This window comes from Lissotriton helveticus, chromosome 2_1 (genome assembly GCF_964261635.1).
Source record: "Lissotriton helveticus chromosome 2_1, aLisHel1.1, whole genome shotgun sequence".
NCBI classification, from domain to species: domain Eukaryota; kingdom Metazoa; phylum Chordata; class Amphibia; order Caudata; family Salamandridae; genus Lissotriton; species Lissotriton helveticus.
In genome coordinates this window covers 1966037521-1966109609 of record NC_136059.1, presented here as the reverse complement: position 1 = coordinate 1966109609, position 72089 = coordinate 1966037521, and positions in this window count along the sequence as shown.

Sequence of the window (72089 nt, the reverse complement as noted above, 5' to 3'; positions counted from 1 at the left end):
CAGAACTAGAAGAATTGAAAAATCTAAAATATGAAAAGACGTATCCTCTGCCAATCGACATTCTGCCTCTACGACATTACGCCTGTGTAATCTATACAGACGGACATGCTCAACCCTCCGTTTGGGGAGAACATGCATACAATCCCACATGTGAGATTACAAAAGAAGTGTGGCGCGGAGGTAAACTAAGACCTCTATTAACAGAATCACACTCAGTAGAAACTAATTCAGAACTACAAACTGAAATATTAGCTTTGAAAATGGCGCTAGATAATGCGGATCGCGAATTCCCGACACTTATAGTGTCAGATTCATATTTCTGCGTCAAAGCATATAACAAGGATTTGCAGACATGGATTCAGAACGGTTACAAAGATGACACAGATGCACCAATAAAGCAGAGACTTCTCTGGGAACAAGTAGCTCTTTTGAAGAAAGAACTACCAAAGACTCACGTGACTCACTCACTGAGTCATCAACGTGATGGCGTTCACGTTGTGGGGAATTCATTGGCTGAGACAGCCGCAGCGGCAGCCAGTAAACCGGCTCCCGTAGATCGGAAAAAGCGTACATTAAAATACATTGACGGCGAAACATTGCTGGCGGTGAAAACGTCATCAAAAGGCGACTGCTCAGCGTTACCGATCAACTATCCACTCAATTACACATACATCATAGATGCAAACTCCATTCCTTTTGCTCGAATCCCTGGAGTGGGGGATAGAGTGATTCCAAACATGGACAGGAGAAACTTGTTAATCGCAGACGCACACATGGGCGAGGGTCTCAGACACCATAAATTAAAAGATTCTCTGGAAGAATTACAATCACGGTACTGGTGGCCAGGCATGAGCCTGCACTACACCATGTTTGTAAAAAACTGCCCAAACTGCAACAGAGATCGCAGTGGGGAGAGAAGCAGTTTAATACCTCGTCGTAGCAAGGCGGATAATATTACCAACAAAAAGAATGGCTTGCGATTAACATATACAGGCTAGTTTCCACTTATAATGTAGATCCACAGCACTCGGCTGACGTCCGGACTGTTATACAAGATTTGCGAGTCTAAATGGCATATACGCTAAGAGCATGCTACGTTCGACCATTTTTTTCTTTTTCTTAGGCAATCCAGCCTGGGGGGGGAAAGAATGGCCAAATGAGCACAGCCCAGCGGGAATCTTCTCACTTCCTTCCTGAGGGTATGGGATGGTGTAAAGAAAAAACCAAGACAGAAAGCAATCTATAATAGAAAGGATATTAGGTTCGGGAGCTGGGTGGGTCAAACATCTAATAAGTGTCCAACGTAGTCTAAATAACTTGCCAAGAAATTCTCTGAAGGGATTCAGTCCGTACGAATTATTATTCGGAACTAGGATGTTGATCTCTGACCTTGATAGTCAGACTTCAGTGGTAACAGAAAAAAGCTTTGATGTCAAAGACCGTTTGGCTATTTTGCAGGACTTAAACAAAACAAGAAAAGACCTGAGCAACATACAGTTGAAACAACAGCCAACGACCACTGAAGATTCACCACCTGTCCCAGCAAGACCTGTCTGGATTCCAAAAGTCGGGGATCTAGTCAGGGAGAAGATCGCGGTAAAGAAGGAATTTGGGCCTTCTTACAGAAAAGCAGTTCCTGTCTTGTCTGTCAACGGGACAAGATCAGTTGTACTACCGCCACTTGCTGGAAAAAAGGAGAACCGAGTTGTATCCATCGACCTGGTAAAACCACAACATGTGGCCGATAACAAACAGTAGGCCAAGTGGACTCCCAATAAGTAGCAGAACACCAAGGTTTGCTACCAGTACAGAGGTTCTATCAAAAAGGCTCATCACATTCGAAACGCCTACAGAAGAACAACAAGGACTATGCAACAATGCAATAGAACTCAGACCTCTGAAAACCCAAATAAAAACATTTAGCAGAGACACACCAATCTATACTGAAGTACCAAGTGAAAATGCAAGAAACAAAAATCCTGAACCAATTGGAACAATTGATAGAACTGCATCTGGTTACTTCATCAACTTCGATGATTCCTCTGACGGCTTCAGTGAACAAAAGACACAGCCATCACCAAAATCCTTTAACGACAAAGCAAAGGAACTTTTGAAACAACTAAAAGAAACATATCTGATTTCTCCATGGATTGAATTTTGGGTGGGTTTTGGTGCATTTATCCTCATACTTTGGCTCATCATGGTATTTACCTTGGGACGCTTCATTGAGGGAAAATATGCTAAAATGGACACAGCAAGTCAGAACATCAACTTGGTCCTCAAACCACACACATCTTCACACGTCGAGAAACGAGAACTTTCTTCAGAACTTTCTTCAGCCAACTTCACAGCAATTCCAATACCTGGTGGGGTAGCCTGGGACAACACTGACTATGAAATTTATGGTCCGGTCGAGATCCTGAAATATCCACACCAAATCAAGATCTCCTTGAGTGACTTTGCAAAACCAAACTCATTTGCTGATGATTGGGACTTTGAAAGTATTAACAATATGATGTCTGACTTAGTAATGTCTGCTAAATTTACAAAACATGATTATTTGCAGGGTTCTACAAATTATGACAGCATGTACTGCTATAACCATTATGGTAACCATTTCTTGCATAAATCTGCACAACCTAGAAATGTTTTAAATTTTAATCAATGGGAACATTGTGCTACACCTCCAAAAGGGAGCTCAAGAACCGTGTATGGCAAATATTCATATTTTTCAGGTTTTAACACAAGTAATGCGGAAACATTTTATTTTAAATTGTCAAACAAGACAGGGACCAAAACCATGATAACCAACACAAAATTGATTTATTCTGACTCATTCTTTGAAAAAATGAATACTTTTGGATTTGATTATTGGGACAAAAATGTTGATTTGAAAAGTGTTTGGGGGACGAAAGAATGGCAAGTACAGGGTTTAGAAGCTTTGTTTAGAGCCTGCATGATCCCAGAACAAATGATATTTTTAAATGACACTGTTCAACAAACTACCTGTCTTGGCTTAGCCAAAATCAAAGATTTAAATAACCTGTCTATTCCAAAGCCAACAATGTTTAGCAATAACTCTGATACAGATGAAGAAATAGACATAAACCATATACTTAACCAAAACAGAACACATCCTGATTGGAAACAATGGTTGATCTGGCCCACAGATACAAATAACTGTCAAGATAGATTCCTGAATAAAACACAGGGTTTCAAAATGACCAGGCCAGACCCTAGATATCCCCAAAGACATCACCCAGGGATAATAACAACCTACAGTGTGGGCAAATTATGCCTTCAATGGCTACAAACTTCCACACTGCCTGAAATTAAGCAACACCTAACTTTACTTACTGATGGTGCTGACTTGCGTGATTTCATACTGGGACCACGCAAACAGCGTCAAAAGCGTTTCATAGCAGCCTCTGTATACGCAGCATACAATGAGGCCTGGAAGGTTACTCAAATTGAGACAGCAGAAAGAATACGGGAAATTGACCGTATTAATTTGGAAAAATCACTTTCTGTAGTGGACAATGGGTTAATGACTCTGTCCTCCAGAATTTTTTCATTGGACAGCATTGTGTCTTCAGCAATCGATATATTATCGCAAGACTTACTGTTATTACAACATGGTCAGTCACAATTGCGTTCTATTGTACAGCTTGGCTGGACGTTACAAAATCTGCGTTCAGGCTACGTGCCTTGGCGTTTAATCAACACAACGTCACTATTCCAAATCTTTAACCTTACTGATAGACAAATCGGTATGGCGCAGAAGGGTGCTGATTATACAATCTTGAGCATTGAAAAACTAGAAAGATTACCAATGACAATGTCAGAACGACCTGTCAGTGAATGGATAATCCACGGAATCATAAATATTCCAATCTCAACCTTCAGGTTTCAATACTGCCAAAAATATATACAGGCTGGCATGTACGAGAAATTGGGAAAGGGGTACCTTAAAACAACATGGAACCTGCCCTATTCACATGCATGTATCAGTAATAAAGGACAGAAAGTGTTTCTTAGTGGCAACAATTGTGCTATGTCACTAAGCGGCACGCTTCTATGTAACGGTATTAGTTTGCACGGAGCCTGTGAAGGGAATTCATACAACCTTTCATGTCACCAGCAAGGCGCACCTGCAACTGAAATAGAACCATTCTTTCAAAGACTCTATAATGGGAGTTACATTCTTATTGTAGACCGCAGATGTTGCAGTCTTATGCCCGGGACTCCTTATCTAGTAACAACAACAGCGAAGGTCAAGTGCTGTGGACGTTCTTTGTTCCCCAGCTCCTTTCCAGACAGGGAGGCGAGGGCATGGCCCAGTTTGAAAATTACTTCTATTCGAATAGACACTTTAAGCAGAATGAAAACAGTGCTTCTTCAGACGCCTACAAGGCTCACGTCATCAAAAGAAACGTATGATCTACAAGTCGCAAGGACGACTGCAGAGATACATACATTACTATCAACTAATTCCCCCGTACATTTCGCGGAAATCCTAAGCGAAATCTTAAATATTTCTGATACCACTGGGGTCTCAAAGGTATTTAAGACAGTATTTTCGATGGCATTAACACCATTCAAAGCCATACTGGGTATTTTTCCAGATTTCGTCCATTCGATTTTTGGCGGACTTCCCCTGATCCTGGGACTAATTGCAGGAATCCTATTCCTAGTCCTTATTTTTCGTTATGGCAACCCATGTCACAGATCAAACTCTGACGACAATGGAAGAAACGATCCTAGCCATTGGATACCGGGACCGGATATCAAAAATCCTGGGACTCTCCCGGCTTAGAGACCTAAACATGACTTGGTTTCTATCATTTCGACCAATGTGGCAAAGGTGTGTTTTACCTGTACTAAGGTGTCTGCTATGCGGAGAAGAATGCGTGTTAGACACCTGTCTGACGCTACAATCGGATGCGCCGGTGGATGCAGATACACTGCTGGTTCCTACCAAGGTTCACGCACTGTGCTGCCCTCAAAGGCTGCCAATTCTGATGACGGCATTCCTGGAATCTTCACCACTGCGATTGAAGAGTAGTGAAGTTCAAGATGAAAGCAGCATCGAACAGGTACGACCTTCTGTCAGCAATGCAAATCAGAATGTCAATGGAGACAATCATGCGCACGAATGCATGGTTACCCCTATTTCCGACTTAGAGGAACTTTCCCATGAAGCTGTTGACAGTTTTTTCGAAAGCCTGAATGATATGATGTTCTCTCCGGAACAGAAATAGAGACTTTTGAGTAAACTCGCACACGGCGTTCCCTGAATTCGGCCTTCAACTTTAAAAATAAAGTCACATGAACAATTACAATCCAGTTCACGGACAGCAACTTTTTTCAGCAAGCCCCTAAAATATTTTTCTATATATTTTTTCCCGGGACACTGATCTTCTGCTTAAAGTAAGAAACTATTCCTAGAGAACTAAGATTTCTATTTTTTTAGATACTTTATAGACTTTATATAGACTTTAGCTGCCCGCTGGTATGTTCACAATATATTTTATGTGATGAAATGGTTTCGACTTTTTTTCTGTATAGCCATATTAGGAGCCATTTCATGTGTATTTCTCATATACCAACAAGCAATAATGCATAAAATGCGTGTTTACTTTTGCATTTAATTCATAGCTTAAGTGCATACAATATATATGACTGCAATTTTTCAGTATACTTGAAAATTTCGAAATGCATTTATGTATTTTGGGGTGGTAAGGTATACACTATACTCTATAGTATGTTGTACTATGTTATACTATGCATAGATTAGTAGATATGACCATAGTTAGCGTGGAGTGGGTGTCGTGTATTTCTATAGGTTCTGAATCGATCCCCCTATTCCTGACCCTATTCTGGTTAAACTACCTAGCTAGTCAACTAACAGTCAGCCCATGAGGCAAGAAATCCCCCATGATGCAGATACCGTTATCTGACGCAGTCACACTACGGCACAGGAACGTGTTATCTGATTAGGTCATAACGCTTGAGATCTAATTAGACAAGCGACATTCCTCCAGCCCCTGATAAGGCATACGACGTTCTCATAACAAATCAAACCTATGACAACCTGGATAATCCGTGCGGCCATTGTTTTGATTTCACAGAGAACTTTAGTAAAGAATGTGCTAACGAGCAAGTCATATGACATCTTTATTGACGTACCTATGTCCATCCTTACGTCAATCCCGGCACCTTTAAGGTATAAATATTGCCGACCTTGCCCTATGCAAACACACGCGTGGTGACAAGACGGAGCAGCCATACTTGCCGAAGCCGAGAGCAGAAGCAGACCCCGCAGGCAGCAGCCCCGCCTTCCTGACGCGCTGAGAGACGCGCTGCTATCTCAAGCTGAGAGACCCAGCACCGGCGCTTCCGGGTAGCCCTCGCAGGCAGCCTGGAATATCGAGAGCAGAGAAAGAGATACCATTCCTCACTCATCCTAAATTCCAGGTACAGAACTGAATAACCCCTCCTAGAGAATTCTTTAGTTATTCACTTGGCAAAAACAAACTTAACTTAAACTGTAACTTTCTATTCCCGCCCACGTATTAGACTTAGGTCAGGTACACGGGGTAGGCGTATTTAGAAACACCAGTTGAGTACGTTTAGTCAAATGTATATGTGTATGTAAATATATTTTAATCATTTTAAAACATCATATGGCTCAGAAACCATATCAATGTTTTTACAGTATTATTTTATACTATTGCTTCTAATGTATGCACTTTACTTAACTATAAGTATTGCAATAATATCGATCCATTTCTCTTGTACGAGAAAAGAGACTGATCAATAAATAACATCTTTTATTGAACACGCCCGTCTCTTCCTTTTCTCTACATTCTGATGAGACTAAGAATGCACGTACTGACTGAGTAAAATAATTGCCTTGTGCTCACACGACTCTCGAGATTGACTCTTGATTAGGGGAGAGCAAAGTTGTCATGTTCTATGGTTGTCAGAAACTAAATCCCTTCTTGTCTAATCAGGGGAGTTAATTCCTTCCTTGAACATTCGAGAAAGTTTCTAGCGAACTCTGAGCTTAGCTGGCAAACCCAAAAATTAAGTCTAGTATCGACAGTAGTAGACCTAGTTAACGTCTGGCCTAGGCCTTTACTGCTGTAGGTACTATTCCAATGCGCAGAGCCTATTGGGAAAATAGGAGCTACACTACATCCTCAATCAGGACCTGAAGCTCCCTTTCGCTAAATTTTAACTTTCTCTTCTTTTCAGCACCTTCTTTGTCTGTCTCCTTGTTAGCCATTGTGCATGTTTTACAGGAAAAGTTCTCCCAGTTGCTCCTGTGTTCTCCTCTGCACTCCCAGCCTCTCCAGAAGGTTCTGATTCAGTGCACCTGCATGGGTGTGGCCACTTCCTGGTTGGGAGATGGGGTGGATGCACAGGATTGGCTGATTTCTCAATTGCTGGTGATTTGAATTAACGTTTCGGTATTAACAGATTCGGTAATGCAAATTCGGTAATATTTATTCCGATTTTTAACGATTCGGTAAAAAATAACGAATTGTTACCTACATCGCACATTCCGAATTCTTAATACCGAATTGGTAAAATTCGGTATTAAGAATTCGGAATTTCACTTTACCTACATATGGCCCTTAGGGCCTTATTACGAGTCCAGCAGTCCAATGGATCACCAAACCCGTGGCAGCGGTCTGCCCACCTCATTAGGACTGTGGTGGTTGAACCACCACAGGAGAGCTGCTGCAACTTAGGAATCCATGATCCCTGACAGTGGCACAGTGGTCTGAGGCCCCTAATATGCTGGAGGTGCTGCTGCAGCACCGCCAAGCACATTAGGAGTTTCCTCACTGGCGGTGTGACTGCCCTTGTGCCTCTGCACCATGGGGAGCATGCAGGTGCGCTCATAGTGGGCCCCCCTGTCTGCATGCACCCCAATGTTCCTGCAGGGAATTAAATGCAAAACAATGTGAATTTTGGTCTGTGCAGGAACATGCTTTGTCGTTTTCATTGCAGTGCCTATTTCAAAAGGTACCGCTGCGGGAATGCCAAAGAACTACCTGCCAGTGACTCAAAAAGTCATAATCTTGCAGGCGGTCTGTTTTGGCTTTGGCAGTATGGGAGCGGGACTGCAGCGTGGCGGGGCTCCAGGATGGTAGCCCCACTCCCACACTGCCAAAGTCATAATAAGGCCCTAATACTTCACCTGAGTCCCCACACTTGGAGGTCTGTGTCAGATGCAACAGTGAGGACTCTTAACATAATAGTCCATAGCTTAGTTTTACAGAGATGATTTGTACCTAGCTACTTATGCCTAACTTTTCTTACTCGTGAATGGCTCACATCAAGAAAGACTGATGACAACTAGGGAAGAAGGTCTTGATCTAGAGATACTAATCTTGTCACCCAGAGTTCCTGTTGAGCCTTTGACATAAAAACTCTAGAAGGTTAAATGTTCCACCAGTCCCTGGACTTTCATGTAAAGGATTTCCATAGAGTTCTCAACTATCTGCAATCAGGATATTCTCTTGCAGGGGTTCTGCGGCCAACATCTACTAGAATGGGTGAGGAGGATCTTCAGGCGCTCATACAAATTTACACCAATATGAATTGCCTACTGTAACTAAGTAGGATTTCCACAGGTTTATGTTCAGTAGGTAATATTTATTCAGCCCCAACCAACAGTCAGCTAACAACTGACAATTATGGAATTTACAAGTTAGAGGAACATTGATGTCAAATGGTTCCACACTCTAGGTTCCAACATGGAACCAGAACACCTAGGGAGGCAGGTCATCACACTTCTCCCTCTTAAACACTAAACAGGTTTATATGTCCAGTAATAAAAAGGCAACTGAAAGATAAGGAAAAACAAAGAAGAAAATACCTAGACATAATCGCGCAAGTGAACAGGAGGCCTGAGTACTCTCACACTCTTGCGAGAATAATTAGAACACAAATCAGGAACAACAACAAAGTCATCACATTTCCCTTTTCCCCCAAAATGAGAAACACGACTATTGTTCCAAATACGACCATCCTCCGTCTTTACAGCATTTTTGAAAATTTTCACAATGGTTCTAGGAACAGAAAACTTCGACCAGTTTTGACAGCCCACAGGAGCCCTGATCTTAACTACCTCCCCCACCATGAATTTGCAATCTTTTGCAGAATTTCTCCTATCAACATATATTTTCCTTTTCCTCTGTAGTTTCAACTCCCTTTCTCTCCATGCACCCACCTCAAGTGTTAGGTGCTCTACCCTTGAAAAGTTCAAACAGAGTTTTCCCTGTAGTTGAGTGAGGAGAGAATCGATATGCTGAAATTCTGTTCTGTAACTCCTTTCTCCAGTCCAAATTGTTAACCCTTGCCAACTGAATGCTTTCCTTCAAAGTTTTGTTGAGTCTCTCCAAAGCACCATTTGCCTCAGGATGATACAAAGAAATCCTCTTGTGAATAATGCCACACTTACTGAGATACTCCTCAACTTTCCCTGAACAAAATTGTGGCCCATTGTCAGAAAGAATAGAGTTCGGAAAACTCTCACGTTTAAAGATAGACTCCAAAAAGGAAATAACAGACTCACTTGTAATCTCCCTCACCAAACTAACCTCAACCCATCTAGAATACAAATCCAATAAAACCAACATAAAAGGAGTTTGATGCTCACCATGTAAAGGCCCCACAATGTCAACTGCAATTTCATCCCAGGGGGACCTAGGCAACCTCCTGCAAACCATTGGAGTAGACCTCGTCCTCAAAACTTTATCACTTGCCTGACAAGAAGAGCAATCCCTAACGGTACGTTCCACCAACAAATCAATACCTGGCCACCAGAAGTCCATTCGTAAGCGTTCTTTCGTCTTTGAAATACCCAAGTGTCCCTCATGAGACATGTCCACCAGAACACTTCTGAGATTAACAGGTGGAACTAACCTAGTACCTCTCATGAGTAAATCATCCACCACTGCCAACTCATCAGCAATCAAAGACCACGGTTTCTTTAAAGAACGAGACTTAACACTTTCCAACAATTTAATGACTTCCTTTAAATCTTCATCCTTACTCAGCTCTTCTCTCCAAGCATCCTCCTTCACCGCCCCCAAAGTAACGTCACACACCTTTAATTCACCCTCAAAATCATCAGCCAAAGCTTCTTCCACATTCTCTACCATATCCACCAGGCTAGACAGACAATCAGCCGAGACATTAGTTTTTCCAGGAATATATTCAAACCTGAACACAAACTCCTGCAAAGAAATTACCCATCTCCTAATTCTTGCTGAGATTGAGTCTAACCCCTTCTTTTCAAACACCTCCTTCAGTGGCTTGTGATCAGATCTGACGGTAAAGGAGGAACCCCAAACAAACTTCCTGAATTTATTTACAGCCCAATATATACCTAGCGCCTCTTTCTCTATGACAGAGTAATTCAACTCCGCCCCCTTCAAACATCTCGAAGCACAAGCTATTAGGACCTCTTTGTCTTTCCTCACCTGTAACAACAAAGCACCCAGACCCTTACTGCTAGCATCTGTTGCAATAAACGTCGGATCCCCTGGAACAAACGCCTGCAAATTTGGTGCATTCCTCAGATCCATCTTCACCTGATCAAACTCTCTACTACACTCCTCAGTCCAATTAAACACAGAATTTTTACACATGATTTTCCTAAGATTAACAGTCTTATCTGCGAAATGTCTGACAAACTTATTGTAAAATTCCGCCATGCCCAAAAATGATGACACCTCTTCTTTTGAACATGGCTCCTTCAACTTTTCAATTGTTTCTACAAGATCCTTTTTTGGACATATGCCCTTCCTTGAAATGTGGTGGCCCAAATAATCTAGCTCATTGACACCAAACTTACACTTGCTCTGTCGTAAAGTTAATCCAACATCCATCATTTTCTTCAACACGAGGCAAACTCTCTCATCATGTTCCTGTTCATTCTTACCAGAAATGAGAACATCGTCCTGATAACATCTTACCCCCGGTATTCCTTTGAACAGATCTTCCATAATTCTCTGGAATACCAAGGCTGCCGAAACCAGCCCAAATGGCATTCTTAAAAACTTGAATGCGCCCATTGGTGTGATAAAACTTTTAAGTTCTTGACACTCTTCTTTTAGCGGAACTTGGTGATAGGCCGAAGCCATATCCAAGGTGGTGAAATAGCATTCCCCATCTAATGTGGAAACCAACTCCTCAATGTTTGGCAAAGGGTACTTGTCAACTATTACCTCTTTATTTAAAGCACGAAGGTCAACACACAGCCGAATCTCATTATTAGGCTTCTTCGCGACTACAATTGGTGCGAGCCATTCAGTTGCTTCTACTGGTTGTATTACCCCAGTCAATAACAACTTCTCAATCTCTTTACTCACAGCATCCTTTACACAAATTGGAATGCGCCTCACTTTAGCAGCAACAGGCACCGCACCCAACTTCAGTTTGATGTTGTGATTGTAACCCTTTATACATCCCAGTTTTTCACTGAACAACTCTTTAAAATTCTTTATAAACTTGTTCTCATCATTGTCTACAGCCTGTACTTGAATAACTGGATGTGCATTTGGATTGAGACTCACACCCAACCTTGCTTGATGAGACCAACTCAACAAGTTATCTCCCCTGTTTACCACATAAATCTTTGTTTCCGTATACCTCCCTTTATATTCAATGCAGTCAAAAAAATAACCCATTATTTTTATGGGATGTTCCTGATAACCTGTTGGTCTTATATCCGGTTTACACAAAGTCTTTTCCTTTCCAAACACTTTTTCGAACACATCGTTTGAAATGAAAGTAACATGTGAGCATGAATCAAATTTCATCAACACACTTGCTTCCCCAATCAACACATAATCAGAAGGATGTTCTACAACCTCATCATTAATCTGAAAACTAACTAGCTTAGTCTCAGTCTTCGTATCTCTCCCAACTCTTGTTCTGCAATTTCTACCAATGTGTCCCTTTCTACCACACACATTGCAATTGAACCTAAGGGCAGGACACTCTCTCGCATTTGCCATATGCCCATATTTCCCACATCTATAACACGTTCCTTGAAAAGGTGTTGTGAATTTCTTACTTGTCTGTATTTTAGGAATACTACCGTCAACATCCCCTTTCAACTTTTCTCCCTCGCACACTTCTTTTTTCTTCTTCTCATCATCTCTCTTCACAGCCTGACACACCACTTCTTGTGTTGAAGAACTACTTGGCTTTTCATTCTTTTTCTCCTTGCTCAGTTCTCCAACGCATTTTAACATGTGTTCAACCCTTTTTGCAATACCTACCACTTCTTCCAGTGCAGGTTCATCTTTTAGCCATAACTCTTCCCTTATTTTATCACTCACACATCTCAAAACAAACTGATCCCTAATACGTTCTTCCACCAAACCCCCAAACTTGCAACTAGAAGCCAACTTTCTTAGTGCAGTAATATACTCCTCAACACTCTCTTCCTTACCCTGCTCTCGTAACCCAAAATAGTACCTTTCCATGATGGTACTCACTTTAGGAAGATAATGTAAATCCAACTGCCTAGCACATATCTCATACTCATTCAATCCTCTTTGTTCTGCCTGTGGAATAACTGGAAGAGTCTCCAAAATCTCCTGGCCTTCACCGCCCAAACAATGCATCAATAAAGCATGCTTCCTTTCACCACTCAAATTTGCACCACAAATATTTTCTTCCATTTTTTCCACCTTATCAGTGGTTCCCCTGGTTCCATCAGAAAGAAAGGAGGTGCAGTTACATTCTGCATTTTACTGCCCCTAATCCACTTAACACACTTAAACCTTATTCACCTTTAAACTTTTAACAACAAAGTTCCTCCTCCCTTCCCTCAAAAGGTGTGCCCATCACCGTTGACAGGCCCCATGTTTCTTAATGTATAACTAGAAAGTTGAGTTTGTTTTTCCTTTTCAGTACTTCTTGTCACTTCTTCACGTTCGTGTCACTTACTCCGTCCAATAAGCCCCTCTGACTTTACTCTTTTTCCTGTTTTCACTCGTATCTCGTACAACAGGTCCTTTTTTTTCTTTTACCATTTGAATTTGTATTCCCACAATGTCACGCTCCAAACTGCTGCTTTACCCGTTGTTGTCTTCTTGAAATAACAGAAAAACACGATTAAAAAAAATTCAAGATGGCCGCCACCAATCCATCATAAACATTCAGTTTTGTTTCCAAAGTGGATTGGGCTTTCTTTTTTTTTAATTTTTTTTTTTTTTAAACAAGTCAAAATGGCCGCCACGAAACAAAAGAGCTTCTTTCTGTGACTACTCGAGCTTGTTTTCTTTTTCCCGACTTAAAATGGCCGCCAAGGAACAATAGTATCACTTTCTATTGCCAATCTCGCTTGTTTTTTTCATTCTTGAAACTCTCCCATTCAAAGATGTCCGCCACCATTTCTTCCAACAAACAGTCTATTTTCTTAGGGAGATTACCCTCAAAAATCGACGTCACATACAAACTCTGTTTTTTTTCTATTTTCTTTCATAAATCACTGAAAACGACTACCTTAGCCGATTTTCGTCGTGTTTTCATCTTCCTCAACGTTCCTCACTGCGTTTCTTTCGCTGAGCCACAGCTTTTCCTTGAAGATGTGAAGAAATCTTCTTTCATCGAAACAGCAGTCACGTGAGATTTTCTCTTTATGTTTAGCTATTCACCTGTTGTTGAGGCTAACTTGCACGAGTAGATCCCATCTTCAAACGTCGCCAGTGTAACAAAGTAGGATTTCCACAGGTTTATGTTCAGTAGGTAATATTTATTCAGCCCCAACCAACAGTCAGCTAACAACTGACAATTATGGAATTTACAAGTTAGAGGAACATTGATGTCAAATGGTTCCACACTCTAGGTTCCAACATGGAACCAGAACACCTAGGGAGGCAGGTCATCACACCTACATGAAGTAAACAGTGCTCTCAAAGAGGGAGAACATTCCTCTCATTTTCAATCAAAGATTGAGCAAACAGTTTACAATTTCTGAAGCACACACAAAGTATAATAACATAATAGTACAGTGACTTTGAAAGCAAAAGAAAAGTTGTATATCCTTTGGGCTTGTTCAGTCTTTTATTTTTTCAAGCTCTTCCCCTCCCTTACACCAACGTGTTTCATCGTATGTAGGCGTAAATCCTATGACTTCCTCAGGGCTGGAAGTAATACAAATAATCTTTGTTGTAATATTCAGTACACTTAACATTAAGGGCCAGATGTAGGTAATCCTAATTTACCGATTCTAAAATACCGAATTTTACCGATTCGGTATTTTAGAATCGGTAAATGCTATGTAGGAAAACATTTGGTAAGCATTACCGAATCGGAACGATGGGCCTGGATGCCCATAGGAATGAATGGGATTTACCGAATCGGTAAATACCGATTCGGTAATGGGGGAACACATTCAAGGGTGGCAGGGTGTCACAATGACACCCTGTTGCACCCCTGAATCGTGCATGTGTGCACATGTGGCACACATACATGTCTGCCACATGGCACTTTTGGAAATGCACAAAAATGCTTTTCCAAAGGTTTTCGATATTTACCACCAACTTTTAGTTGGTAGTAAATACCGAATCCTCAACTATGCAATTCACTCATTTGAGTGCTCCCTACAATCCAGATTTGGTAATTTACCGATTCGGTATTTTAAGGAATCGGTAATTTACCGATTCCTTCAAATAGCGATTCGGTAAATTACCGAATCTGTAAATTGGCCACCCACATCTCAAAAGCCTAATACCGGTCGGTAATTTCGGCTGTTACTGACCGGTATTAGGCTACCTATATCTGGCCCAAAGTCATTTAACATGATATGAGCCCGATGATAATCCTTGTGCAACATGCGACTAATTGAAGCAACGATTGTGTAACTATTTCATGCTAAAATGCAATTTCAAACCAAATAAATCCAACATTTTCATGTTTTCAAACTACCAACATCATATTAACAGTTTTTCAATTTTTAGACTTAGGGGTCGATTCCGATCCGGTAAAAAGCGCTCCGAATTGCCGTTCGGAGCGTTTTTCTTGTACGAATCGTACCCTGCAACGTCCCCCGTACGTACGTCGAAGTACGATCCGTACCAGGAGCTGGACTCCGTATCAATCGTACAGGGACCGTACAAATGAAATCCGTGTACAAATCTCCCTCGGAACCCGCTGTACGCGACATCGGTACGGTTCATGGCTGCTTTTTCCGAACCGGCAAGTACGATTCGTGTTGGGTACGCACCGTACGATCCTTTTTCTACGGGAGCTGAAAACAGCCGTAAAAGCAGAGTTCACCCCGAAACAGGTAAGGGAACGGCCCCTCCTGGGTACGGTGCGTACGCCCCACGATCGCAGGAGTACGGTGCGTACCCCTGCGATCACTGGGTGTATGGACCGTACCCCGCAATCTTGGGGTGTACGCACCGTACCCCATGTACGCTGGGAGTACGGTGCGTACCCCATGTCCGCTGGGTGTACGGTGCGTACCCCTGCGATCATGGAGGGGTACGCACCGTTCAGTGTGAATGTGTATATGCGCTTTTCCGTACGAATCGCCCTTACCTGACGTGGACCGTACGAATCGCGTCCTGATACCCCGGTCCGGATTGTACTCGGCGAGTCGTACGGTGTGTGTACGAGTCGTACGGAAACGGCTCCAGATGCGAATCGTACAGACGGGAATTTAACCGGATCGGAATCGACCCCTTAGTGTTCACAAAAACAATCACATCCAGCTCTATAGTATTCCCTTAGTGTGGGTGATTCCAGATATTGTCCTAAAGTCAACCAAAGTGTACTTAATACTACTGAACCTCTTGTGAATTGCATGCCCCACTACAATATCAAAAGATAGGGGACGGTACCTTATATTGAAAAATCCAGAAGCGTTTCTGCAAAACCAAATTAAATCATAAAGGCTTAAATTAGCTTTAAAAGACCAAAGGCATGAGGTACAGCTATTCATTGCGTCCTATTATGATCATGAGTCACCACACTCTCTACGGTAAAGCTTACCTCACTCTTCAAATGTAGATGTCAAGAAGAGCAATCTCCAATGGGTAACTTGAACTTTAAAGCCCACACAAATTATGAACAGCAAATCACAATCCTAGAAAGGGACACAAAGTTATCCTTAATCCCATAATTCCATATCAAGTACGATATCACACTACCAGTACCAGTGCTTACCCGTAGGTACCGTAGAATATCTGACAATCAAGCTGCCAAAGTTCCCATATCCATATAATAATTCTCCACCATGTCTGTTATGTAAAGCTTTGGTAATCCTAATAGGGCAAGTACTCCCTATAGTATAAGACATAGGCCAATATTTATAACTTCTTTCACTTCTCTTGGAATAGGGGACCTCCTGGGTAATAATTTGAACCTTTTTGGAAGTTTTACAATACAGATTTTTCTCTGTAGTTGCATCTATAAAACACATAACAGTTGCTCAGATAAATCACAGTAAAGAACATCACCGATTATTCCTTAAACCTTTGGTATCACTGCATCTTACAGGTAAAAGTTGTGACTTGTTTTTACTAAAGTTCTATTTTGCAGTTCAGGTTTCTGGATGGTGTTTCCTCACGGCATTTGGTAGACAATGATAGTTGGTTGCTCAAGTTGAGATACTGAAGTGGGCAGACATATAGTGTACATTACTAGTGTACACTACTCAGCAGCATGATTGTGGCAGGATGTAAGCAGCTAATTTGCTGGGAAAAGAACATAGCATTATCTATACTGTAGGTTGTTGTTATTGTATACAGGTAGCATATAGGAATGCATAGATCATAGATTCAACTGGATCCTCCAAGAACACAGGAAAACCGTCACACACGCCATCATCAGTAGCATACTGAACTACGGCAACGCACTCTACGCCTGGATCAACAAGAACCACACCTGCAAACTCCAGAACATCACTGCCACATCAGACATCACCTACGGACCCTACACTGGCTCCCTGTTGAGAAGAGAATCACCTTCAAGCTTATCACCTACGTACACATGGCCCTCCACAATACCGGACCCAGCAACCTAAACCACTGCCTCATGTTCCAGGCATCCCAATATGCTCTCCGCTTGGCCCAGCTTTCCATCTCTACGGTACCTCAGATCAAGAAACCCAGAGCAGGAGGACACTCTTTCTCCCTTCTCATGGCCAAGGCATGGAACTCCCTTCTTCTCCACCTTCGACAGACCACATCACTCCCTAAGTTCCTAAAGGACTCCGAGACCTGACTCTTCAAAGGAACTCAGTGACCACCCTCCAGATTGCTGAGGACCCCCTCTCCACCTTTCCCCCTACCCCCCAGCGCCTTGAGGCCCGTTACAGGTGATTAATTTGCGCTTTAGCCCATGATTGGATTGGATTCGATAGATAGTGCATAGGTGGTATCAGTTTGCTCATTGAGACAGGATTAATGAGCCTATTGTGACACGGATTATAGGAAACCCCCTTTCTAAAATGTCTCTTAAGACAGGAAATATGGGGCTGGATTTGACTGGGTAACATGCATGAAAGGACAAATCAGCCAGGAAGGAATTTGGCCATGGGGAATGGTTTCCAATGAGCGTTCCCCGGCACCCTAACCCTTCCATTTCATTAGATGATAAGGTTTTTCACAGTGTGCTTAGAGCCCAAGAGTCTAGAATTGTACTCCCTTTACACTACACATGATCATCAATGGCAACTGAGGATGATGGGGAAGTCTACCTAGTACCCTTATGTAATGGCTTTAATAAGGAAACATGGAACACAGAGTGGATTTTCATAGTGGCTGGTAACCATATTCCACACACAAGTGATTTTATACAAGGCCAAATCATTCGTGGAAGGCCAGGCCTTTTCACCTATTATATAAGTAGGTTCCTGACTTTGATGTTTGTCAGCGTAGTGCGTGAAAGATTCTTTCGCAATGGTTAGATTAAAGCAAGCCTTTTCCAATAAATTCTGAAGGAAAATATGATAGTCCTGAACTGCTGGTACCTTATTATAGGGAGTGATTCCCAGGGACTGGTTCTTGTTGATACACTTGTAAAAAGTATTGGTATTGTTATATTCAAATGCCATGGCCCAAAATAGTATAGACCAATCGACTTCTATAATGAGTAATAAACAGTGCAAATATCAATCAATCAGGGTTAGTAAAGCTTAACTACTTACCTGGAACGTTCTCAATGTGCTGGAGGTGAGGGGGTGACTCTGCTGAGTGCTGGGGTCATCTGACGAGCCAGGTCTTGAGGTCGTTCCTGAACAAGGTCAATGTGGGAGATTGCCGGAAGTGGAAGGAAGGTTGTTCTAGGGTTTGGCTGTGAGGCAGGAGAAGGACTTACCTCCCATTCTGGTCTTGTATATACATGGGACTGTGGCCAGAAAGAGTTGGGCTGATCGGAGGTGTCTTTTGAGTGCGTGAAAGGAGAGGTGGTTGTTCAGGTATGTGGGTCCGGTGTTGTGAAAGCCTTGTATGCATGGGTGAGGAGTTTGAAGGCTATTCTCCTTTCGCCTGGGGGCCAGTGGAGATCACGGAGGTGGTGGGTGATGTGACTGCGATGGGGAATGTCAAGGATCAGTCTGGCTGTGGCGTTCTGGACAGTCTGAACTTTGCTAAGTAGTTTCTTGTTGATTCCAGCATAGAGAGCATTGCTGTAGTCCAGCCTGCTATTGATGAGAGTGTGCATGACTGTTTTTGAGTATTAGGATGGGATCTACCCAAAAATCTTTCAAAGCATGTGGAGGGTGTTAAAGAAGGTTGAGGACGCAGCTTTGATCCGCTGTTTCACTGTGAGTGATAAGTCTAGTATGATGCTGAGGTTTCGTGCGTGGTCCGTCGGGGTAGGGGGTTTTCCGATGGCGGGGGGCCACCAGGAGTTGTCCCATGTGGAGGGGCTAAGCCAAGGATGAGGACTTCTGTTTCCTCAGAGTTGAGTTTCAGGCAGCTTTTCTTCATCCAGGCGAAAACGGCTTTCATCCCTTCTTTCAAGTTGTGTTGATGATGTTGGGTTCATTGGTGAGGAAGAGAATCAGCTGGGTGCCATCGGCGTAGGAGATGATGTTGAGCCCATGGTTCCTGACGATGAGTCTGAGGGGGCCATGTAGATGTTAAAGAGGGTGAGGCTGAGGGAGGAGCCCTGGGGCACTCTACAGCTGGTCTCCGTCGGTTCTGAGCTGTAGGGAGGAAATCTGACCTACTGAGTTCTGCCAGTGCAGAAGGAAAGTATCCAGTTGAGGACCTTGCCACAGATGCCAGCGTCTTGGAGTCTGGTGGCTAGGGTGACGTGGGAGACAGTGTTAAAAGCAGCCTAGAGGTCCAGGAGGATGAGGGCTACCATTTTGCCCAGGTCGGGAGGGAGCGGATGTCGTCGGTGGCAGAGAGTAGGACGGTCTTGGTGTTGTGGTTGCTGCGGAATCCAGATTGGTAGATGTCCAGGATGGTGTTAGCTTCAATGAAGTTTGCTAGCTGGGTGTTGATGGCCTTTTTGATGACCTTCTTGCGGTCCATCGGGTCTGTAGAGGGTTTCTTTAGGGGGGGATTGACTTCAGCTTGTTTCCAGTCTTCGAGGGAGGTGGCAGTCTCAAAGGAGCAGTTGATCGTTCAACATAGTTAGGGTGGGATGACAGAAGCAGCTTTCTGGTAGATGTGGTGTGGGCAGGGGGTGCTTTTCATGGTCTTTCAAGGAATTTTCGGTGGTGAGCAGGGTCCAATTGAGCAGGGTCTGTTGAGTGGCATCACATGGAGGGGGAGCTGGAGCAGCGAGGAGGCCTTGGTTGGCAAAGTTGAGGTAGATCAGATTAATTAAATGGTGAAATGTCTGTTGTTTCACTGCAGGGTTTGGCAAATTCCTTGATGATGCAGAAGGATTCTTTGGTCTTGTGAGCGTTGGTGAGGATTCTGCCATGGAGGGATTTCTTCCTTGTGGATTTGATGAGATGTTGGTGTGTGGTGGTGGCAGCTTTGGAGGCAGCATGTGTTTCCAGGATTTTGTGGTTCCTCCATGCCTTTTAGAGTCTTCTGCAGGAGTGTCTGGATACTTGGAGTGCCGTGGTGAACCAGCTTGCTTTCTTGATGTGTCTTCTGTGGCTTTCTCGAGGGGGGCGAGTGTGTCAGCCCAGTTCGTGATCCTGTGGTGGAGGTTGCGTGCTGTGGTGTTGGTGTCTGGCTTAGTCGGTGGTGGGGTGCTGATGAGAGTGGAGGTGAGCGTGTCTTTGGTGACTTTGTTCCCGCTTCTGCGGGAGAGGCGGTGGAAGTGCTTGTGTACTGTGGGTTTTTTGAAGGAGAAGTAGATGCAGTGGTGATCTGTCCAGAGGAGTTCAGTGGTGTTGCTGTAGGAGACGCTTTTGGTGAAGATTGGATCGAATGTGTGTCCCGCTGTGTGCTTAGGGGCAGTGACTAATTGTTTCAGTTGTATATTGGTGAGTTTTTCTAGGAGGTAGGTGGTTTTCTGAGTAGGATGTAGTCTGTGAGGTGAGGGTGTGGGGTGCCATGAGGTCTGTGATGGCATTGGTAAAAGGAGTGTGGGGGCTGGAAAGGCTGTAGATAAGGGTTATGCAGAGAGTCACTTTGGGGTTGGTCTGCATCTGGAAGTGGAAGTGCTCCATGAGGGTTGTTGTGTCGTCCGGGATGGTGGTCATGCAGAGGGTGCATTTGTAAACAACAGTGAGGCCTCCTGTCCATGGCCTCCTGTCCTGTCCATGGCCACTGTTCCAAGCTTTGATTGGTTCTTTCAGCTTAGCAAACTGTGTGAGGGTAGTAACTGGAAGATGACTGCACATCCATGCCTAAGAACTGGCATGAAGTAGTTCCAACTTGAGAGACAAACTGTGTACTCTGTCAGGGATTAATATGAAGGGTAACCCATAAAATCACACAATATTGGTCATGAAAACTGATGCCCATTCCAGTGCTGTGGGAAATTTGCTTAGGGGGATCAAGAGTGTCACTTTAGACAAGTGATCCACAACTGGTAAGATGGTTGTATAACCAAATTTAGTTGATTGGTATTTCCACCACAAAATCCATCGTAAATGTGTGTCATGGCTTGGGTCGGACCGGAATGGACTGCAATAACACCACAGGTTGGGCAAGGGTGGTTAGGACCTGAGCAGAGATTGTGCATGCTTCCACAAAATTGTGTGCATCTTTAGCTATGGATGGCCAACACAACTGTTGTTTCAACTAACTTAAGGTGTTTTGGGAACCCAGGTGGTTTGCTAACATATTGTCATGACACCATTGTAAATTTTGGCTATGGCATTGTTTGCCTGGCAAATAGAATTTTTGGTTTAAAAAGAGGAGTCCACCTAGGAGAATAATTTCAGGAGTCTCTTGAAGCCTTTGTTTTTTGGTTTTCATATTTACTTCTGTTCATAGTTCATCAAGGAATGCTGACATGACTATACTTCCTTGAAAACATTCTATTAGAATGATTGGTTTGGGGTCTTCATGTATCTTGTGTGACTTAGTTTCTCCAATGTGGGATTTTGCATAAGCCTTAGTGTTTTCCTATTCAGGGTGATAGCTAATAACACAAATATAGTCACTGAAAAATAATTTCCAACTTCACCGGCATTTAGTAGAAGAATAGAACAATGGCAAACTCATGTGATCTGTGTAGCTTATAGCAGGATGTTTAACTCCGAACAGATACTGGCACCATTCTTTAACAAGCATTGGCATAGCTAATAGGTCTCGCAGTTCGGATCTTCTACGTATTTAACCTTGCAGCACATTATCCTGGGTGCTAAAACATCTACTGTTATTTCACCTACTACTGCTGAACAGCCATGCATTAACTAGAAGCAGGTGTGCCTGTGGACCCTGAGCGTGACAACAATGCCATTATTATGTCCTTAAACGTTCTGCTCAATGACAGTACTGGTCATGTTTCATTATTGTTTTTGTTCTGGCCTCCTCTAAATTACAGCCAGCAACAACAGTGCGCATAATTCAAAGGAGGACATCCTTTATTTTGTATTCGATGGGTCAACCTGAAGAAGTAGATCATGCACTTCGAAAGGAAAAGAAACGAGGATGCGCACCATGCTAGGCGAATAACAGACTTTACTTATACATTTTGTCAAAGCACTGGCAAGGACACTTCCTGGGCTCTCTCAGGGCCTGATTCACAGAACTAACTTAAGACAAAGTCCTAAACTTACTACCATTTTGGTATTCACAGAAGGCACTTACTCATTTTGCTATTCACAGAAGGCACTTACTCATTTCGGTATTCACAGAAGTTAGGAGTCCTAACTTTAGGACTCCTAAATGCCTTCTGTGAATACCAAAAGTCTTAAAATTAGGATTTTTCTCAGTTTAGTAGCAGTAAAGTTAGGACTCCTAACTTTAGGACTCCTAAATGCCTTCTGTGCCTACCGAAAGTCTTAAAATTAGGATTTTTCTCAGTTTAGTAGTAGTAAAGTTAGGACTCCTAACTTTAGGACTCCTAAATGCCTTCTGTGAATACCGATAGTCATAAAGTGAGGATTTTTCTCAGTTTAGGAGTAGTAAAGTTAGGAAAAAGAAAATTACAGCCTCACTGTCAGACGGTCTAAAGGGGCAGCCACAGCACACCAGCTCCTCAAACAATAACCAGGAATTTACTAAACTATGCAGTCATGCCATCAACGGCACTGTAATAAGAGACGTGAGGCATTGTGGAGTAAAGCTGATGCAGGTTTATTTTCCATAAAATCATATCGTAGCAAACTACCGCTCGCAAAATGGAACATAACTGTCAGACAAAAAAAATGGCATTGTTATACAAGTATCATTGTCCGTATCTCCAAATTATTTCTTGTACACCTGTCACGGGAACTAGCGCTGCTTTGGTGGAGTGGTCGCTTTCGTACACTAGCAAATACGTACACATTATGGCATGCACTGTGGCAGGATGCTGTGTAAAACTTCACTCGAAAAACAAAACACACCAGCTAGGACAAAAAGCGCACTTTTATATGGAGAAAACTTGCTTCACTACACACACGATCTGTGTTTTTAATTTTAATCAAAACCATTAGAAACAGTATTCTTAATTCTAAATAAAAGAACTGGGGCAGAAACACTAGGAGCGCCAAGGCTGGGATCACATTTGAAAGAGTCGAGGACAATACAGAGCAGAGCTCGGAAAACAAGTAAGAAAATAACACAAGCATTTGCAATGCAATTGGACTCGAATTTACGCAAGACCTATTGCATTGCAAACGGGAGTATGGGCAGGTAAAAAGGCACGAACAACGGGTGTGCGGGGGTGAGAAGGCATGGAGTGTGGGAGGGGGAAGAAGGCACGGGAAGAAAATAGTACTTACAATCTAAATAACACTTACCGTGCAACACTCAAAGTAAAGGGGCTACTAGCCATTGAAGGATACAAATGACAACAAGGCAATAATAAGGAGGGACTAACAAGCCTCATAATCAATCAGACTGCAGCATTTATGAAAGACAATGAACAAGCTATAATTGTCATCCGGGTTTGGAATGCCGTATTCAATTTGTCTTCCTTTGGGACCTGTAGTACAGGGTGATAGGCCAGCACAAATCTAACTTGGTATAAATCACTGTATCATTTAGTTGGTCCAACAAACTAGGACTAAGTGGCAGGGGTACTGTTTTCAGTGTTCACATTTAGGGCACTTTAATCAAGACAAGTATGGGGATTGCCCAACTTTTTCGGTACGAAAAACAGGGAGGGGCACAGGTGACTTTAAATATCGGATAGACCCATTTTTGAGGTACTCACCCAAATACTGACGGAGGTGGCAATTCTTCTTCTCTGTTAGGGCATACATTCTACTTTACAGTGCTAACTGTGGATATCTGGTCACAATAGACTGGTTAAAAGTCACAAGTTAAGGCCAAATGCAATTAGGGCAGGCTAGGCACAGGACCAAGTTTGGGTCGCTGAGAATTGCACATTATGAGCCCGATTCCGATCTCGTTCGGAAGGGCTCCATACAGGATTTGGAAGAAGCATACACGATTCGGAGCATATGTTTCAGTCCGAATAGGCCCTCCTTCTGAACAACCAAGTACGATGCAAGTAAGCCGTCCGTGCCGACCGAATAATTTCTTAACATGAATCAGTCAGTCCGAGTCAAATTGTGCAGGTCAATGGGAAAAGCTTCTGAACGAGCGTGTACGGTGATCAATTCTGACAGGCGTGCTGACTCAGTTTTGCCGGGATGAAACAACTGTGGAAATCAGACTTCGAGGGCCGTGGCAAGCCCCCCTTTACCTGGGGCCCTCCAAATCGGTCTCAGGGGGTACCCAGAGGACCCCCTTTCCATGCTTGTACAGTGTCGCGGGCACTGTGGGGTGCCCGCCACAGGGTGCACGCTTTTCCCCACCCATCCCATTTTGCAATGGGAGCCTGTGTAGGCATTCGATACACAGGCTCCTATTGAGTTCAATGGGAGTTCGACCGAACTACTGGAGCACGAGTCATTCAGAAAGCTCTCCAGATCCAACACGTCCGGAGGGCTTTTGGAAAAAGATCGGAATTGGGCTCTATGTCGTTACTTTGCAAGGCTTTGCGTCATCCATCTTCAATTTCGATAAAGCTGTGTGAGGAGGCATGGCAGGGCTTTCCATGGCTCAGAGTTGGTTCCGATGTAGCTTGTAGCTGTGTGCAGAGGCTTTGCGTTGCTCAGCGTTGGTTTCGATGAAGCTTTCAGCTGTGCAGCAAGGCTTTGTGGGACTTTGCATTGCTCTGCATTGGTTCCAATGAACCTACAGATTAGTACGGAGGACTTCTCTATGAACAGCCAAGGGTCCAGGATCTGGGGAGGCATCTCTAAGGGATCAAGAACTCACTCCAGCAGGTACACAGAGCTCAGGATGTCCAATTGCCGGTACAGGCAGGTCCAGTGTAGCAGGGAAACTGGGCAGTTGATGGGAGGCCTCTGGAGCTTGTTGAGTCCCTATAGCCCAGAACAGAAGGTCTGCCAGCTGACCCTTGGAGTCCCTCAGATTAGCCTGGGTGAAAGGAACAGGCACAGTCTTCCTTCTCAAAGAGCAGGGCAAGCCTCAAGCAACAGGCAGTCCTCTGGGGAACAAGGCAGGCTTCAACCAACAGCACAGTACTCTGAGGGACAAGGTAGGCCTCAAGAAGCAGGCCAGTCCTCTGGTAGCAGCAGGGTAGACCTCAAAGGAACAAGGCAGGCCTCAAGCAGCAGGGCATCCATCTGGGGAAAAAGGCAGGGCTTACGCAGCAGGGCAGTCCTCTGGGAAACAAGGCATTCTGTCTTCTGTAATGTCCACAGGTCAAGGAGTGTTCCGAAGAGTTGTTCTGAGGGTAAAATATTTATACCTGGTGCCAGCCTTTGAAGTGGAAGGATTCCCTTTGTTATCCCCATATCTAGCTCTGGAACCATCTTCCCTTTCCTTCTCCTGTCCAAAGACTTGTGTCAGGTTCCTTTGTCTGTGTGCTTGAAGGAGCGCTTGAAAAGTGAGGGAGGGAATATCTCTGCCCCATTTTTCCAGGCAGGGTAGTCAATCCTGTCAACATCTAGTCCTATGTGTCTCACTGTCTGGGAGGAAAACACAAAGCCCAACAGCTAAGCTATTCTCAATCATGTGCCCCAGGACCCTGGCAGAAGCAAAAAAATGGTTAGGTTAGGAAAATGCCAATTTTTTAAAAGTCGCATTTTCCAAATTATGGCTTAACATACCATTTTACCATTGAGGAGGATTTTAAATTATAATTCATTTGAGTCAAAACATGGCATTCGTACCTGTTCCCAATCAAAGGTTAGTATTTATTGAATGTTATAATGTTATCCCATGGGGAAGTTAGACCTCACAGCAGTTAAAAATGATTTTAGGTGTTTTTGACTGTCAGGACATGTAAAACTTCAAAATACATGTCCTACTGTTTAAATACAATGCATCCTGGCCTATGGGCTTTTTAGGGACTACCTTAGGGGTGACGTCTATGTATTAAAAATGAATGTTTAAGCCTGGCAAAACGTGTAATTTGATTGGTTGAATTGGTTGTTCAAAACTCGTCTACAGACTGCAATGGCAGGCCTGAAACATGTTTCAAAGTGCTACTTTAGTGAGTGGCCCAATGGGTGCTGCAGGCCCACTAATAGCCTTTAATATACCGGGCCTCACTACAATGTAGTACCACATACTAGGGACTTACAAGTAAATTAAATGTGTTAATAAGATGTAGGTAAATTTTACCAGGTGTTAGTGAGAGAGCACAAGCACTTTAGCACTAGCTATCAGTGGTAAAGTGCACTAAGTCTTAGTGTAAACAAAAGAACAAGAACTTTGGCGGAAGACCACACCAAAAATGTCAGGTTTAACACCTGTAGATCCGAAATCAAACAAGACTGTCACTCTCCATTATTGCCTTGTTACTAATTTAGGGTCACATGAATGCTTAAGTGATGGGAACCAGTGCATCAAGGACTTTTAGAGGTCGAACTTAGAGATAAATGTGGTAGGTCGACTTCCATTCCTACTGAGTTGACTTGTTTCCTGTTAGCTCTGCTGTAACTACTGGGGCAGCCAGGGGCCTTATCTTATAGAACTTAGACTTGGTTGGTCTGGGTGGACGTTATTTGACAAAGTGGTCTGACTTGCCACAGTATAAGCATTGATTTAATTTCCAGTATAAGCATTGATTTGTTTTTCTATCTCTACCTCTGATAGAGGACATCTTATCCCATCTATCTGCATAGGATCTAGGGTGCCCATGGTTTCAGAAGGTGTTTCTGTCCAACTCTTATTGCGGTAGAGAATTACTCTATGATCTAATGTCTTTCCCCGTTTCGATTTCCTCTCTAGTAATCAAAGATTTATTTTCACCACCAAATCAATACATTTGGTACAATTATCTAAGGGGTCAAGGATTTGTGATAGTATGCCTTTTTAGCTGATCCCCGAGTCCCATATAAAAAACTGCCACTTTCTTCTCTTTATACCAATTTGCCTCCACCACCAATTGGTGAAAGGTGGAGACATAATGCAATAAATTAGAGGATGCTTAATTGAGATTCAGCAGCTCATTGTCTGATGCTTGAACAAAGGTGTGACAAGCAAATAACTTTCTCATGACCTCTTTAAAAGTGTTGTAGCTATACAACAGAGCGTCAGCTTGCTTTACCAGTGGAATGGACCATAGGGTGCATTGCCCCCTAGATGTGATAATATGAAGGCCACCTTTGTAGCCTTTCCATGAAATGTCACTAAAACTGGTTACTAAAAATTCTGAATTTGTTACAATTTCCATGAAAATGTTCCGGCAGCGCTTGAGGTATTGGACCTAGCAGAACTACAAGAATTTGAGTCGGCCCACTGCAGAGTTTTCAGGACTAGCATACGTTTCACCTGAAACTTGAAAACTGGCAAGTTTTCAAACCGGTTTGTCCTTAGTCAGGGCTGAAGGAGGTGGGGCCCATAGATTCCCCATTTCGGAGACAATTGTAATACGGTAATATCTTATATAAAGATTTGATTCTCTGCCTGAATTGATGCAAAAATATTGCCCATATCTGCAATGTTATAGTTTGGGCATTAATTTCTTCTGAGCGAAGCAAGCACTGTAGGCTTTCCCTTCTGTCAGATCAAACAACGCAGAGACTTACTGTAATAGTCTACACCACAGACGATATGGACCAAGCTCCTTATGCCTAACCTTTCTTACTCGTGAATGGTACACATCAAAGCAGATTAAGCAGGTCTAGGGAAGAGGGACTACATCTGAAGATACTGGTCTTGTCACCCAGAGTGGCTGTTCAACCTTTAACATACAAACACTTGTAGTCTAAACTAAACGTTCAATCAACCTCTGCACTTCCTTGTAAAGGATCTCTATTCAGGTATTTTTCTCAACTACCTGAGATCAGCCTTTCTCATGCACGGGTTCTGCACCCAGTATTTATCATTTTTTCTCACTTCCGTGCTGGAACTAAAAGGCAGCCGGTCCAGCATGTATTCCTAAAGTGACCAAACGAAACCAACCAATAACAATATTTGTATTTTTATGTATTCCTAATTTATTTGTATCTGTGTTTCATACACCCAATTCTCTTTTCCTGCAGTGTATTGTTGTGGCAGTTTTGTAAGACATGCTTTGTTGCTGTGGAAAACTCACAGATTATGCCTGAAAAAGGAAAAAGGACGGGTGCTTTTGTTGCGCCAGGTTACTGCTCAAAGCCCTTGCACAAGAAAGACACCGCTCATCCTTGCTAAACAGGGAGTATGATGCGTCCCAGGATCCAAAGAAACTCAGGGATCGAGAATAGAGCAGGTGTTATGTGGACTGCACAGGGGAGTGGTCAGGCCAACAAACATTGCAGATGCTAATTGTTAATAATTTTGCCACTGCCCATTAGAGAATTTTTAAGGCATGGGCAAAGTGGGCTCTGGCCCATGGCCGCAGCCTATCAGGGGGCCCCTGATAGAGCCAGCTCTGTTCTGCAGATTGTCTTGCCCTGATGACCTTGAATAATTCTTAAACAGATTGTTTTAAATTCTGTTTTCCTTTAAAACATTTTTAATGAGTGTGATGTGTGAGAGTCTATTACAGACATTTTGCAGAGAAATATGTTTATGTTTCATGTAACGTCCATAAGAAAGTTTTCTTTAAATGATGCTAGATTCTCACATATGAGAAATGGGAGGGTGCCACAAGGATTATATGCAGTAACATTAGTGAGTTGCTGGTATGTTGCAGTATTGAAAACGCATGTCACTATCCCTGAATATCAGATGTAAACACAATAAGAATTTGAATTAGTGACTTGGCCAAAGAGGGCATGAAAGAGCTGAAATTGAATCATAAATTCAAAGCTGTAATGACAGTTGGCCCCCAAAATACATTTGACACAGGGCCCCCAAAATCTTTAAGATGTCCCTAATGCCCCAAAAAAACATAAGCATCACATGCACCTGGCAAATTTAACAAAAGGTCAGCTGTGTTCTGCGATGCATGGTGAAAGCGACTCAAAGCGTGTGTGGCAAAAAGTCACGCAAATTATTATGCCAATTTACATACCGTTTTAAAAGCCTACACACCCAGAAAACAATTGCACAGTGTTAAACGAGCTCATGCACATCCCTTAGTCAATATAGGCCTATGTTTTATACATAGGCAGTCCACTGTTAGTCTGAAGGCACGTATTATTTGAAAAAGACTCATACTCAACAGCATTTAACTCGAGTTGTTAGCACCTCCTTTAACCTCCACAGCACACTAGAACCTTCCTTATAAATATCTAGCATGGTGTATATCAGTTGCTTTCGCCATTAATCTAAATTGTTTTACAGCAGAGAAAGTTTTAGATGCATCGCTTAATAGATGGTTGTGAGAAAGCCAAATATATTTGCTTCCTTTCCCCCTCACTCAGTTCCCTAATTAGTTGCCTAACTTGTTTACAGTATTACGTTCTCTTGGAACTATGAAGCAACATTCTATGTGCATCGGTATGCCAGAATGCGTGTTTCAGGACCAACAGCAATCTGATTGGAACAAACCCCTCATCACTGAAGCCAACCTGGAGTGAACGAAGCCTCGGCAGAGCAGAGGAAATCAACAGTGTTGAAGTGGCAGATTGCAAAGAATTTAAGGATAACTCTCATTCCTCCTCCTGCTCAGTCTGATCTCTTCCTCCAAAAAACTCCTACACCTCTTTGCTGAATTTTCTTCATTTTTGGGCAGCAGCACTCGGCGCGCGAGCCGGAAGGGCTTCAGAGTAGATAGGAAATGCCTTCTGTTCCTCCATACTTCACTGTCGGCTTGGCAAAAAATGGCGCCAGCACCAAAACACACTTGTGCTCTGAGGAATGTGGTCGTATTTGTTTTCCAATCCAACTTTTGATTTTCTGCAATTATAATTATCAAAACGAAATCCCGCATTCAACAGTCATCGCTTTTTTATTCAATCATAACTTTTTATTTAATATTTTCAGAGAAATAGGAAAATCTGTCTAAAAGGTTTCACAAGCGTTCTTCCAGAACCTATAATATACTAAAAGCAGACAAGTAATAAATAATACACATGCGTTATTTTCTGCGCACAGTTTTCCGTCTGCTTTACTCTATTTTAAGCGATTTCTTCTGTAAATTAATGATCCATTGTTAACTGTTATTTAGTAGCTTAAAATTGTCTCATATGGCATTACCTCATCAACTCCTCGTCCCAACTCTTACTACATGAGGAAAAAGCTGAACAGTAACGCCTCTGACCTGAATCCATCAAAGCATACTAAACAAATTTGCCCGAAGAGCAAGCGTCAAAGTAGCACCTGACAAAATGTTGCAGGGACGAAGGCCACAGGCGACCAAACTAACAGCTCTGGAACGCCTACGCACCCATACCTTTAGCGGTTTACAAACAAAGGCAACAGCCCAAAATAGGTGCTACAACCCGCAACGCTCAAAAGCCAGACAAACTAGAGCAAAGCAAGTCAACAAAGCAATACAGGACAAAGAGGCGAGACCCAAGGAACAGCGACACATTGACTGGCCCACGGAGCAGTGAAACAGTACCAGCCAAGAGACTTGGAAAAACTTAGCCAACAGACTCAAATGTCAAGCCGGGTACCATCGCTGATAACACCAAAATTAAGTCTGACCCAACCCCAACAAGCACCAAATAGGGCCAGAAAAGCACCGCAAGAATGCGACCCCAAGTGACAAGAAGCCAACCAAGTAGCCAAGGTGCAGAACAAAATGATACAAGGTTGACTGTGGAAAGGCCAAAAACCTAGAAGCCACCTTCAACCAATGCTGTCCAGGAGGCCCCAGCAACAAGACGAACAAGAGAAATGGAAGCCCAAGGCAGGAGGCCAAAGGTACAACAGTGATATTACCCGATAGCAAAGAGGTGATCACTCACAGAAAGGCCAGAACAACCAACAAACCTCCTCAATCTACAGATTCCAGAAGGGGAGGCATAGGAGAAGAGCACCACCTGAGTTGGTAAATAAGACTGCACACAGGGGCCAGAATATGCGATCCACTACAGGCAAAGGTGCACAAGAAAACAAGATAAAACCAGATGACAGAACTACTCGCTCAAGGAGACCTACTCACCAGGATGACACAGCAGATTCCAAGGACAGCTCCAAGCTACAGCTAGAATCCCAAAAACAAAGGGAAGCTGCAGAGGGGGAATGCCAGTGGGGGCTGGTGCACACGTCAAATATAAAAAAATAAAACATACCTAAACAGACTTCATCTGCACTGGACCTATTCTGGTGAACTGCATGCTGCTGTGTTGGCACCAATCCTGGCACTGTTCTCAGGCTGTGAGAGCAGTGCCCTGACTGGAGGGAGCTACCTAGCTTGGCGCTCCCCAGCGCTCTGGTGGCTGGCACTTACTCTAATACAGTGGTCTTAAGACAGTTGGGTTAGAGTTTAAAATTATGCATGTCTGACTGGCCATAGCAAAATGGACGGCCAAAGAGACATGAACATTTTGAAAAGTGCATGGACAGCCCACCCTTCTCTTTGATGCTGTCAGTAAGCAGTGTTTCCTCCCCCATCCTGATGCTCGGTTCAGGACGGTAGGATGAAAAATAAAATGGTAATGTTTTACCATTTCATTTAACATCTTTGGGGGTAATTTAAGTGGGATGACGCTGCTCCGCTCCAACGGAGGAGCCGCCCATGGGAAATGCAGTGGTGCCTGCAACCAAACCCTCCATGCTACCATACCCAAAGCCCAGCAGGAAGCATATAGGGAAGCCCAAACCCAAACATATCCCTGAAATGAAGGCAAAAAATACATACAGGCTAGGACAGAGCCAAGAACCACAGACAGCTCAAGCAGATAACACAAAAAAAACAAGACCAAAATTTACAGGACACCAGGGACTTCCGCATGCGAATGCCTACAACCCAAACATGACATCCAGGAGGCAGCACACAAGGAAGATCAAGCCCCCAAACCCATTCAAAACTAAATAACACAAATGACTAAGAAAAAGAAGAAACCAAAAGGAGGAGTCAGGCAACAACCAAAACATTAACCCAGAGAAGAGCACAGAACACAGCGCTGAGCATCCCAAAGCCAAGGGAGAGACTGCACCAAAAAGGGACACAAGCAGAGAATAGAGACCCTGGAGGCACACCCAGCCCTACAGGCCTACCGACAGGAGTTCGACAGAAATGACAAAACATGCGAACCAGTCAGAGAGCACGTCTGACCAAGAACCCGGCCTATGAAAGGGTCAGCAATACATCAAGAAGAACAATCCCAGCAGGGACTATTGGGTAGTAACCTTGGAGACATGATTGAAGGAGAATAAAACCCACCATAACGGAGGAAGCAGCAAAGACAGAAGGACAAAAGAGCACCAGGGCCACAGCCTGGTAAAAGCAATACAAGATCCAGTAGTAGGAGAACCCACATGGGGAAAACTGATAACCCCTAACAAAAGCTCTACCAACATCGAAGTGGGAGAGTCAGATTCCAATGCATAAAGTAAATCAACAAGTACATCATTTTTGCAAGCATCCAGGTGGCAGCTCAAAGAAAGCCACAGCCAGGTACAGCACATGGCTCAGAATACCGAGTAAAAAGGGCTGAGAGAGATGATACCCTCAGGCCAACTTTAAACCCAAGAAGCCAGAAGGCAACCCAAACAAAAAGCCCAAGCAGAGGCCAAGTAGGAGGCACAGTGAAGCGGTTAACATCTCTGCACTATTATTAAAAGGAACCTTCCGAGACTCAAGCTCAATCAGGGATCGACATGGCAGGATTACACCCAGCTCCTGCAGGGGGCAGGAAGGCACCAAGGAGAGGCCGAGCCAAACTCAAGCATTCAGAGCGGAAGGGGTCCAGGAAAGCAACGTCCAAACTGCAAAGCAGCACCACACATCCCCTAATGAAGTAGGGTGGCAGGGCATCAATAAGAAAATGCATGAGAGACAAAGCACACAACCAACAAGCCCCAAACCAGCAGGGAGCCATGAAAGTGAAGGCCAAATGGTCAAAGAGAAAATGAACTGCACCACAAGCCAGAAGGGGGCTGGCTACCAAAGAGGAAAAGAACGGAAAATTGAGCCCACACCCAATGAGCCCTAAGCCCAGCAGGGTACAAAATGAAAAGCCAATCACCTGTCTCCACCTATCAGATGCCCCACAACAGTCCCTAATGAATGGGACACAATTCTCGTCCACAACACGAGCCCACCCTAGCCCCACCCAAGCTGGAAGCCAGAGCAGGACAGAAAAAAATAGCAGACAAGTGAATCCAGCCCCAACATGCTCTGAATAGAGGCAGAGGGAACCCCACCACAACTAAAAGCCCAAAGTCCAGAAAAGGTAATAACAGAAGGCAAAGCATAGCCCATTTGAAAGAACCACCAGGGGGAGTCCAAAACCCAACAAACAGACATGAGGGATAAATCAAAGCCATGGGGGGAAAATGGAAAGGGAACAGACCCAGACGTAGCCCAGACCACCCAGATCTAAAACTTCAGCCCAAGGCCTAGAAGGGGGACAGACATGCCCCACAGGAAAGGTCCGAAAAAGAGACCGCAAAGAATGTTCTGAGTAAACAGAATTCAGGTCGAGACATCCAAAAAAAGACCAACCAGAGACCAAGGAGAAACCTCCAAAGGCCAAAAAACAAAGCAACATAACAGAAAGCTAGATTAGAGAGCCCAAACCAGCAGGGAAAAAGGATCCAGACAGAGATGACCCTTGTAGGACTTGCCCCTTTATGCAGGGTCATCCCCAAACTTTTTGCCTTCACCCTTGTTTCTTCTCAACCTGATTTTGTTGACTTTTAGGGCTCTGCACACTTTATCACTGCTAACCAGTGCTAAAGTGTGTGTGCTCTCTCCTTAACACATGGTAGAATCAGCCTATGCCCAATTGGCATATGTAATTTACTTGAAATCCCCTAGTCAAGTGACCCTACCTTGATGAGGGTATATAGATTACATGCTGCTAGTGGGCTTCCAAAAGACAAACAATTGATGGATGGCAATTCAGGCTGGACTGTTCCCATTGAGTGCAGGGTCAAGACTGATTTGCATATGGCTGGGCTCAAACTGGAATGGCATGGAGAGCAAAAAAATGATGGATTTAGGACCAGATCTCTGTACTGGGGTGAATGTATGACATTGTTCTGCATTCTGTCCATTAATTGTTGTTTTTTCATTTGTCACCCCGAGTGAGTGGGACGGGTATGCCCAGACATGGGTCCCGTGCTCACCATGCCACTGGAGTCAAGCTATCCTTGCTGATGAGGGGTGAAAACCTGACACCGGTCCTAGGACACTCGTTTTCAGTCCAGAGAGGACCTGGCCTGGCAGTTCGGGCTGGACTGTTCCCATTGAGTGCAGTGTCAAGACTGATTTGCATATGGCTGGGTTCAAACTGGAATAACATGGAGAGCAAAAAACAATGGATTTAGGCCCAGATATCTGTACTGGGGTGAATGTATGACATTGTTCTGCATTCCGTCCATCAGTTGTTGTTTTTGCATTTGTCACCCCAAGTGAGTGGGACTGGTATGCCCAGACATGGGTCCTGTGCTCTCCATACCACTGGAGTCACGCTATCCTGGCTGATCAGGGGTGAAACCCTGAAACCGGTCCTAGGATGCTTGTTTCCAGCCCAGGGAGGAACTGGCCTGGCAGTTCGGGCTGGACTGTTCCCATTGAGTGCAGGGTCAAGACTGATTTGCATATGGCTGGGTTCAAACCGGAATGGTATTGTGAGCAAACAAACTATGGATTTAAGCCCAGATCTCTGTACTGGGTTGAATGTATGACATTGTTCTCCATTCTGTCCATCAATTGTTGTTTTTGCACTAGTGAGCTTGCAGCACTTATTCTGCCACCCACTTAAGTAGCCCTTTAAACATCTTTCAGGGCTGCCATTGCAGCCCGGGTGAGCAGTTTTAAACTGCCATTTTAACCTGGCAAAATAAACCTTTAGCCTGGCCCAAACCTCCTTTTTAATACATATGCCACCCCTAAGGAAGGCCCTGAACAGCCCAGAGGGCAGGGAGGAAGGCAATTACAATGTTGGAAAAAATACTTTTTAGTTTTACATGTCCTGATAGTGAAAAACTCTTACCTTAGTTTATCACTATTGCATTGCTTACCTCTCCCGTAGCATAACATTTGAGTTACCTTATAGCATTTACTAAAATGAACTTCCAGATGGGAACACATAACCAGTTCATGTTTGTTCTCTTTGGAATTGTTATGAAAAATCCTCTCCTCTAGTAAAGACGGATTTTAAATTACAATTTTGCAAATGTCACTTTTCCAAAAATTGGCATTTTCCTGCCTTACCCATTTGGTGCTTGCAACCTGTCTCTGCATCATTTGACTGAAGGTAGCAGACAGTTGGACATTGTGTATTACTCCTAGACAGTCAGACACAATAGGGGGCTTAGGTGTGCCTGAATGGACCATCACTGGCAAGGTCGGAGGGAAAATCTGGGCACAGCCTTAACACAAAGGGCTGCAAACCACCTATACTTAGTCTTTAGCTTGGGCATCTGAGGTAGGAAACATGTGTACTTCGAAGAGAAACCTCTAGAATCTTTTCCCACTTTCCCCAGACATCAACTCTTCCGTGCCCTACCAACCTTTGGAGACTCTGCCAGGAAGACAAACTGATTTGCTGCTGAAAGGACTGTCACTCTGTTGGACTGCTATACTGCTGGACTACTGCCTTGCTGGACTGCTGCCTTGCTAGATTGTTGCCCGATTGCCCTGCTGCCCTCCTGCCTGAATAAGAGGGATTGGACCTGCACCTGAACCCAGATCTCCCAGGGTGACTTCATATACTAGTCTGCAGACCTTCTGTCCAGAGCCACATGGACATAACAGGTTCCCAACCCACTGAACCAGCACCTAGATCTAGCTGGATTAGGCCCCTGACCCCAAGTGGTGCCCCACAGGACCTGGACCCTTGGTGTGCCCTCAGTGGAGCTAAATTGAAGTTTTGGGGAATGGGCCAGTTAGTGCTAAAACATTGTCACTCACACTGTTCACTAATGTGAAGTACCACCAGCTCGACACTTCGCGCTACAGCATTGACTGCTTATGAGGAGTGCCACCACCAAGCTCCGGCCTGACTGTTCGTGTCGACAACAGGATCTTCACACTACAGTGCTGATCGTCTGCAATGCCTTGCCAGCTCTTCACGCTACAATGATGACAGTTCGCAACTCTTCTCTATTCCTCGCGTCCCCCTCTGCCGTGATTGGGACTCTTTGCACTGGTCTCAGAAGGTAACATTTTTGTGGGACTAACCTGGTCTCTGTATTTTATCTACACTCCATTGTGGAAAGCCTGAACTTGTGACTTTTTCCCAGGCTCACATGACCAGATAGCAGCAAGCCGCACTTTGGGCTTTTTGAAACAATTGTCACTTAAGACTTTAAATTGCATATCTCCGATTCTTCTGATTCGATTTTTGCCATTGTGGTCTTGATTTATTCATTACATTTCCCTCTATTTGCCTAAATTGCTGTGGAATTTTTCTTGTGATGTGTCCCTACTTTATTACTGTTTGAAGTGCTGCATAAATGCTTTATACATTGCTTCTACGTTAAGCCTAACTGCTCCTTGCCAAGCTTTCAGATGGTTGAGCACAGGTTAATTTGGGATTTGCTTGTGCCTTTGACAACAAATTCAAATTCTGATGTACTTCAAGGCTGATGCCCTGGGTCAGTCTGTCTGTCTTACTCCTAAGCTAAAGATTTCTGAGACGCACATTATATGAGTAGCAACGTGTTCTACACATGAGACATTCCTATTTTATTAGTATAGCTTTCTCCTGTAGCTGCTCTACACCTGTGGAACTTGTGTTTTATAGTGATCTATCATCTTGGGTTTCAACAGTACCTTGAAGACTATTTTTTTTTAAAATGTTGTCTTGTTACATTTGGTTTCAGCTTGATTTTGACCTTACTGGATAATATCACCTTTCACTCCCCTCATCAATGTGTCATATATTGTTCTCCTTTCTTTGCACAGGAACTTTTAGTGTCTTTATTTTTGTGCTGAAACCCGTTTCCTTCAGACCAGTAGAAACTTGGTAACTGTCAATGTTATAAGAAACTTTGAACATTAGTTGCTGAATGGTTATATTCAGCAAAAGTGTTCTAGCAAATATTAAGGGAACATGACATATCACTGGCTGGCGTTCTAGATCTGGTGTAAGCATATAACTTTTTATTGCTAAAGCACTGATTTTGGCGGTGTCAATGAAAGGGAAAAATGGGATGATGAAATTGTAAAGTGAAAAATGCTTGAAAAACCCAAATGCAAAGTGGCAGAGTGTGAATATCACAGCTGGACAGGCCATGTGAAAGGCCGCACTTGTAAATGGGAATCACATGGCTCGAGCGCGGTAAACGGGTCACTGTGGGAAAGTTTCAATGCTTAATTTGAGTCAGTGGTTGCAGGTGGAAACGTCCAGCATTCACTTTTGGGGACCAGCACTTATTTTTACTCAACGGACTTACACACTGAGCACAAGAGAAAGAAACACAAAAGAGGGAAAGAAGGATGAAGAGAATAACAGAAAAATAGTGACAAAGGGAGAAAACATGGATGAAAAAGAACCTAGAAGAGTTAGATAAAAGACAGGGTATGTTGGCTGTTTGATAAAAGATGCACGAGGTGCAATCCAGACTACACAGCCTTCGAATTCGGCACCCTCGGTGTTCCTTGTGTAGATCATGTGCTGCTGAGCAAACGTTTGGATCCTGGGACTTATTATTTAAGAAATTAAGCACTGGAAAGTTTTCAGGTCCATCTATTCCTTCAGAGGACAAAGAAGTGGCAAGTCCAAAACTAGTAAAGTGTGGAATGTGTCTGAAGCACATGAAGTGCTTTGAGTATAATGGAAATGGAACCAAAGGTATTCATACATGAAGAAAAAAACACAGGCATGCTGCTTTCCTGGGTGGAAGCCACAGAAACACTTGACATATTTTGAAGGTCCCTGTAGATGTGTGAGGGCTAGAAGTAGTACTGGAGAAACTGAGTGTTCATGTATTGGTATGGGTTGCCTCACACAGAGAACCAGTAAAAAAGTGACTGTTCACTTGAATGCTGGATGTACAGTGTGAATACAGTATCTCACATACTCCAATAGAGAACACAATAAACTGTAGTTTAACAAAACTAAATTTAACCACAATGAGTCAATATGTCGTACACTCATGTTCTAGCCTTTATTCCACTGGTATTTCAAATACTTCCAGTAATATCAACAACAATCAAGTATTTACAAAAACATAAACATAGACATTGCAATTATGTTCACATCAGCATAAGAGTTCAGTCTTCTTTTAAAGATGTGCCCAATGCATTTCGGGATTTAAACCATCCCTTCTTCAGAGGCCACTGAAAGAACCTAATAACAAAACAGAACTATTGCCCGTACTGAGCAAAAATCCTAAACTTGTTTAATAACCCAAACCTAAGAATAAAACATATAGGTCCACACTTTCTACTGTGCCATCAGTTATTTTATTTGGCAAAAATCTTTCAATTCAATTTATCAAAAAATGATTTTATATACATGTACATTAACACTGAATACAAAAAGGAAATATATACACAAGACTAAATTTCATTGAAATCTAGCAATCTCCCAGACACCATATGCAATAACTTTTAAGTGTCCCCAGACCTGGTGGGTCACACTCACAAAACCAGGGTCAAAAAACCAAATAAATCCAATGAACTCTCACTGAAGTGCAGGAAATAATTCTGATTGGCCACAGTTTCCTACAACTAACAGCTATTTCACTACACCAGTGGATAAATAACATAACATGGTTTGTTTGACAAAACAAAACAAGGATCGACGCGTTTCAAACCCAACTATTTGTAGGGTTCTCAGTAGGACCATGAAGTTCTTATTGAACAGACAGACCAAATGTGCTGCCTTAACACAACGACCATCTTAAATGTTCCAACAGAGGTCTTGTGTGTATCTTCCATGAAATGTGATGCCGATTCAGGGGAATCCTCGATATCACGTTGAGATATCACTGGCCACTTTACTCCATGTTTCAGTTTTATGCACCAATCTTTTGGAAATGATTCTCTTGTATTCGGAAAACACCATACACGTCCTCAAAGTTTGGCGTGTGACGTCCTACCCGCAAAGATTGATGGGAGATTAGCCAATAAAATCTCCTCTCCCACAGAATGATGGGAGATTTGCATGTGGGACATGAACAGAAATACCAAAACAACTTTGCAGTTAAGTACTAAACAAGTTAAAATGCCCAACTTATCCCAGTGAATGGCCCCATGCTGGACAGACAGGGCTCCAGTACTGTCCATACTGGGGTGGAGTGAGTAAACCGCAGCACTGAAGATTAGATTAACAAGGGAATAGGCTGAGGACTTAGGAAGCAGGCCTGGCAAGCAATGGTCATGCTGGCATCCCATGCACGCTACAACTGGGATTTAGACCGGCCGAGTGGTGTCACTATCCCTACAGATTGCACTGTTGTAACCTGACGCCCAACAGCACTGGATAGGGGAGAGGAAGAGGAAAAAAACAAAACTCCTCCACATACAGAAATAGCCTTCATCTGAACGCAGAGGGGCCTGCCCCCAGTGACCTCTGAAATCTCAGTCTACCGCTTGCTAGTCCTGCTTTAGATGTCCAGTTTTCTGTTCCCTATGGGATGGGTTCCCTCCACCAATCGCTGCCAGGGTTCCTTTTGTTTTTTATTTTATTTCCTTATTACAAGTTATAATAGGTATTGCTGCACATATTTTTCCTTTGCGGGAAAGGCCTTGAATACCATATGATTATTATGCGTCTAGCAACGAAGATTCTTAGAAGAGCATATGGGCACCTAAGTAGGCCGCTGTGGCATAATACACTGATAATTAGCCTACTGCTGATACATTATAAATTATAAGGTTAACATGTAATGTGATATATGTGTAGTGCTGTATTAAAAATAAGGATACAAATGGGGGTGGGGTCGCACACTACTCACACACCGGCGGTGTCGCCCCTAAGGACTCTGGTCAATGTAGTAAAGTGTTCGCGATGCATCATCTTTCGATCTTCTGCTATCTTTGCTGTCTTCGCCATCCCTGGACACGTGTTTCGGGGTATTACCCCTCATCAGCAGGGATAGGCCGTGTACTGGGGTTGCCGATGGCTGCCAATATCTGCCAGGTATAGTACCACTCAGGCGCGTAGGTGCGGGATCCCAGGCTCGTCAGCCCGCTGCTCAAGGGAGCTTTAAAGTTACAAATGGGGGTGGGGTCGCACACTACTCACACACCGGCGGTGTCGCCCCTAAGGACTCTGGTCAATGTAGTAAAGTGTTTGCGATGCATCATCTTTCGATCTTCTGCTATCTTCGCTGTCTTCGCCATCCCTGGACACGTGTTTCGGGGTATTACCCCTCATCAGCAGGGATAGGCCGTGTACTGGGGTTGCCGATGGCTGCCAATATCTGCCAGGTATAGTACCACTCAGGCGCGTAGGTGCGGGATCCCAGGCTCGTCAGCCCGCTGCTCAAGGGAGCTTTAAAGTTACAAATGGGGGTGGGGTCGCACACTTCTCACACACCGGCGGTGTCGCCCCTAAGGACTCTGGTCAATGTAGTAAAGTGTTCGCGATGCATCATCTTTCGATCTTCTGCTATCTTCGCTGTCTTCGCCATCCCTGGACACGTGTTTCGGGGTATTACCCCTCATCAGCAGGGATAGGCCGTGTACTGGGGTTGCCGATGGCTGCCAATATCTGCCAGGTATAGTACCACTCAGGCGCGTAGGTGCGGGATCCCAGGCTCGTCAGCCCGCTGCTCAAGGGAGCTTTAAAGTTACAAATGGGGGTGGGGTCGCACACTACTCACACACCGGCGGTGTCGCCCCTAAGGACTCTGGTCAATGTAGTAAAGTGTTCGCGATGCATCATCTTTCGATCTTCTGCTATCTTCGCTGTCTTCGCCATCCCTGGACACGTGTTTCGGGGTATTACCCCTCATCAGCAGGGATAGGCCGTGTACTGGGGTTGCCGATGGCTGCCAATATCTGCCAGGTATAGTACCACTCAGGCGCGTAGGTGCGGGATCCCAGACTTGTCAGCCCGCTGCTCAAGGGAGCTTTAAAGTTACAAATGGGGGTGGAGTCGCACACTACTCACACACCGGCGGTGTCGCCCCTAAGGACTCTGGTCAATGTAGTAAAGTGTTTGCGATGCATCATCTTTCGATCTTCTGCTATCTTCGCTGTCTTCGCCATCCCTGGACACGTGTTTCGGGGTATTACCCCTCATCAGCAGGGATAGGCCGTGTACTGGGGTTGCCGATGGCTGCCAATATCTGCCAGGTATAGTACCACTCAGGCGCGTAGGTGCGGGATCCCAGGCTCGTCAGCCCGCTGCTCAAGGGAGCTTTAAAGTTACAAATGGGGGTGGGGTCGCACACTACTCACAAACCGGCGGTGTCGCCCCTAAGGACTCTGGTCAATGTAGTAAAGTGTTCGCGATGCATCATCTTTCGATCTTCTGCTATCTTCGCTGTCTTCGCCATCCCTGGACACGTGTTTCGGGGTATTACCCCTCATCAGCAGGGATAGGCCGTGTACTGGGGTTGCCGATGGCTGCCAATATCTGCCAGGTATAGTACCACTCAGGCGCGTAGGTGCGGGATCCCAGGCTCGTCAGCCCGCTGCTCAAGGGAGCTTTAAAGTTACAAATGGGGGTGGGGTCGCACACTACTCACACACCGGCGGTGTCGCCCCTAAGGACTCTGGTCAATGTAGTAAAGTGTTCGCGATGCATCATCTTTCGATCTTCTGCTATCTTCGCTGTCTTCGCCATCCCTGGACACGTGTTTCGGGGTATTACCCCTCATCAGCAGGGATAGGCCGTGTACTGGGGTTGCCGATGGCTGCCAATATCTGCCAGGTATAGTACCACTCAGGCGCGTAGGTGCGGGATCCCAGGCTCGTCAGCCCGCTGCTCAAGGGAGCTTTAAAGTTACAAATGGGGGTGGGGTCGCACACTACTCACACACCGGCGGTGTCGCCCCTAAGGACTCTGGTCAATGTAGTAAAGTGTTCGCGATGCATCATCTTTCGATCTTCTGCTATCTTCGCTGTCTTCGCCATCCCTGGACACGTGTTTCGGGGTATTACCCCTCATCAGCAGGGATAGGCCGTGTACTGGGGTTGCCGATGGCTGCCAATATCTGCCAGGTATAGTACCACTCAGGCGCGTAGGTGCGGGATCCCAGGCTCGTCAGCCCGCTGCTCAAGGGAGCTTTTAAGTTACAAATGGGGGTGGGGTCGCACACTACTCACACACCGGCGGTGTCGCCCCTAAGGACTCTGGTCAATGTAGTAAAGTGTTCGCGATGCATCATCTTTCGATCTTCTGCTATCTTCGCTGTCTTCGCCATCCCTGGACACGGGTTTCGGGGTATTACCCCTCATCAGCAGGGATAGGCCGTGTACTGGGGTTGCCGATGGCTGCCAATATCTGCCAGGTATAGTACCACTCAGGCGCGTAGGTGCGGGATCCCAGGCTCGTCAGCCCGCTGCTCAAGGGAGCTTTAAAGTTACAAATGGGGGTGGGGTCGCACACTACTCACACACCGGCGGTGTCGCCCCTAAGGACTCTGGTCAATGTAGTAAAGTGTTCGCGATGCATCATCTTTCGATCTTCTGCTATCTTCGCTGTCTTCGCCATCCCTGGACACGTGTTTCGGGGTATTACCCCTCATCAGCAGGGATAGGCCGTGTACTGGGGTTGCCGATGGCTGCCAATATCTGCCAGGTATAGTACCACTCAGGCGCGTAGGTGCGGGATCCCAGGCTCGTCAGCCCGCTGCTCAAGGGAGCTTTAAAGTTACAAATGGGGGTGGGGTCGCACACTACTCACACACCGGCGGTGTCGCCCCTAAGGACTCTGGTCAATGTAGTAAAGTGTTCGCGATGCATCATCTTTCGATCTTCTGCTATCTTCGCTGTCTTCGCCATCCCTGGACACGCGTTTCGGGGTATTACCCCTCATCAGCAGGGATAGGCCGTGTACTGGGGTTGCCGATGGCTGCCAATATCTGCCAGGTATTGTACCACTCAGGCGCGTAGGTGTGGAATACCCCGAAACACGTGTCCAGGGATGGCGAAGACAGCGAAGATAGCAGAAGATCGAAAGATGATGCATCGCGAACACTTTACTACATTGACCAGAGTCCTTAGGGGCAACATCGCCGGTGTGAGAGTAGTGTGCGACCCCACCCCCATTTAAAAATAAGGAGTTTATCATAAATGTGCACTGAATACAATTAGACAGTTAAAGAAACCAAAGCCAATGCATCTGTGCTTTTCAGAGAGTGTATTTAAAGTGTTGAACTCCATCCCAGGACTACCTTCATAACTGCATTTAGTATGTAATGGATGAGAGCGGAGCTGGTTCTCAAAATGGATGAGAGTGGTTACAAAGACACACAAGGGATCATAGATGGATTGAGGACTAATACAAATAGAAGAGGGGTGCTAAAAACTTAATTAAGGCTTTCTAGAAACTAGGCTGATTAAAGAGAAGTTAGGTTCAAGGTGGTTTAGAGAAATCATCAAGAATAAAGACAGATTCAAGGGAGTGGAATACAAAATTGTGGCACAAGGTGGATGAGAGATAGAACTGGGGAACATTGTGGATGAGTGAAAGAGGGAACAATGCTTGCACGTATAAGAGTGGGGGACAAGGCACAAGTTACATTTGAGAGGGGGTGAGGCACAACCCTGATAAGTGTACAGCAAGGTATTTACAAATCTGATGGAGAGACTGAGTAAAAGAGGTATGAGAGGAACCAGTGTGGCAGAAATACAGCAGAAACTTTGCTGAAACTGGACCGGGCCAGGAGCAGCAGCTGCCTACTTGCTTTGGCCCCAACAGTCTCCACCATTCAAAAGTTCCTGGACTTTGGAAACTCTCTGATATCAGGGAAAGTCATTGAGTATTTTTGGCCCAAATCAAATTTCTACACCCTGATATTCCTTCCAAATTAGATGGGATTGAAGGCTGCTGTGAACTAGCAAGGTTTAAGTACTCCATGGGCAACAAACATGCGATACCTCACTCTTTTACACGAAGATTATCCCAAATTCCCCATATTCGCCCACCTACATGGATGTAATGAAAAATGTACACAGGTCTAGGATTAGTCCTATGAAATTTTGGGATTTTTAAAAAGAAAACGATTCTTCCGGAATCTAATTTAGAGGAGAAGGAGAATATCATCCCAGGAATCAGTAAAAGAAATCCAAATATTGGACAAATCTACACAAATGCCTATTCAGTATATCGATAAGAATATTCACCTTTCACGTTTCTGAGGAGCACCAATGTACACCTGAACAACAAAACAGAGCTCTGACCTTGGCTCAATCAGGAAAGGTTAGAAGACACCTTTAACGCTAACCTTGTTAAAGCTGCAGTTGTAGTAGAGGTACATTTAATTGTATTTGAATAATTACAATCATTCCAAAGAGGTAAAAATAATTAATACGATTATGAATAATCATAACAATCAAATATTTCTAAACATTAACAGTGGTAATAAAGTCACACAAATGTATTTACGAAGCTTATAAAAGTTTGCTCAAAAACAATTTTCAAGAATTTCGCCAAACGACAAATCTCAGATATGCTACTTGAGATTAAGCAGTGTCATAATGCTTCATTACAATTTGTCAGACTGTCACTGAATATGATCTGTTAGATATAAATTCGACTTCCTGACTGCACTATAGAGTAACAACAGAGTAGATGAGCAAACAACTCTTTTTTGTTGTGACAGAGCCTGCTCCTTTATGTATAATTCAGAGGTCCATGATGTTCTGACTTCTTAGGAAGCCATGATTATGGAAAAAAAACTCTTCTTTGTTTACTCCAAAGTGTCTTCCTCTCGGGTTAACAAGATTGTTAGGGTTTTAATTGAGTTTTTTTAAGTCAGACTTTCTGTACCTTTCCCAGATACTACCAATTTCAAGATCTAATATTGCATCCTCCAGGTAACAAGATTTTGGATTGAAATTGTTTACCCCCCTTGCTATGATCGAGCCAATTATTTGCTTCAGACCCCCCTTCCTTGAGTGCTTGAGTGGATGGACCAAGTGGCACTACATTACGAAATAGGATTTGTAAATGTAAATGTAGGTGTACTTATATAGCGCAAACCTGTCACCCAAAGGGCATCCTGGCGCTTGCTTAGGGAACCCGTCCTGGTATTCCCCTGTGAGAAACCCCGGCAGGGTGTCCACAAGGTGAAAGCCAGGCATCCCGCCGCGAGGGGCCGTAGTGGAGATTAAGCAAGCTATTGCCCAGAGTTGCAGAGTGTGACCCCGTGATTCGAGTAGGCACCGGGGCGAGAATTGTCGAGTCCGTGGAATTTTGAGCCCGAGACCCGCCGAGGCGGGGAATCGAACCCTGGTCCGCGGTCGATCTCAGTTTCCGGGTCTGCCGCCTCTAACCACTGAGCCACGCTTCTCCACTTTTGCCTACATGAGCTTATCTGAGCAGGCACTCTTTTCCAAATGAAATAAAATGCTGTTGGTGTTGCATTGGATCAGACTGAAAGTGGAATTAATTGTGCAAACAAATGTTTTACATGATTTGGTAGCTGTGATATACAAAGAAATCACACAACTAAGATATTCGAAAAAATGTTAAGTTACATTGATTCAAAATAGCAATCCAACATCTAAACACGCTATGTGTACATCAGGTGCTCCAAACAGTGTCCGTACACCTTGCTACCAAAAGGTGTCCAATTCGTGGTATTTCAGAAAGACAGTTTTATGGTTACTTTACTTTTACCACTTTGAGCCTTGTAGAAAGTCGTGACTTGACATTGTTTTTCACAACTACAAATCCCACAGCACACAGCGGATGCATGTTTCGTCTCATGAGAGACATTTTCAAGGCTGCAATGTTGAATAAGACATGACAATACAACTCTAATCAACAAAAGTATACATCCAATCTCATACTATAGTCACTAAAGAGAGGAAGAAAGGTATTGGATTTCCCCAAAACCTTTTACTAACCCCCAAAGTGACAAGCTGATGAGAATCGGGACAGTGCACCCAAGTGTTTCAAGAGCTCTGCTAAATACTAAAATATTTAAATGTAAAATATTTACATGAATACGAAAACAAGTAAAAATTAATATCAATACAAACCATATATAAACACCATGGAGAGTCAAAGCAAGGAGATCAGAAACAGCCATATCCCACATACATAACGAAAATTAATTTCATTGACCCTCAAGTGACCAATCTGAACAGATCTTAAGTAACAGAGAGAATACAAGTATTTGTGTCCCACCTGGGATAAATAGCCAGCGGGGCACCTTTTAGTAATTCAAGATCGAGTATGGGTCTGAAGTATTCCTATAATAATGGATATTAGTATCTGAAAAATGACGGAAAAGGATGGAAAATTACAATAACAGTCTACATATAGATTACCCAAGCTTATATGGGACTGAAAAATGTAAATAACACAGATCCGTGCTCAAGCATCGATACCAATAACCAATATCTTTCATGGATGCTTGCAATTACAATCAATAGATTGATCCTCTTTATAGAGCTGCGTATGTCCAAACATCAAAGTACTCAACCTTTGGGCGTTTAACTCTGTTTGGGACATGATTACTTTAATTTTCTGTGTTACATATGGAGTATTCGATTATTTTGGACCACCTCTCTTTGACATTCTGTGTTTGAATATGGATTGAGATATATTGACATTCGTTTTCACTTGTTTATATTCATACAATATTTTCAATATAAATTTGTTTAGTATGTGTCAGGGATCTTTTAACACATGGGTGCACTGTCTACGTTAGCGTGGCCTAGCGGGAGGAAGGTGATAGCACATACCTCCCTGGCAGAAGGTAGGATGAATCAGCAGAATCATCAGAATGCAACTGCCAGGGTCCCAGATGTTTCCAAAGGTGACAAGTAGAAATGGCTTCAGAGTGTATCTTGGCTCTAGGCCCACCATAGAAGACAAGGTCATTATCGACCTGCTCACGGCATCTCCAACTCCAACTGGACTCCACTGAAGAAAGTATTACATACCACCAGTAAACTGACGCTAGAAGCTCGACCACCACACCACATTGTCTTCAAAGCCTCCTGTGCAACAATCACCAACAAGCTACCTGGACTAACAGGTAGGTGCTCAACACAATACACACAGCCAAGAAACCGTCAGGCTGGAAATCAAGAAGTGTCACAAGGAATGATAAGAAAACAACAGTATGAAACTCAAACTCAAACCCATCATCTGGAATTACATGCCTCCACAGTTCAGAGTCACTTCCCTCCTCCACCATGGAAGGGAGCCGTAGATTGTATGAGTATTTTGAAGAACCATAGTCAGAAGCTGTTGATGTTTTTACCAAAATAAATCTAGGATTAGAATCTCCAATTAAAGTTTACCAGGAGGTAAGATTGAAAAGCGCTGTAGAAACGACTGCAGTGCATACATCTTGGCACCCTCTCATACTCTACAGTGGTTACTGCAGAGTACAGAAGGGCACCAAGGGGTAATCACTGGAGAGTGATATACAGTGGTTTCTAAAATTTACAAACCACTGCACACCACTCAACGGAGACACCTTTCCATACTCTACAGTAGTCACTGCAGAATATACAAGGTCACCGAGTGGTGTTTGGCTGAGCTATTTTCTTAGTGCAAAATGCACCCTTGCATCCATTTTTTAATGCAAGGGTAGAAAATACCACCAAATGCCCAATCCACCCCGTCACAGAATTCAGCAGAATCCTGCAGAATTTTAATGGGATTCCACGGAATTCAGCTGAATCTAATTCTGCCCACCCCTATCTGAATACTTTTGTTAATTAGGGCTTTATTTTCATGTCATGTTCAACATTACAGCCATAAAAATGTCTCTCAGGAGATGAACCACGTGTCTGCTGTGTGGTGTGGGATTTGCAGTTGTGAAGTCCAATCAAGACTTTCAATAAGACCCGAAGTGGTGAAAATTAAGCAACCATAAGAATCATAAAACATATGGACTGTCTTTCTGAAATACTCGAAGTTTAGTGTGATCTAGTAGCTTATGAGAGCTATATGGGCTCATGTGCCAGGGAATCCTGGATGCCTGTAAGTCAGTGCTGGCAAGAGTTTTGCCATTGCTACCTTTAAGATGAACACGGCTTTCGGGATATGTAATTTAGCCTTAGGTCTACAGAAGCAAAGGTAAGGGTAGCACCTCTGTTTTTTATGTTTTCTAGAGGAAGTCTTAGTGTCCCTTTTTCTGTGCCATACTGCATGATTTGAATATGGTGGTTCTGTATTCTAGGAAGGAATGATCATGCATTTCCTAATTTGTTCCTATGTCAGCTGTGTAAAGGTTGAAGAGTACAGGAGCCAAAATAATCCTTGTTTGAGGCCTCTATTTGTGGCTATTTTTTTAGAGACTCCATAATCTTTGCTGATTTGAACTGTTACTCAGGTGTCAGAATACAATGACATAATAGCTCTCAATAGAGCAGATGGAATTCCCCAGGCGGATAGTTTTTCCCATAAAAATGTGTCTATCTGCTTTGTCAAAGATGGTAAAGTAATCTATGAAGTAGACAAAAAGGGGACGCTTTTTGTGTAATTGCCTGCTGTGCCAAGTATGATACTGTGACACTGTTATCTATTGTACTAATTCCGTTTTGAAAAAATTGAGTCAATTGTTGTTTTGCCTCAATCCAGGCTTGAGTTATTTTGCCTTTCATATCCAGTTGTGCTATTAACTGACAACAAGATGTATCCGAGTCATCAGCTTTTTTAAAGTTGGGGCAGAGATTTGAGTCCAGCCAGGATTCCATGACAAAAGATAGCAGAAAATAATATTTGTGAACAGTGTTAACCAGGTTTTATTAGAGAGGCGAATTTCTACATTTGAAAGTGCATTTGCAAAGATGAAATTAAACCTGTCCTGACTTGCTGGTTTAAGACTGGCATTTTGCATTCCAAAAGTGGGTATTTTTCACACTAAAGGTGAACTTTGTGTGCATAAAATGCTCTGTAAATTGGGTTCAATACACAGACCAAGCAACGGATATCCCCAGAGGTGTGAAGGAAGAAAAGAAGGATGTGGAGGACGGAGTCAGCTGTCCTGTTGTTAATTCCATTTCATTTCCGCAGCACCAATGCGATATAGGAAGCCTGATCGTGTTGGTGCAAAGTGTGCACCCCGCCCCCGGGGCACTTACAAGAAATAAATCTGACAGGATATTCAGAAAAAAATATACTCTCTGAAACCAGACCAAAATCTATGGCACCTTTTTTGGCATAATTAGCAAAGAGAACTTTATTGCAAACTTTTGTTTCAATTTATTTTCTCATATATCACTTTGATGTACTATTTACCTTTTTGAATTAAAAACTAAATGCACTGGGTAAATGAAGCAAGGATACCGTTTTATAATTGTGCAGAACCATAACTAGGGAAAAGATTCTAATTTTGACGAATTGATTTAATAATAATCTGTCTGATTACTTTGTATATGTAAAAGGCGCTACGTCCTAGAAGACTTGAGTTAATTTAAGCAAAGTTCAATAATGCTGATTGCTATATAAAAGGATTTATGGATGAGCGGCTTTGTTAGGAATAATAGAAAGTCTTGCCTTTGGCTAAATTCACATGAATTCTCTCTCTCTCTCTTTCTCTCCCCAGATAGTTCTACTGCTTGCACTCCAAACAATATATTTTCATCCTCTTGACTTTTATACATTTTGTGAATGTTCTGAATAGATTTATTCTACATTTAACAAACAATAGAGGTAGAAATTCTTGCCTGTCCCCCACCCAGCAGCCCGACCTGCCAGGCAGTGCAATTACAAGTGCCTTCACCTCCCCTTTCAGTCTCACAGCTGGGACTCAGGGACCCTAATGATGTTCTATATGACTACACCAAAGCATGCAGTATGTTGAAACAGGTAGCAACATGCCTACCACCAACCACCAACTCCTTCTTTTTATTAGGTCAGTGCTTTCAATCAGGTGTCTAGAGTATCCTGGCAGTAAACCAATTGTAGTCGTGCAAAAATGTCTCTTTTTGAGTGGTTTCCCTCATGCTTTATAGACTGATGCTTCAGGTTATTTGACTATGTGCAGTCAGGCACTGCTAACCAGGCCCCAGTGCACGTGATCCGACCCCTAAAACATGTCATAATGTGCTTACGCTTAATTGGCAAATTTATCTGTCCTATAAGTCCAAGACATATGGTGTACCAAAATACACCCATGGCATGGAAAGTAAATGTCACCTAAGGACTTCTGCACGATTGTGCCACCTACTAGTATGACAAGACAAAGATGACTCCAAGCTTACCACTGTAGCCTGGCAGCCCCAGTTTTTAAAACTGTAGCCAGACCTGTCAAAATGACCGTTATTGAAAGGAGAAGAACTCCATTTTAAATATTGATCCGTCACCAATAAGCAGCCCTGGTAGCACACAAGACAGGGTGCACTGTGTTTAAAAGTCGGATATGTAGAAATGTAAAGTTAACAAGTCCTTACAGTAACCAGCACCAACCAGCTATTTTCACTGTCAGAAGACTGGCTGGCCCATACAGACACACTGGGAACTACTATTAAATATTAATTCTGCTATCTCAGGCTAGGTACCAGCTAGAACATGAATAAACAACAACATGTTTTAATATTTATTTATAGCCCAATTTGATGGTGAAGTTGGATTTGTAATACATTTTAAGGGAAAAGTAACCTTTATTAAGTTACCTTTTCCCTTCCTGAAGTTTCTAGGGCTAACTTGCATTAGCCCTCCAACTGTAACACAGCTAAGCTAGTAAAGATGAGGTGTGAAAGCTACTTCAAGAGCAAAGACAAGGCCTAGGATGTGAAGAGGTGTTTTTGTTCCTCTGGAGGAACTCATTTATTTCAAAGTGGCTGCTCTGTCACAAGCAGACATCATATGACACCTGAACAGGCCCCTTCCTTTATCCTCTTAGTAAGGAAGGTATCAAAGTCAGTGGGGGAAAAGATTTCCTCAGAATTGGTTTGGAATTAATTCAAAATAAGGAGCTTATCATTACCCTACCCATACATTTGGGTGGACATAAAGGATCTGCACAAAGGTACAAGGGTTCCTCTACCTCTAACTTAATTAGAGAGGTGCACTGTGGGATTGTTTGCAGAAGGACATAAAGGAACTCTTGCAAATGTGGGTAGGTTTACCCGTGGGAACTTTACCATGTTTGTTAAGGAGGGATAGGAATCAACCCTATCCACAAGCAAGAGCAGAATTTAAATGTGACACCCCAAATCACCTTCTGCAAAACACTCTGAACCTGTCGAAGAAAAGTGGAAAAACTGCATTGTTTAACACCCATGAGGAGAGCTGATGGGCAGGGCATACTCACACTTTTGCCCAGGACAGAGAAGGGGACTTCAAGAGTCTGTTGGTTAGACTCCTTTGTGGCTACATTGGCACAACATGCTGAAAGATAGACTGGACCTGACCAAGACACTGCTGCTGGCCTCTGTTGGAGTTAGTCTTGAACCCCAAGTACTGTTCCGAGGTCCCGTGACCCTTGGCTATGTGTTACTGGACCTCTTGTATGACCTATGTGTGAGAAGTTGGCCTGGTATATGATGCTCACTAGTTCTAGTGATCACCTTGTACCATGCCAAGCAACCCTTATGGTGGAGGTTGTAGAGTCAACCTTATAGACAAGCTATCCTAGGGGTAGCATGGACTAAGCAGTCTTAGGATAAACTCTGTAAAGGCATGTGAAGCAAGCGGTTTTACCATACACAATCTCCTTGAATACCAAATGAAAGGACAGTGACACCACACAGATATATATTGACAATATATATAGATTTATTTCTACAAATATCCCCTATACTCTTTATGAGCACAGAAGCAAATGCGTTAAAACAAAACACAGTTTAAATATACAAAAGTTGCACAAATATGGATGAGCCCTAGGGGCCACCTAAACCATATACTAAAATAGTGGTATAAGAACCACTATGGGGAAAGTGAAGAGGCCTAGGGCCTGGGGAATCGCTGAAGCTGTACGAGACTGGCAGTGATGAAGTCGGGAAAGGCCCGCGGGACTCGGGTGCAGTGCTCAAAGTGCACGCATGCACCAATGTTAAGTCAATGGTGCGTAAAAGTTACGAAGTTAGTGTTTAAAGAACCTTCCGATGGACCTTCAAGGATAAAACTTTAGACACAGGCACTAAAGGTGTACACCAGTGTGGGAACACTGGCGTTGCTGAGTTACCTCACCCACAGGAAGCGGGTGCACAGGTGCGAAGTAGTGTAGGGTTTCGTCACGCAGGTCGATAGTGCTTGGAGCTGAAGATGCTGCAGGCAGGTCGTCGTGAAGAGTTCCGGTGGATCCAAGGGTGGATCTGAAGAGGTGAAGACCTGAAAGCAGAGGGGACAATGTTCAAAGTCACTAGCCAGTGACTACCGTGGAACCAGGATGGAACCAGGCAATGTCGGGTGCAAACAGGTGATGAAGTGAAGATTGTCTCTGCAGCCACGTGGACACGAAGAGGTCAAGGACGTCCAGGAGTCGATCACGAGCTGTCCCACAATGGCTCTCGCTTATGGCAGTGTCGGCAACTTGATTGGAGCAAACAGGCCTTGGCAAAAGCAAGTCACGCAGGAATCAATTCAAGCTTCTCACTCGGACCAGCAAGGTCAGAGCGGGTGCTCCTTTTCAGGGGAGCAAGGGCCAGTCTGGAGCAACCAGACCAGTGGTGTAAGTTGTAGTTTTTGTTGGCAAGATAGCCACTAGCCACGTGGCAATTGACCGGGATGGCGCGTCGAGTGGCAAAGTGCAAAAGAGCCCCACGCAGATCGTGGAGATGCTGGGGGGCTGATCTTCAATGCAAATGCTGCTCGGTGTTAAGGCTTCTCAAACCCCAAAGCACAGCGTCGAGGGAGCCTCGGATGCTGCGCAGTCAGCTCTTCAGGGGTCTTCCAAGATGTCTGGTCCGACGTCTCTCGGTGCCTCCACGGGTCTCTTCTTTGCAGGGACTGTGGATCGGGCTCTGAGATGTCTGGGAGTCTGGGTCTTGTCAGGCTCTGGGCTCCGGCTCCGGCGGGAGGCGGCGGCAAAGCAGACGTCGAGTTGCTGGTTAGTGCCTGTATTCACAGGGTGGTCACTCCTTGGCCACAAGGGAGATTCTCTTTATTTATTTATGCATTTTTATATAGCGCGGACTTTACCCGAAGGTGTCAGAGCGCTTCACAAAAGGAACAGAAATGGAACATAATGAGAGAACATTACAAAGCATATGTTACATAAAGTAATAGTGACATTTGTGATCAAACAATATACATGAGGTAATAAAGGTAATAAAAATAAAAATTGTGAGCAACCAAAAATACATGAGGTAGTAAAGGTAATAATGACAATTGTGAGCAAACAGAATACATGAGGTAGTAAAAATTGTGAGCAACCAAAAATACATGAGGTAGTAAAGGTAATAGTGACAATTGTGAGCAAACAGAATACATGAGGTAGTGAAAATTGTGAGCAGCCAAAAATACATGAGGTAGTAAAAAGTGCACAGGAGGAAAAAGTGACAAGTGTGCAATTACAAGAGAGAACAAAGTATCATTTGAGGTATAATACTGCAAAAGGTGCTAGACACTCAGGCACACGAACAAGCGTTATGTAGGCAAGGTGGCACTTGTGCAAGTATCAAAGATAAAAACATGTGAGAGGTAGAAAACCGTGTGTTACAAGGGCAAAGTGGTGTGTGCATGTTACACAAGGGCACCAAACACAAGTACATGGAAAATACTCCAAAGAGGCAGACACTCCAACCCCAGGAATACCCTGGGAAGGCACTTCCATGGGCATGGAAAATAACAGTAGTGGGAAGTCTTCCTCCAAATAACAAGAGGACGTGAATTACTTTTGGAGGTGTCTCTGGAGGAGGAGAACTTTGAGGTCCCTTTTGAAAGCCTGGGAGGAGGCAGTGGTCCGGAGCTGAGGCGGGAGTGAGTTCCAGATTCTCACTGCGTTGCCTGAAAAGGATTGGGCCATTGTTCTCTCCTTCTTGAAAGTGGGAGGTTCGAGTAGAAGATTCTCCGCATTGCGTGAGGGTCTAGAGCCTCCAGAGAGTTTCAGTTTGTTCGCCAGGTAGCGAGGAGAGGAGGAGTGCAAGGCTTTGTGGGTGATACAAGCGGTCTTGTAGATAGCTCTAGCCTCGAAGGGGAGCCAGCGAAGGGTGGATAACATCGGTGTGATATGATCGCTTCTTTTGGCCCCATAAATGAAGCGAGCTGCTGAATGGAAAACAGACTTAAGTGGGGACAGGTGGGATTTGGGGAGGCCAGTATGAAGAGAATTGCAGTAGTCTAATCTGGAGAGGACCAGCGATTGCACCAGGGTTATAAGGTCCTGTTCCGGGAAGAAGCGTCTGATTCCCCAAAGAAGGCGCAGTTGGTAACGAGCAGGGTTTAGTGTTGAGTAGATTCAGCTGATCCATCCATGATTGAACCGGGGGGGGGAGAGAGTGAAGAGGAGAAGAGGAGGAATTCAGTTTTGGAAGGATTCAGAATCAGTTGATGAGTTGACATCCAGTTTTGGATGGAGTCCAGAGTAGAGCTTAGGAAGGAGAGATCATGGGTGGAGGCAACCTTGAGGTAGAGTTGAGTGTCGTCTGCATAGAGATGGTAGTGAATCCCGGATTTGCTTAGGAGGTCTCCCAGTGGTTCTAAGTAGAGATTGAACAATGTGGGTGCAAGTATAGAGCCTTGAGGAACACCCTGACCTACCGCCACAGGAGAAGAAAGACTGTTCGCAATTTTGATCATTTGGGATCTGTCAGAGAGGAAGGATGCAAACCATTTAAGCACAGTGCCCTCCATGCCCATTCTCTGTTGAAGGATATTGAGGAGGGTGTTGTGATTGACAGTGTCAACAGCTGCAGAAAGGTCCAGGAGAATTAGAAGACAGGACCCCCCCCCGAATCGAGTATCCTCAGCGCTTCATCAACCACTTGCAGTAGGGCTGTTTCAGTGCTGCAGTTTTGCATGAAGCCAGACTGACAATTGTCAAGAAGATCATTGTCCTTGATATGACGAGAGAGTTGTTTTGCTACACATCTTTCTGTGATCTTCACAAGGAAGGGAATGTTAGTGATGGGGCGGAAGTTGTTGAGGTCCTTCGCATCAGCAGTGGGCTTTTTAAGCAGAGGGGAGACCTGTCCAGTTTTGAAGGGGACAGGAAGGGAGCCTTGCCAGAGAGAGAGGTTGATCAGAGTGGCCCAATAGGAAAGGGAATGGGTATAGAAGTCCAAGGCAATGGCACTGAGGATAGGGTCAAGAGAATGGTTGGAGGGCTTTGTTTCGCATATGCACTTGAGAAGGGCATCTTCAGATATGGGGTCAAAGCTCTGCCAGATGGCTAAGGATTTGCACTCCTCTGGAGGTGTAGGATGAGCGACCTGATCCACAAGTGATTTCACTTTTTCATCGAAGAAAATAGCGAAATCCGCTGCTCTCTTAGTAGGATCCTCCACCTCGGAAGAAGGGGGGGAGCAGCTCGGAGACTTGACGAGCTCGAATAGTTTTTTAGGTCTATTTTTGGCGGAGTCAAGGAGGGTTTTGAAGTGCGCCGCTTTCTCAATCAAGATATGCTTGTGGTACCTGGATCTTGCTGTGCGAAGCATGGCTAAATTGTCTGTGGAGGGCACTTGCCTCCATTGCTTCTCCAGGAATCTTAGCTGCTTCCTTTCCTCATAAAGGGATTTGTTGAACCAAGGTGCTGAGGGAGTGGGCCTTATCCTTTTGCTTTTGAGTGGAGCGACGTTATTAATTTCAGCTGCAAGAACTGTGAGGCATTGGGAGGTGAGATCGTCAACAGCTATGTTTGGGTCTAGCCTTGGAAGTGATAGCAAGGCTGATTCACAGAGGGGACCGACATCAATATTTTTGGCATCACGGAACCAGAAGATGGCCCTCTTGGGTTGGCCAAGAGTTATAGAATGTGAAAGTTGAAGAGAGAATGGGATGAGGTGGTGGTCAGACCAATCTACATGGAGTGGGGAAGAGGTAGAAAGCATGCCTGCTTTAGAAATAACAAGGTCCAGGATTGCGCCCTTAGAGTGGGTTGGTTCAATGCAGTGTTGGATAAGATCGTTTGTAGAGAGGAAGGTGGCCAGAGAGTTCGCAGAGGAGTCTTGCGATACGCCCCAGTGGAGATTAAAGTCACCCACGAAGGTCTGATTGTCACTTTGTGTATATTGGTCGCTGATGAAGTCAGTGAGATCCTCTATAAACGAAGGGCCACTACGAAGCGGGCGGTAAATGATATGGAATCTGAGTGATGGACGGTGTTTCAATTGAAGCTCAAGAGAAAGGCATTCAAAGGTGAGGGAGGAACTGCTTGGAGAAGCCTTAAGTTGGAGGGCGTTTCTAAAGATGACTGCAACATCTCCCCCCGTGTTGTCAGTTCTGTCATTCCTAAATATGGAGTAACCTGTGGGTAATAGGAGATCAAAAATAGAGTGAGAGGTATCATTGAACCAGGTCTCAGTGAGGAAGAGCATGTCAAGTTTGTGAAGGGTGATGGTATTGGAGATTTCAAGTTTGTGTTTTACTGCAGATCTGCAGTTGTGAAGCATACAGCGCAGCTCTGTCAAGACTGTTTTGGTGACGGGGGCACTTGGGCTCTGAAGGGTGATTGGGATATTGTACTTATGTGGGGGTGCTCGGGAAGGTTTAGGTGGATGCTTTGTTCTGACAGAGGTGATGGTCGGAATAGTGTAGATAGTGGGGTTGCTAGGGTATGTCTGTTGACGGAGGGTGGCGTTCAAGGGCTTGTGTGAATTCAAGACATTTGCGGACGAGAGGTTGGGCTTGGCTGTATTGGGGTGAAGGGGCGAGGTGCATCTCATGGGAGGTTGAGAGGGAGTAGAGGTGCATGGATGGGTGGAGATCTTAGAGCATAAAAGTGAAATGGCAGCTGTAAGCTGGGAGATGGAGGTCATCAGAAAGCCTAGCGTATTTTCCAGTGAGAATGAGGCAGAGCACGGAAGGTAGGGTAGCTGGATTGAGACATGGGGTGATGGGATTGGTGGTGGAAGGCAGGAAGAGGTGGGGGGACAGGAGGTAAGTTGGGGAGAGGTGTGGGGACAGGAGGTAAGTTGGGGAGAGGTGGGGGGACAGGAGGTAAGTTGGGGTGTGGGGTTCACAGGTGGAGTAAGTGCATTGGGCGTTAAAGGAGAGTTGTCATTGTTGGTGTCGCAAGAGGGAGAGGAGTTAAGGACACGTTTAGAGGGAGAAAGGTGTGGAACACGGCGGTAGGGGAGTAGGAGGGGGGAGGCCTGAGTAGCGTTATGGGTATGTAGGAGGTTAGGGAGGAAGCGAGGTGCAGTAGTTGTGGAGGTCCTGACAGTTAGGAGAGGTGGCGGTGAGGGAACGGTCATCTGGCAGAGTGAGGGGGATTAAAAGAGAGGGAAGTTGTGGAAGGGAAATAGTCCTGCTGGGCCCGAGGGAGGGAGGTGGGAGGGGTTACTGGGAGAGGAAAGGGGGTAGTGCAGTAGTACTGGAGGAGTAGGAGGGAGGGGAGAGAAGCAGTGGGAATGTGGCGAAAACGGGACGAAAGGTGAGGGGATGAAGGGGTGGAGAGGAGGGATGGAAGGAGGGATAAGGGAAGAATAGGAAAAATTAATCGGGGGAGAGGGTTGGAGGAGAGGTGAACTAAGAAGGGGGGTGATAGGGAGAAGTATGGGGGAGGAGAAGAGATTTGAGTATTGCGATAGTGCGGATGGGACGAGGAGCGTATTAGCTAATGGTAAGGCTGAAGTAATGTGGGAGGGGACATGCTGTGAGGGGGGAGGAATAGGAGATGAGGTAAGTTGGGGCGGGGAGGGAAGAGGACCGACCTGTGCTACTCGAGAGTGCAGCCAGTTGGAGTGGGGTGGGGTCGGCGGGGGAGAAAGGGAGAAATGGGTGGAGCTGGAAGGAGAGACAGGAGGAAACCCGATAGCAGAGGAGGGGAGTAAGGAGGGGAAGAGGTGGTCAAAGAGCGAGAGGCAGGTGTCTTTGCCTTGGATCATGACAGTACCGTTGTTATAGAGTGAGATAGTGAGGTAGCCATTGAAGCACTCAGAGGGGGAGATTTTTAGTTGTTTCCCATAGGGGATAGAGGAGGAGGAGGTGACGTTGAGGGAATTGTAAAAACTGTTGGACCAAGAGAGGGTGTCGCGAGTGAAGAAAATGAGATCGTTTTTGAGCCTCCCAAAACAACCATTGTAAAATTGATCAACAAAAAGGGAGTCCGGAAAACGTTCAATAGTGTTATGCTTCAGTCGTTTTATTGTAGCTTTAGATTGATTGGGAGGAAAAATGATTTTGCAGCAATTGGCTCCAGACTTAACTCGAGAGGTGGCCATGTTGTGTGGATGAGGCGAGGAAGGGTGGGGGAGGGATGAGAGGGGTGTTATTGGGAAAACGGTGGTGAGGAGAAATAAAAGGGCAAAACGGGGGCGCATAATCCAGACGTTTATGGTGAGAAAACCGAATTAATGTACAGTCAGGGAAGTGAGGTGGGAAATTGTTGGGCCCTTCATCTAGGAGTATGAGGTGCCACCTGGCACTAGATAAAAGTTACAGGGGACATAATTGCAGATAGTAGGGACCCATCACAGAGCAGATACAGACAAAGTAGAACAGAATAAAAATGACCACACAGAGATCGTTAGAGTCTTCAGTCTTCTGTGCAGCAGAATGTCGAAGTCCAAGTTTCGTCTGTATTTCAAGTCGAGTTCAGGATTATCTGAAGTCTAAGGACACAGCTCCTACTCTTATTCCAAATCTGGGGGCCGGATCACCTACTAGGTCCCTCCTCTGGGTGGGACCAGGAAGGGGGGGGTTACACCCCCTTTCCTTTGTCCAGTTTCGCGCCAGGACTGGGGCTGGAGAGCCCCAGGACCGGTTTGAACTGGCCTATGCACAGGGACACCTTGTGTGCCCCAGGCATGTCTGATTCTATTCAGCCCTGTCCTACCCAATACACAAAATCCTGTCTGGGGTGGTGCTAGCACCTCCCAAGGCAGGAAACTCTTTGTCCAAGCTGCCCTCGCTGGAAGGACTCCCAGCAGCAGGAGGTCAGACTTGTGTCTGTGGTGGCAGCATCCATTTTGTGATGCTGAGGCTCTGTTTAACTTTAACCGGGGTTCAGGCTAGGTACATGTCGTGTCCCTCTAGAAGGGTGGAATGCTGTCCCCGTCGCCAGAACTGGCGAGGGGGTAGTATTCCAATTCGTATGACACCTTACTCGACATGTTTTGATAAAGCCAAACCAAAGATAGCATTTAACCGCGAGGTTCATAATGCACTTAAGAGTATATGGTAGGGCAGTATCATGGAACAGCTAAAGGACATGGTTCCGAAAGCTGCAGGCAGGCTCAGCTCATGCCAGAGCACCATCTCACATATTTTCAAGCACTCTGTCTTAAGGATTGATGAGGCCTTCCATAGGAGTGGCTAATAGGAACATATGTGTCCATTTTAGGTTAGGTATAGGCATACTACACCTAAGTAAGGGGTGATTACACCGACTTACCCCAGCTGAGTGATCAGCCAGTTGTGTCAAATATGGAGGCCAGGCCAGGGGTGGCACAATACGTGCTGCAGCCCCTGGTAGGCCTTGGAAGCACCTATGCCCTGGGTACCTGGGTACACTGTTACAGGGGCCAATAAGGTGAACCAGTTCCAATTTCGTAGGGCACCTAAAGAACAATGGCAATAATTTAGAGAGAGAACAGCAGGCTGTGGGTCTGATTAGCAGGCCCACAGCCACATGAAGTCATAAACCAGTGAAGCAAAAAGCAAAAATTTGGGGTGACCATAGGATAGCAGACCCTACTCTCCTACACAACCCCCCCCCAAACGCAGGGACATTAGACTAACCTTGACCAGTTGTGTCTTCATGTTCTAAGTGGAAGTACCTGGAGAGACCATCTGCATTACCATGGTCAGTCCCTGGGCGGTGCTCCACTGTAAAGTCCATCCCCTGTAGGGATATGGACCACCTGAGCAGTTTGGGGTTTTCACCCTTCATCTGATTAAGCCATAAGAGGGGCTTATGGTCGGTCTGAATCTTGAAGTGAGTGCCAAACAAGTATGGTCTCAACTTCTTCAGGGCCCACACCACAGCAAAGGCCTCCCTCTCAATGGCTGACCAACGTTTCTCTCTGGGGGTCAGCCTTCTGCTAATAAAAGCAATGGGCTGGTCTTGACCATCTACATTAAGTTGTGAAAGCACAGCTCCCACTCTCAACTCAGAAGCATCTGTTCGGACAATGAACTCTCTTGATTAGTCAGGACTCTTCAGGATAGTTGCAGAGCACATGGCCTTCTTCAGGTCATCAAATGCATTTTGACAGTATTCTGTCCACTGAACCTTTTTGGGCATCTTTTTAGATGTCAGATCATTAAGAGGAGTCACAATGGACCCATAGTTCTTAACAAACTTCCTGTAGTACCCAGTGAGGCCCAATAAAGCTCTGACCTGAGTCTGGGTAGTTGGAGGGGACCAGTCCTTTATGGTCTGGATCTTACTCTCCAGTGGTTGAACTTGGCCTCCACCTACAAGGTGGCCCAAGTACACAACCTTACTCTGCCCTATCTGGCACTTGGTTGCCTTGATAGTGAGGCCTGCCTTTTGCAGAGCCTCCAGCACTTCCTTCAGGTGGACCAGGTGATCCTCCCAGGTGGCGCTAAAGACAGCAATATCATCCTGATATGCTGCGCAAAAGTCATCCAACCCAGTAAGGACTTGATTCACCAACCTTTGGAAGGTGGCAGGTGCATTTTTCAAACCAAAGGGCATCACCACAAATTGATAATGCCCACCTGGGGTAGAAAATGCTGTCTTGGCTTTAGACTCCTCAGCTAACCTGATTTGCCAGTAGCCAGCTGTCAAGTCAAAGGTGCTCAAATACTTGGCAGAAGCCAATTTGTCTATGAGCTCATCTGCCCTTGGAATAGGGTGTGCATCTGTCCTGGTGACAGCATTGAGTCCTCTGTAATCCACACAGAACCTCATCTCTCTCTTTCCATCTTTGGGGTGAGGTTTGGGGACCAGAACCACTGGGCTAGTCTAGGGGCTCTCTGAAGGCTCAATGACACCTAATTCCAGCAGCTTTTGCACCTCAGTCTTGATACAATCTCTGACATGGTCAGGTTGCCTGTAAATTTTGTTCTTTACAGGAAGACTATCACCAGTGTCCACCACATGGGTACACCAGTTAGTCTGACTGGGTGTCAGGGAGAACATATGTCGATATGACTGCAAAACCTGTCTACAGTCATGTTGCTGTTGTTCAGTGAGGCTGCCATCTAAGGCCACACCATCAACTGTTCCATCCTCAGGGTTCTGAGTCAGCAGGTCTGGGAGAGGGTCACTCTCTTCCTCCTGCCCCTCATCTTTAGCCATGAGCAAGCCCATGTCTGCCCTGTCAACATATGCTTTCAGCCTGTTAACATGGAGCACCCTGTGGGGGCTCCTGGGAGTTCCTAGGTCCACCAGGTAGGTAACCTCTCCCTTTTTCTCAATGATTGTATGGGGTCCAGACCATTTGTCTTGGAGTGCTGCTGGGGCCACTGGCTCCAACACCCATACCTTCCTTCCAGGCTGGTACTCAGTCAGGACAGCCTTTTGGTCATGCCAGGCTTTCTGTAATTCCTGGCTAGCCTCAGGGTTTTTGGATGCCTTCTCCACATACTCAGCCATCCTGGAGCGGAGACCAAGTACATAGTCCACTATGTCTTGCTTGGGCTTTTTGAGAGGTAACTCCCATCCTTCCCTCACCAGACATAGGGGTCCTCTTACAGGGTGCCCAAACAACAATTCAAAGGGGCTGTAGCCAACCCCCTTTTGTGGGACCTCTCTGTAAGCAAACAGAAGGCAGGGCAGAAGGATATCCCATCTTCGCCTGAGCTTTTCAGGTAATCCTTTGATCATGCCCTTGAGGGTCTTGTTGAATCTTTCAACAAGCCCATTGCATTGTGGATGATAGGGAGTGGTGAACTTGTAGTTGACACCACATTCCTTCCACATAGCTGTTAAGTATCCTGACATGAAGTTGGCACCTCTATCAGATACTACCTCCTTAGGAAACCCCACTCTGGAGAAATCTCCAAGTAAGGCCCTGGCCACAACAGGAGCTGTTGTGGTCCTAAGTGGAATTGCCTCTGGGTACCTGGTGGCATGGTCCACCACCACCACCAGTATGAATCTGTGCCCAGATGCTGTAGGGGGATCCATTGGACCAACAATGTCAATCCCCACTCTTTCAAAGGGCACCCCCCCACAGGTAGTGGTATCAGGGGGGCCATTGTGGTACCACCTGCTTTGCCACTTGCTTGGCAGGTTACACAGGAGCGACAAAACTCCTTTGTATCTTCTGACATGTGAGGCCAGTGAAAGTGACAGACAAGTCTGTCCCAAGTTTTGTTCTGGCCTAGGTGTCCTGCTAAGGGAATATCATGTGCCAAGGTAAGAAGGAAGCCCCTAAATTGCAGAGGTATGACCAACCTCCTGGTTGTACCAGGCTTGGGGTCTCTACCCTCTGAATAAAGGAGCCCATCATCCCAATAAACTTTATGGGTACCTTGAGCATTCCCAGCAGCCTCAGCAGCAGCCTGCTGTCTGAGGGGTTCAAGAGAAGGACAGGTTAACTGAGCCTGCCCCAAGTCTGCCCTAGAAGGTCCCCCTGTCCCCAGAGACTCAACCTGATCAGTTTCAAGCTCTTCAGGGACAGTTCCTTCAGGGGTCTCAAGATCATCTTCCTGTGAAGGCTGATCCTCACTTGTAGGCAGTTGGGAAGGCACAGCCTTTACCCTCCTGTTCTTCTTCTTGGAAGGTACTTGGTCCATTGTTCCAGGATCCAAGACCTGAGGTTCAGAGAGGCACTTTTTGGCCTGTGACCTGGTCACAGGAAGGACATGTGATGATATCCCTAACATCTCTGCATGAGTCCTGTACTCAACTTCTGACCATAGAGAGTTCTACAGGTCATTGCCCAATAAACTTTCTACTGGGAGATCAGCACTAACAACAACTCTTTTTAGGCCAGTTACCCCTCCCCAGGAAAAGTTAACAAGTGCCACACTATGTGTAGTAGTGACATTGCTGGCATTGGTCACCAGGTAATTATCACCTGGCAGGTATTGTCCAGGGTCCACAAAGCTAGGTGTCACCATGGTGACACTGGCACATGTGTCCCTGTATGCTTGAGCCACTTTGTCATTAATCAAAGGCGTCTGCCTATACTTGCCCAGGTTACTGGGACTGACAGTAGTGGACAAATCAATCTCCACATCACAGATCAGAACAGCCTGTGTAGGGGCTCTGACTAGGCCAGAGTCTCCCTCAGTTCCCAAGGTGATACCAACTACCCCCTTAGTCTGTGGACCAACACTGCCAACTGTATTAGGGGCTGCAGTGTTGGGGGCTCCACCCTTTTTACACTCACTTGTCCAGTGAGAGGTGTTTTTACAAAAACTACACCAGGGTTTTCTTTGACCTTCTTTCTTCTTCTTCTTGGAAGTTTGGGACCCACCCTCAGTATTAGTTTGGGGCCCTGTTGAAGACTTCTGGTCTTTAGCTTTCTGCTCCCCACCCTTCTGGTCTGTTTTCTTCTGGTCGCCACCCTGGTTCTGGTTCTGGTTCTTTTGCTTAACTCTGGTTCTAACCCATTTGTCTGCCCTATTTCCCAATTCTTGGGGAGAGGTCTGAGTCAACCAAATGTTGATGCAACTGCTGGTTCTGACAGTTATTTAAAATCTGTTTTCTCATAAGCAAATTGTACAATCCTTCAAAGTCTGTAACCTTACTTCCCAGCAACCAGCCCTCCAGAGCCTTAGTGGTACATTCAACAAATTCAGACCAGTCCTGAGTCTGTGTCTCCTGGGTATCTCTGAACATTAACCTGTACTGTTCAGTGGTTAAGCCTAACCCATCAATCAGAGCACTCTTCAGGACCAGGTAGTTTCTAGAATCCCCATCACTAACTGTGAGGAGTCTGTCTCGGCCTCTACCTTCAAAGGAGAGCCACAAGATTGCTGCCCACTGCTCCTGAGGGATCTGCTGTACTCTGCAGGCTCTCTCAAGTGCAGTCATCCATTTGTGGATGTCATCCCCACTCTTGTAAGGGGGCACAATCTTACTCAGGTTTCTATTGTCATAGGACCTGTCTTTATCCTTTTGGATAGTGCTGCCACCAGTGGATCCTAATCCACTCTCTCTAGGCTGTCTTGCTCTAGCAAGCTTCTCTTTGGCCAGGGCAACTTCTAATTCTTGCTTCTGGATCCTAAGTTCAGCCTCTCTCATTTTGGCCTCATGTTCCCTTCTCTGAGGACTAGACAGCTCCCTTCTGGAGTGTCCATGAGAACCTCTAGAAGCTTGGGAGGCATTGGACTCACCTGAGTGATTCCTTCTCCTCCTTTGCTCCTGGTTAAGTCCACTTGGGAGTCTGAATGGGTTGGACCCACTTTCAGTCCCAAATGTGCTTAATTTAGCCAGGTTAAGCCTGCTGACTAGCACCTGACTATTTCTCTCATCATCAGACCCACTTTCCTCCTCCTCCTCCTCTTCTTCCTCATCCTCTGGCTGAGTATCTCCAGTGACCTGGTCTTCCTCATCTATCTGGATGACAGGGGCAGGGGTGTCAGTGTTGTCATCTTCAGTGGGAGAGCCTCCCTCTCCAGTCCCTGAGGGGCCTGGTTTGGAGGTCTTTAGAGCTTCAGACTGGTCTAAAAGCTCTCTGAGGTGACTTGCTGTAGGGGTAGGACCCGTTTTGATTCCTCTTAGGGAACACAGCTGCCTCAGTTCTTTAAAAGTAAAGATAGCAAATTTGGATGGTGCCCTTGGAGGGTCACTCTCAACAGAGATAGGTCCAGTGGATCCCTCTGCTCCAGACATTGCTCTAGTGTGGGTGGATACTTGTTGCAATCTACCTACACTGGTGTTTTCCTACTAAACCTATCTAGTAGTTGTAGTCAGGGTGTGTTACTCCCTATCCTCTACAACAACTAAGTTCAGTAGAACTTAAGTATACTAGTCTTGTTTTAATGTACCTATCAGGTACCTGTATGATCTTTCAAATGATACTCTCAAAGATTGTAATGGTAAAACAACAGCAAGCTCAAATCCCAATCCGCTGCTCACCAATATGAGAAGTTGGCCTGGTATATGATGCTCACTAGTTCTAGTGATCACCTTGTACCATGCCAAACAACCCTTATGGTGGAGGTTGTAAAGTCAACCTTATAGACAAGCTATCCTAGGGGTAGCATGGACTAAGCAGTCTTAGGCTAAACTCTGTAAAGGCATGTGAAGCAAGCTGTTTTACCATACACAATCTCCTTGTATACCAAATGAAAGGACACCACACAGATATATATTGAAAATATATATAGATTTATTTCTACAAATATCCCCTATACTCTTTATGAGCACAGAAGCAAATGCGTTAAAACAAAACACAGTTTAAATATACAAAAGTTGCACAAATATGGATGAGCCCTAGGGGCCACCTAAACCATATACTAAAATAGTGGTATAAGTAACCACTATGGGGAAAGTGAAGAGGCCTAGGGCCTGGGGAATCGCTGGAGCTGTTCGAGACTAGCAGTGATGAAGTCGGGAAAGGCCCGCGGGACTCGGGTGCAGTGCTCAAAGTGCACGCATGCACCAATGTTAAGTCAATGGTGCGTAAAAGTTACAAAGTTAGTTTAAAGAACCTTCCGATAGACCTACAAGGATAAAACTTTAGACACAGGCACTAGAGGTGTACACCAGTGTGGGAACACCGGCGTTGCTGAGTTACCTCACCCACAGGAAGCGGGTGCACAGGTGCGAAGTAGTGTCGGGTTTCGTCACGCAGGTCGATGGTGCTTGGAGCTGAAGATGCTGCAGGCGGGTCGTCGTGAAGAGTTCCGGTGGATCTAAGGGTGGATCTGAAGAGGTGAAGACCTGAAAGCAGAGGGGACAATGTTCAAAGTCACTAGCCAGTGACTACCATGGAACCAGGATGGAACCAGGCAATGTCGGGTGCAAACAGGTGATGAAGTGAAGATTGTCTCTGCAGCCACGTGGACACGAAGAGGTCAAGGACGTCCAGGAGTCGATCACGAGCTGTCCCACAATGGCTCTCGCTGATGGCGGTGTCGGCAACTTGAGTGGAGCAAACAGGCCTTGGCAAAAGCAAGTCACGCAGAAATCGATTTAAGCTTCTCAATCGGACCAGCAAGGTCAGAGCGGGTGCTCCTTTTCAGGGGAGCAAGGGCCAGTCAGAAACAACCAGACCAGTGGTGTAAGTCGTAGTTTTCGTCGCCAAGATGGCCACTAGCCGCGTGGCAAATGACCGGGATGGCACGTCAAGTGGCAAAGTGCAAAAGGGCCCCACGCAGATTGTGGAGATGCTGGGGGGCTGATCTTAGGTGCAAATGCTGCTTGGTGTTGGGGCTTCTTAAACCCCAAAGCACAGCATCGAGGGTGCCTCAGGTGCTGCGCAGTCAGCTCTTTGGGGGTCTTCCAAGATGTCCAGTCCCACATCTCTCGGTGCCTCCACGGTTCTCTTCTTTGCAGGGACTGTGGATCGGGCTCTGAGATGTCTGGGAGTCTGGGTCTTGTCAGGCTCTGGGCTCGGGCTCCGGCGGGAGGCAGCGGCAAAGCAGACGTCGAGTTGCTGGTTTGTGCCTGTATTCACAGGGTGGTCACTCCTTGGCCACAAGGGAGATTCTCTTCAGTCTTCTGTGCAGCAGAATGTCAAAGTCCAAGTTTCTTCTGTATTTCAAGTTGAGTTCAGGATGATCTGAAGTCTAAGGACACAGCTCCTACTCCTATTCCAAATCTGGGGGCCGGATCACCTACTAGGTCCCTCCTCTGGGTGGGACCAGGAAGGGGGGTGGTTACACCCCCTTTCCTTTGTCCAGTTTCGCACCAGGACTGGGGCTGGAGAGCCCCAGGACCGGTTTGAACTGGCCTATGCACAGGGACACCTTGTGTGCCCCAGGCATGTCTGATTCTATTCAGCCCTGTCCTACCCAATACACAAAATCCTGTCTGGGGTGGTGCTAGCACCTCCCAAGCCAGGAAACCCTTTGTCCAAGCTGCCCTCGCTGGAAGGACTCCCAGCAGCAGGAGGTCAGACTTGTGTCTGTGGTGGCAGCATCCATTTTGTGATGCTGAGGCTCTGTTTAACTTTAACCGGGGTTCAGGCTAGGTACATGTTGTGTCCCTCTAGAAGGGTGGAATGCTACCCCCGTTGCCAGAACTGGCGAGGGGGTAGTATTCCAATTCGTATGACACCTTACTCGACATGTTTTGATAAAGCCAAACCAAAGATAGCATTTAACCGCGAGGTTCATAATGCACTTAAGAGTATATGGTAGGGCAGTATCATGGAACAGCTAAAGGACATGGTTCCGAAAGCTGCAGACAGGCTCAGCTCATGCCAGAGCACCATCTCACATATTTCCAAGCACTCTGTCTCCAGGATTGATGAGGCCTTCCATAGGAGTGGCTGATAGGAACATATGTGTCCATTTTAGGTTAGGTATAGGCATACTACACCTAAGTAAGGGGTGATTACACCGACTTACCCCAGCTGAGTGATCAGCCAGTTGTGTCAAATATGGAGGCCAGGCACAATACGTGCTGCAGCCCCTGGTTGGCCTTGGAAGCACCTATGCCCTGGGTACCTGGGTACACTGTTACAGGGGCCATAAGGTGAACCAGTTCCAATTTCGTAATGCACCTAAAGTACATTGGCAATACTTTAGAGAGAGAACAGCAGGCTGTGGGTCTGATTAGCAGGCCCACAGCCACATTAAGTCATAAACCAGTGAAGCAAAAAGCAAAAATGTGGGGTGACCATAGGATAGCATACCTACACTATGCAAACCTGGGACTTTTTTGTACTTCAAGACCTCTGGAGTGCTGGGATGAACCTGTCATGCTGATCCTCAATGGGCTGAAGAAACAGGGTTCTCTAACTCAGATCTTTTCCACAGCAAACAATCAGTTTCAACAGGACCTCAGTGATACGGTATCCAGTCTTGTGAAGCCCTCTTTGGACACAGCTTGCATCTTTGCACTGCTGGACGATTCGGAGCTCAGAATCAGAGACACAGGGCCTGATTTAGATCTTGACGGTCCTCCGACCGAGGCTGTTACACAAACATCCTGCTGCTATTTTCTCTTTTGTCTAAATTTAAGTACCGTTCCACCCTTTTTTGTACCAAAGAGATGGATCTGATCAATGTTGACATCCTCAGCAGGGCTGAATTGCTGAAGCTCTACAAAGAGAAGGGACTTAAGGCAGGCTGGAAGGCTACCAACCTGTATCACAAGGAAGAGCTCAGAGACTTTAAGGAAGTTCAGAGGTGGCAGACCACCCCAGAGGAGGATGATGAGGAGATGGGGAGCACACTTGGATGATGATGAGGAGGTGGAGGATCCATACCTAGATCCTGAGGTCCAAAGAGAGCACAACTTACCCCCAGAGGATACCCACGATGCCCAAGATATGGCAAGGACAAATTAGTCTGCCGGGGTCTGTATCCAGATAAGATGGAGGACAGGGAGGCGTAACTACAGCTGCCCACACTAAAGTTGGAATCTGAGGAGTGAATGGCAAGAGAGAGACTAGCCATGGAGGAGAAGAGATGGTCCATAACTCAGTCTCAAGGAACTGGACATCATAGCCAAGCCAATATTGGTGAAAACGAACCTACAGTGCCCACTGGAGAGGTACATTTTCCGCTTACCACAAGACCTGGTGCCCAATTATGTGGTGGGAGATTATATAAAAAAGTTGTTTGCTGCATATGAAGTAGTTCTAAGTATACTAAAGGTCCAAGAGGATCACTGGGGGATAGCTTATCGAAACACATCCCTACAGTGGGGAGAGATATACTTCTCATGTTTGAGGTAGGTGACCAGACAATGTATGACCCACTGATACCTGTTGCTAAATTTGATCTGACCCTTGAGAGGTACCCGCAGAGTTTCAGGGACAACCTCAAACTCCCAAATAAGCCTGCGCGGAGTTCGCGGAGCAGCGCTACCCGGAACTCCACGTAGCAGTAAAAAACTCTGCGGCACTACGCAGAGTTCCGCGAGCGGGCAGAGTTGCTTGTTCCACCCTTTTGCAAGACTTTTCTGCCATACGGCAACGCCGGTTGTATGTTCAGGGGAAATATCACGCTAACTGCACAGGTGCGACCATTTTGTTTTTCTTCTCTGGTATGGTGCTGGGGCCTACTTTTGAATCCTCCCTAACTCTTTTCAATCAGTCTTTGTCAAAAGTTTTTTGGTGACCTTTTTTTCATTGATTATCTTTCCCTGTGTCTTGTTAGGTGTATATTTTGTGTTGTTTTATTCTTTGTGTGTTGTATTTTACTGCGTTTTTCTCCCAGGAGCGGGCTCCGGGAGCATCAGCAGCGGTGGGCGAGGGTGAGCCGGGAAATGTATCGTTGCTCTGGGGTCCGGTGCACCCATAACCCAGTGACGCACCTGTGGTCTGATATCCTGAACTGAGAGCAGGAACTGTTAGGTGTTGAGGTCACGGGGCTTGGTAAGTAGCTAATTATAATTATTATTGTGTGTGTTCTCAATCTTATTGTAAATTTTATTTTCTCCCCAATAGCAAGAATGCTACTGTTCACATGCAGGTAAGTTACGTTTAAAAATCTTTTATTATGTGATCGTTATTCTAGACAGGTGCTTGGCACCATCTAATAATCTTGCTTGTTTGCAACTTTGCGCTCGCTTGGGACGATTATTTATGAGAATATAAGATAGGTAATGCAGACGAGAGAGACTTCTTTGGCCTGTCACTAAGATAGTGGTAGTAGTTAGTTACTTAGTATTAGTTAGTAATTTAGTGGCCCGCATCCTCTCACTTCAGTCCTTGACTCCTTGGTACAACCTTTTTTGTAGTTTGTATAGTGAGTGAATAGCAACCAACCAATTTAGTGTTTGCAATATGCATGCATACCATCTATGCATTTAAGACTAAATGCAGAATTAGTGAATTGGCCTGTGAAAGGGGTTTAAGTTGATTACGAATGAGATCAGAACTTAGAAGTAAATATAATTTGGAATAGGCGGGCTAGGTAGGTTTAGGATTCACAAATCAGAATGGAACTGTGAAATAATAAAGATAGGAGGTTCCGCGACCGCGATACTAGTCTGCTACTAGTCGATCTGATTTAGGAAAGGTCAAAGTTAATGCAATTGCTTTTTCCTGTCAAAAATTTTTTGGGAGTGAATATTGAAAATGTATTTAATACCAATCATTTTTCGTCTCTTTAATTATGTCTTACATTATCATCAGCATCAAGGGGAAAGAAAACGAGGTCGTCCGAGGCAGGTGTGGGAGCTGGAGGTGCCTCCCAGGAACGCTCCTCATCGGATGGCTCAGCTGGTCCTAGTAAGTCCTCCTTTTGTTAATATTAATTAATATATGTTTCCCTAACTTTTACCGCTCCTTATTTAGTTAAGCTATATTATTTCCGTTTTCAAATTTAATTTTTTTCCAAATCCTCTTCAATCTGTTTCTAAATTATTTTTATCCCTGAATTACCATAACTTAGTTATTTATATTACTAGTGTCTTTTTTTATCTCAAACTGCCTCTGACTCTGTATTAGTCTGCCTGGAGCTTGCTTTCTTCTTGTTTTTCAGTCAGCTTTCCCTCTCCCCTTATATATTTTGTGGACTGCCTAGTGCTGGTACTGTAAAGACTCAGAGAACCCATTTGTCCTTACTTCTACTAGTACTAATAATCTGCTGTGCAAATTGCATGCCCAAGTAAAGAATTCTCGCATGTTTGTTGAGATGAAAAGGCTTTCTTTTTCCTTCTCAATCAGTAAATGATGGTCAGATTGGACATCCCAAAGTTGTGTCTTCTTGTCGTCTAGGCCTAGTATTATTATATCAGCAGCAGTTGTTGATGAAATGATTACCATGCACCATGACCGGAAGGAAGTATGAGGATAGGGAGGAACACAGCACCATTACATTTTCCAACCAAGAAAACCTTATGTCCAATTTTCCACCCAGTTGGTCACTCTTTTTCTTTTCAAAGACTCAGATTTACCAATAGATCTAGCCACTGAGTCCAGTCCTTTAGGCTGTCCTCTTCTTGGGAGGCTTTGCAAACAACGAAATGCCCAACCAGATATTTTATTATTTTTGATAGGACATACTGTCTTGTACTGATGTGTGTGGTATAGGTATTGTATTTTCAACCTTGCAAGTGGAAAATAAATACATAGGGGGATGCATATATGGCATCTAAAAAATGTGTAATTTTTTTTCAAGGCGTCACGACCACCAGTGCCAGGGCCAGCGGGGACGGCGATGCCAGCCAGGAGGGAGCAGATAGGGCAGCTGTCGGGGGTGAGCCAGCAGCAGTGGCGGGCGATGATGAGTCATATTCCTTTCTTATTGCCAATCAAATTTATAGTATATACACACTCGGTTCAAGGGTGTACACTGTACTGTTGAGACTAAGTTGTGAACAGTTGAAGGAGAGACCCTTTACTTAGCATTAGCGGGAGTTGAGTAACTAATGGCCTCTTCTAGTCTTTAACTCAGCAGAGAAAGTTTTATGAAGAAAACTAAGAGTCAGACCTTGATGGGTTGATGGGTTAATAGAAAAGGGAAAAGAGGATGGAAGGAGGAAGGACGGGTGTTGATGATAACATGTAATATATGACTAGCAGAGAAGAATACATGGGTGAAGGGGGCCCGGAGATGCATATAGGTGGCTGATAGGATGCATGGGTGGTTGCGGCAGGATGGGTGAAAGGTGAAATAAAGGATGCCTGCCTGGGTGGGTGAACCTGTGTGGGTGAAAGGAATACTCCGGGGGTTTGTGGAGTCAAACTCAAAGGCAAGCAAGGAGCATGCATGGGTGATTAAATGACAAAAATATATGTTGGTGAAAGGTTTGTTTAGAATAATATAATATAATAGCCATGTTTGAATGGATGGATACCTGGATGGTATTCAA